Genomic DNA, 72,089 nt, shown 5'->3' with positions numbered 1-72,089 from the left:
TTCAGTCACATAAGAGTTTATTTCACCAATGTAACTCCATTCATGTATTCATGTTTAATTTGTAAATGTTTGCATCTGTCGACCTGTTTGGGGTAAGAAATAGCTTCATATTTCTGAACAGATATGGTTGTTCTCTCAGAGACACTGAGCAAATACATGGGTCTGAGATAAAGTTTGAGGAAACTGAAATCCAGCTACTTTGGCCACATATGTAATTGTGAATTTATATTCCTTAAATTAACAATGTGTAGAAATTGGAATTCTGTCCTATTTGGTGCCCCCACAGGTTCTGAGTGTGGACAGCACTGTTAAATACATATCCCAAGTCTGTAACAATTTGTCCGGGGGGTCTGACTACAAACTCATTAGGTCACAACAACATTATGTGTTGCGGCAATTTCACGGTGAAAAGGTTACATAATGATCTAGTTCATAACGTGTAACCCAACAGGTGATGTGAATGAATCAGTCCATGTGATTTGATCTTTAGTTCACAGTTATGTGTGACGCATCGTGCAGTCATTCATGCATTGAATTATCATTAGACATGCATTAGTTAATCATTAATGATTCGTATCCCTTTTATAAAGTGTTACATTAATGTTTATTTTTCTTTTCAGCAACAGGTCTGAAAAATGATTTGACATTACAATAAGGATGCATTACAAAAATATAGTTTCTCATATGCCTGCAGATAAGATGATGGCGAAATACTTGTCTCAGTAGAGAACATGCAACACTGAGAACAAGCTCTTTTCCAGTGTGGCCTGGCTTGCAACAGTACATTTTTCTAACAAATCAAATGCTACTCAGCAACAGTGGATTGGGAAATGCCAAGCCTATACCTTATTTTACAGTTATAACAACAATGCCCACAAAAACGGCCTGAGAACACAGAAGTACATGACTGATCTTAAAAGTTTTATGGTAGTAAAAACTCGAGTACGAACAAATAAGAATATGAATAGTAAAACTGTTTTCATTGTGATGGCTTTTACAATGCATCAGTTATGCTTCACTGACAAATCAATATGAGGTTTACAGCATCAAAACAAAGCTGTAACTGAAGCATATGATCTCCTCTGAGGTTTAGTGGTGTAATTCATTTCCTTCAGCACAATCAATTCCAGATCCAGTTGCTAGTCTTAATGTTGCTGTAAATACAGTTTGGACAGCAGCCACAAGAGTCCCAAAGTGTGTGAGAGATGAAGCAATGGCAAAGTCCTGTGCTTTGTGCTGATTCCAGCCCAGCAGGTGTGCCTTTAAACCTCAGACACCCAGCACTGATTTCCAACTCACCTGGACAGGTGTTCAGCATAACAGCAGTACTTGTACAGGCTGAAACCCAGAGCAGCTCTACACAGGCTGTGTGTAATAATGTAGGACAATAAACAGAAGGGTTAATTACAGGTGAGTGCGTCTGAACAGAGCTTAGCACGGCGGGACACACAGAGGGTACCACTAGGATAATAATGTGGTATAATCATGTGAGGCTGTAAGTAGAGGGGGAGACAGACTGGCCTGTCTCAACTGGCTCAGATGGGATGTAGAGAGGTAAGTAGTGAATAAAGGGCTTTCATGTGACATAATTTAGCGTCTGGTGGCCATATTGAAGGTCCTCATCTCTGGGAACAGCATTCTGTGATTGTGTCTATCTCAACAGAGATAACCGGACATGCTTCTGTGTGTTTTGAAATGGGAACTAATCACTTCACTGCTAATCATCAGGGTTTTGTTGTTAAAGCAGTAGTTCAAGTTGTTTTAAATTTGCTTATTCACTATCTTGCCAAACGTTTGGTCAGAAGGTTGATTCCACTCTGATGTCTGCCCGATCACTTTAGCTTGAGGCAGCAACAGTTTTCTTAGCTTAGGACAAAGACTGAAAACAGGGGAAAACGACTAGCCCATTCAGTGGATGGTCTGAACACATTTCTGCTCTTTAACCCGTATGTGTGATTTTGAAAGATTTTTTTTAATATTAGAATGTGAAATTTCATTAAAGTAAGACTTTAAATTACAAGCCATGGCCACTTTAAATGATCATAACCATATTAAAGGAATTAAGTGTGGTATGATCATACACACTGAATTTCGTACGAATCCATGGTGACAATTATTTATAGAAAAACCTTTTGCATTGACGGTGCCCCCTAGCCGCTGTTTAGTGCCCATGTTTTATAACACTTCACAGCAATTTATGCATTATAAAAAATTTTCGCACTAATTTTTAGTCATGAGTGTCCCTAGATTCTACGTGCAAAGTTTCATACAGATTCAACTCAGAACCTAGAATGTGCTCTTAAAAGGTTTCTCACTAATTGCAATTTTATGAAAATATTTTCTTGTCAGAAATGGGTGTGGCTTATATCACCTCATTAAGTCACATTCATGGAACACCTACAGGTAAAGCTTCTGAGGCATTGCGATTGGGAGTTAGTGGACAAAACATTCTTAACTTGATTATAGCGCCACCTGCTGTCAGACGTGTCATTTTTAGTAAGTGCACCGTTCTATACCAGTCCTGAAAGTTTCAGTCACACAACTTTTATGGTTTAGGCTGCAATATGAGTTTTATATACAAAAGATTTTTTTTTTTTTTTTTTAAACAAATCCTCAGGAAAACTATAGGGTCACTACACCACTGGTGTTCAGGCTTCGGCCACTGAAAACAAAATGACTCCATACAGCTCAAGTCTCTGGAAGTTTGAGATCACAAATAGATTAGATAAAATTTACACAATGAAGTCAAATGTATTGCAATGCAGTGGTGGATGATATCATCAGAGGAAGCACAGCCTCTGGATGCAAATCATGGCATCATGGTGCTGCCAGTGGATGGTAACCGGTCATGCTAACACCTATAACTGTTTTCAACACGGAGAATGGATAAATTATAACAGAAGACATTCACTGTGGGATTAATCATGGATTTACTTTAAAAAAGTCTCAAAAAGACACTGCAGTTCAAGGCTGGGTTATAAAACTGCTCAAAGGGCTATGATCGCACATCACCCCTCATTAGCATGATGGTATGGGCTTGAATGTGTTCAGCTTTCCAGAGATAATTGGCACATCATATTTCAAATATTCTATGTCTGATATCAATGAGGACAAGGTCTGACTTGGGACTTCCTTGAGACTTGACCTGAATGCCTTGAATCAAATGTGCAAATGAATGCACTTAATATGCTTGAAAGTTTAATCTGTACAAAAAACAAACTGTTAATAAAAGGCAACCATAAAGATTCCAGGATGTGGTTGGTCCCAGTGTTTATGCTAAGCCAAACTAACTCAAGCAAGAAAGTGAAGAAGACTTAAAAAGGTATTTCTGTTTTTTTTTTGGTTTTTTTTGTTTTTTTATTCAAAGCTTCAATACATGAAATTAAATGTTAAATGCAACACATATTCCTCTAAAACTGACAGAGGACAGCCCAAGTTCTCTGTCAACATTCAATTTAAGTTAACAGGCTGGTGGGCTACGAACAGTCAGCCAGTTAACATTTCACCATGTGTATGTTCAGGGGTCAGTCTGCTGTTTAATGATGCATAAATTAGCTGAGTAAATCATTTTCCTTTTCAGTTTAACGAGCCTGTTAGATGTGAAACCCAACCAGCTTTAAAGAGTTCCAGAAGGGGATCTCTGAGAAGACTTGCAGGTTACTGATCCACATCGGTCACAAGGAATTTCGTTGACCACCAAATATTGGTAGCTGTTGGATGGTTCCAAATTTGATTCCCTCGACAGCCATTATTCAGTCCTGTAGCAACATAACATACATGTAAGTCCAGTCTGCTGCACCGACAGGACTTACATAAAGTATTCAATCTACCTTGATCAGATAAAGAATTGCACATAATCCGAGGGCTCTAATTCTCATTGGCAAGTTTTGCCTCATTTTGTCATTTGACCCTTTTGACAACACAGCTTTTTGATGGTTCAGTGTTGATGACCCCCAGGTGTGCTCCAGAGGGCGATGAGAAACTGACTGCGCTAAAATTCACTGCGGCAGGAATATTCTGTTTCTGTTGGCATCGGAGAGCAAATGTGAGCAAAGGCTTTTCCAGTCGCTGTTTATTGTCTGTAGCTCTGGATAGCCATTGTCAACCATGTCCTTTAACACTAACTCAGCTGCAGCTCGGCAGCTCTCTGCTGGATTTCCACAGCTGTTTACTCTGACTCGAATAAATATCCTGCCTGAGTATCAGTCAGCCAAAACCTTGTTAAACGTCTCCCCCTCCATAAGCTCCTCTGCCCTCACGTTAAAATGATGCTTTCTTCATTGAACACATGGCTAACTTGCATACGGTCATAGCTCAGGGGGTAGTGTGGGTCAAGCGACCTTCCGATCACTAAACCGTTTAGTGATCAGAAGGTCGCAAGTTTGAATCCTGGCTCCCCCGGGCTGAGCTGAGCTGCATGTCGAAGTGTCCTTAAGCAAGATACTGAACCCCAAATTGCTCCTGATGTGCAGTTGAATAGGTGAATGTGGAAAGTACTGTAAAGTGCATTGAGTGGTCATTACACTGGAAAAGTGATATAGTCCATTTACCATACAAGTGATAAATGATATACTTTGGTAAAGTGACCCCCCCCCCCCCCCCCCCCTCAGTGCAGTGATGTCACTAGTCACAACGCAGAAACCAATTCAGGGTTTAGAGAGGTTTGCCAGCTTATATTTAGCATGCTTTATGGAGCAACTGATGAGTGCTCAACATGAATTACACCCCTGATCTAACAGTTTAATTGTCGCCGGCAGGAAAGACAGGAAATGTGTGGTGTAGAGAGAGAGACAGAGAGACAGAGAGAGAGAGAGAGAGAGAGAGAGAGAGAGAGAGACCACAACACAGAGCCACTGACCACATCTACACCCTCCACATCCTCATCCAGAAACACCTCCACCAGAACAAAAACACAATCTTCTCTTGTTTTGTAGATTTCAAGAAAGCATTCGACATTTAGCATTTGGCATCATGGTCTGTTTCTGAAATTACTAGAAAAAAGTATTGGAGGAAAAATGTACGATATTATTAAGACAATGTACATAAATAATAAATGCTCTGTAAAATTGGAACCATGGAAACAGAATTCTTCACTCAAAGTAGAGGGGTGAAGCAGGGCTGCAGTCTGAGCCCCACCCTCTTTAATATTTACACTGATGAATTGCCCAAATCCCCAGAAGATTAAAGGAGTCATCACCTGGTTTTTCACATATCCAGTCCCTCTTGGATCGCTTTGGATCAATTCTTAAAACTTATTAGGAAAAAAAAAATCAAACATAGAGCTTGTTCTGACCCTTTTTCATACCGCGACTTTCTCACGCGAGATTATGCGCGAGGTTTTGACCGGTCCAGATGTGCATTGTATTAATATGTAATGAGGCGCGCGTTGATTGGCCGCAGGAAGGACAGAGCCGGAATGGGGGGCTAGCCTGCATGCACACACAGACTCCAAAACATAAACAGCCCCCTGTCATGGCGCACACACTAAATGACGAACCTTACGGAATTCAGGCATTTATGTACGAGCCAGAGTCGGAAACCGAACGGGAGAGTGAAGAGGCAGAGACAGTGGAAGAAACACGTTTACAGCAGGATGTCTCTGAATGGTAAATTCTTTTTTTTTCCTTCTTACTTTTCACACTCGTGTTTTACATGTAAGACCTGAGTTTTAATGCTGGCGGTCACGATGTATGGCGTGAAAATGACAGAGAAATAAGCAGATTCTGCGTGCTCACTCAGAAAGTCTGGCTGAGGACGACTGTGAGCCGATGCTTAATATGCAAGTAGCCTCCTGTGGTAACGTCACCACAGGAGCAGAGTCAAAATCTCGTGCTTTAGGAATGCGCACTATTGTGCGCTATTCCTGTTCGGAAAAAGAGCCAAAGCGAAAAAAATGAGCCACTTTCAAACTCCAGCTTTTCAGGCAAGTTTCAACAGAGGTCCAACACCAATATGCAGGATTTAACAAGAGAAATTGCGATTTCCGGGTGATGACTCCTTTAAGATATCCCTGGTCTCACCCTCTCTGACATAGAAGTCAAATGCTTACTATTTGCAGATGACCTAATATTGCTCACTCCACCAAAGGAGGCTATACAAAAACAACTAGATCACCTGCAAAAGTTCTGTCAGAAAAATCCCCACAGGTTCCACCTGGATATAGAACATACACACGGCTACACATGTTTAGGACTAAATATCACATCTACAGGAAATTTCAATCTGGCCATTAAAGATCTCCAAGACAAGGGCAGAAGAGCTTTCAGAACTATAAAAAAATCCTCAAAAATAGACAAACCTGTTAAAATCTGGATCAAAATATTTCAATCAATAATTGAACCAATTTTATTGTATGTTGTGAAGTGTCGGGCACTCTCATAAATCAAGTCTTTGAAAAATGGGACAAACACCCAATAGAAATCCTGCACACAGAGAACTGCAAAAGCATCCTCAAATAACCCCCATCAAATAACACCCCCAATAATGGATGCAGAGCTGAACTAGGCCAACTTCCCCTGTTAATTTGGATCCAAAAAAGAGCTATAAAATTCTACCAACACCTCAAAGCCAGTGAGCCCAGCTCCTACCACTACAAAGCCCTACAATGCCAAGGGGAGAGCGAAGAAAGGAGTCCCTCAGCCAGCTGGTCCACAGGCTCAGCTCCAACAGCATCCGGCACCAAGACCGCCCTCACACAATCCGGCCCCACCAAATTATAGCAAAAGGAAAAGACAATTACATCAACTATTGGACATCTACAGCAATCTCCAATGCGAGCTGGCCCTAAACAGACAAAACTTCATAGCAGATTGTCTGAGCTCTGTAACTGACCCGAGACTGAGGAAAACATTGACTATGTACAGACTCAGCAACCACAGCCTGGCCTTAGAGAGCGGCCGACACAGACAGACGTGGCTGCCCAGAGAGGAGAGGCTGTGTCGGCTCTGTCCATACATGCATGAGCCCAAACTTTGACAAACACTCAAACCAAGGAAAACTACACCATTTACTGGGAGAAAAAAGTGCCACTGCTGTGGATGCAGCAAAATATGTGAGTGCTGCCACAGGAGAAGAGAAAAGCTGCACAACAACACCTGACATGATCTCCTCCACATGAGCCAGCTGCTTATGACTGAGTGCTTAACCTGCACATTTATATCTTGTTAATTATCTGTCTATTGTTCTGTAAATATTACCTTTATGTGATACACGCACTCAAACACACACACACACACACACACGGATAGAGATAAATGTTTTGTTTTTGAGCCTCTCACAGCCTGATAGTTGGACACAAATATATAAAACAGAAAAGTCAGGGAAGTTCCAGAAGAATTAAGAACACTATCTGTTAGATGTTGGAGAGTTTTATCCAAACTGCCACTTTACAATAAAGCATACACTTTGTGGGAGTTTCTGAAGCCTTCCATCCTCTCCTCCTGCATTTCCTCACTAACCATGCTCTTCTACCAAGGGGAAACTCTAGTATTATGTGAAGGTCATTTGGGACAGATTCATTGTGGAAAAGTGGATACAGTTGACGAGGTGTAAAAAAATATGCATTCATTGCTCCATTTCTATACCCACAGTACATTTAACCTTAAAAAGTTCATTACTTCCTGGTCTACAATCAGTCATATGTAAATACTCAATTTTTCCATTCAGCCCTGACCATGCATTTCAATGCCACAAAAATATACATTTGTTGTTCCATTTATACCCATACATTCAGTCATGTGGATACATTACTTCCTATATTCAATCATGATCACCGTTTTTCATTGATGAGCTTGATTGAGAGGGGGATGAATGAATGTTTATACCTGTTGTGTTTGCACAGAGAAACCCTGTACCTCCTGCCTGAATTCAACAATATATATTCAGGATTACCCACAGTAATTGCCAATCTGAACTGTCAGTATCAGCAGAGACCCTGCAGCCCTCTGCCTGGATTACTCTTATTTTCTTAGTTTGTTGCTGCTCAGGACGCTTTACCAACCCAAAATGTGACTATTTCATGTGCTGGGAATGATGTCTGATTGCCTAAAGTACTTCACTCGACATCACTTGACATGGTCTAAAAAAGGGTAACTTTATTCCTTTATCTCCTGTGTTGAGGGGATGGTTCCTCTTTGTTTTAAACATGGCAGAGGTAGAGGGGGCAGAGCATATAGGCCGACATGCCAGTTTGTTTTGGTCTGACATGCTGGTGCTGAACTGCAACCAGTAGTGGTGCTCAATTTGGCATTTGAGACCTTTAAGTCTAATTAATATATTAATATGACATTATGTTAATATGAGGTTCAGTTAGCTGCCGATTGAAAGGTCCTTCAGAGAGATATTTCCTACTTTTATACAAGTACATTTCAGAGCCTGCACTTTACTACTTTTACTTGAGAAAAGAAGTTGAATTGAAGTCTTTTTTACACAAGCGTGTACTATTGCCACCTCTCAGCCATCAATCATGACTGTCAAGTCTCTGTCACTAGTGCTTATGAATTTATAGCGCTGTAGTTTGCATATGACAGGCAGGCTGAGACATAGTTCCTATCAAGTAGGGATGTGTACCAAAAGCCATTACTAAATGAGACACGTTTAAAACATTTTTCTCATCACTGTACAAATCTGAATGTAAAGTAATACAGCAAGAGCTAGATCTTTACTTTGCAAATCTACCCTTGCCAAAATTAGATGAACAGCAAAAACAATCACTCGATGCCCCAATTTCAGCGGCTGAAATTTTGAGTAATATTAAATGTTTGTCAAATGGAAAGGCACCTGGAGGAGATGGTTACACCACTGAATTTTTTGAATGTTTTTCAAAAGAGATCACACCATTGTTAGTGATTTTATATAATGACATTATACAGAAGCAATTTATGCCACAATCGATGCGGACAGCTATAATATCACTCTTGCCAAAACCTGGGAAAGACCACCTAGATGTAAACAACTACAGACCTTTAAGCCTACTAAACAATGACTGTAAATTGTTTGCAAAGATATTAGCAAAAAGATTAGAAAAAACGTTGTCCACTTTAATCCACCTGGATCAGGTCAGCTTTATCCCAGGGCGATTATTATCCAACAATATGAGGAGACTCATGCAAATCATGCAGGTTGCCAGCTCTCTCCCACATCCAGTGATAGCAGTATCACTGGATGCGGAGAAAGCATTTGACCGCATTGAATGGCAGTACTTGTTTTACACTCTGTCCAGATATGGTTTTGGTCCAAGATGCTTACAGTGGATCAGAGCTCTGTATCATGAACCCGTGTCAGCAGTTAAGAGCAATAATATAATTTCAGCACCATTTCAACTTTATCACTCTACAAGACAAGGCTGCCCTCTATCTCCACTATTATTTATCTTGGCATTAGAGCCTCTTGCTTGTATAATAAGGATGGAAAGAAATATTACTGGTGTTTCAATCGGGGGTTATGATTTCAAACTTAATATGTATGCAGATGACATTTTGTTGACCTTGTCAAAGCCATCGTGCTCAATCCCAAGAGTATTGGAAATTATAAAAACATTTGGCAGTCTGTCAGGCTATAAAATAAATTGGAGCAAAAGTGAAACCATACCCTTAAATCATTGTACATACATTACAGATCTGGGACCCGCTCCGTTTATATGGAAAAGAGAGGGGATGAAATATTTGGGCATTGAGATTAGTACACCTATCAGTAAAATGTTTGAATTAAATGCTCAACCTTTGGTAAATTCCATAAAGGAAGATCTTAAAAGGTGGTCTAACCTGCCTTTGTCCTTATGGGGCAGAGCCGAGGTGCTCAAGATGAACATTCTACCAAGATTAATCTTTTTGATTTCTTCCATTCCTCTACATATATCTAAACCTTGGTTTGATAATATAAATAAACTGTTCTCCAATTTCTTGTGGAAAGGAAAGAAGCCCAGAATGAATAGCACCAAATTATCATTGCCAAGAGATAAGGGGGGCTTGGGAATCCCAGATGTGTATATGTATTATTTAGCATTTAATGTGAGATTCCCTTTGATGTGGGGATATCAACATAATAGAATCCAAGGTAGTTGGGAGTGGTTGGAAGAAGGCATTGTAAGGGACAAGAACAAATTAATTTCATTGTCATCACTGTGGTACCATCCTGCTTTAGCAAAAATAGACAATTGTATTATCAGCCTGTCATGTGATATTATTAAAAAGGTTCATAAAAAATTGGGAATAACAAAGATTGCCATAGCATCATGTCCACTATGGCACAATGCAGCATTTAAAGCAGCAGGGAATCCATTGTCAGACCCTGTATGGCAGCATCACAACATTAATGTAATCTCACAAATTGTAGAAAATGGGTTGATTTTGACTTTTGAGGAGCTCAGAAAGAGGTATAGTTTAAATGCCAATGCTTTCTTAAAATATGCACAATTAGCATCAATACTGTCAAAATTCCCAAGAGAATATTTGGAGTACAATGTTGAAATAGATAGTAAATTGAGAGGTTTAGCATCACACAGAGGCACAGTCTCGGGTCTATATAAATTGTTAATATGCTCCTCCTCAAATCCTAATGCCCACACTCAGTTAAAGTGGGAACAGGATTTAGGGGTCTCATTAAATTCAACAGAGTGGGAAAGAATATGGAGGGACCCTGCAGCAATGTCCAAATCGGTCAGATTTAGAGTCATACAAATGAAAATCCATCATAGAGCATATATCACACCAGCAAGAATGAAAAAAATAGACCCCAGCTCCTCTGACCTCTGTTGGCATGGGTGTGGTCAAGTAGGAACTCTGATCCACATGCTGTGGCACTGTCCTGCAGTTAAATCCTTCTGGGAGAATGTGGTCCACTCAGTGTCACTTATGCTGAAGATAGAACTTTCTCCTTGTCCTCTCATTTGTTTGTTGGGATATAGGGCTGCACAACTCAGGTCAAAAAGAGATAGGAAAATAGCAGGCCTAGGCTTTTTGGTTGCTAAAAGAGTGATTTTGATGAATTGGAAGACACGTAAGACAAATTGTTTTTCAAAAGAAACATGGTTACTTGAATTTTTTGATCTTCTTGGAATGGAGCGAATGGCCGATTTGATGAACGATTCCGCGTATAATTTTGGAATAAATTGGGACCAAGTTCTGGGAATTATTCAAGTTCCAAATCTGAGATGATGGAGGACTCTTGCTGTGCAGCCCTGTAAGTCACATTGTTACCCTGTTTCCATGTAAATTAACTTGAAAATGATTAAGAAATGAACATGATTATGAAATGAACAATCGAATTGCAATGGTACAGTACTGCCCCCCCCATCTGTATTTTTAATTTGACTTTGTGTATATGTATGTGCTTGTATATGTAGCATGTCTTTGTCATATCTTTTTGTTTGATTTATTTTATTGTGGTTGTATTGTTTATTTTGTGTTGTATAATATAATAAAAAAAATAAATAAATAAATAAATGAGCCCTGGGGTAAAATGATTAAATATCGTAGTATTGATAAGCTCCAGTGTTAACTATTCTTTTATTAGTAGCTACTCTATCAGCTTTGTGGTGAAATTTGTTCTCAATTTTTCCTCTGCTAAGCTCCTCCACCTACTGTACACACACACACAGAGTGGAGACCTTTGTGTAGAAAGTGGGCTGTGCTACATCCTTTAGAGTCTGTACCTATTTAGAAAAGGCTATTTATGAATAAATCCAAATAATGCACTGGTCTTATTGAAAAATTCTGCAGGATTTTCTAAATGACCCTAAAGTCACATTTCTTTTTCACATTTGTGATGAAGCACCAGCTCTCTCCCTAGTTGCTAAACCATTTTTTGTTCAGAAAGGTGTAAAGACAATCACATACAGTTCTTTTCTTTTTTTCTTTTTTTTTTTAAATCATGTTGCCACTAACATTTGTTAAATACAAAGAATTGTACTGTAAGTTGATTACTCAAAATGTATATAAAAGACTTGTGGTAATCAAAGTAATAACCTGTCAGAGTTAGAGTCCTTTTAGATTGTGGACCCAGAAGCAGACTCGGGAGCAGAATAATAGTTAGGATATTTATTAACAGTTAAAAAAACACAGGCAGTACAGGCCAGGCACAGGCCGCAGGGAAAAAAATCAAATAAGTCAAAAAATCCTGGCAAAAGTACAGGTAGGGCTCAGGCGAAAATCCGGGGTCAGACAAGCAAAAGTGGTCAATAAACAGGCAGGCAGTGTTAGGCACAGCAGAGGTACAGTCAGGGTTGAGGCAAAATCCAGGAGTCAAAAACAGGCAGAGGTCGGTAGACAGGCAGGGAGGGTGAACACAGTCAGCAGTACAAAGGGCTTTGCAAGAAGTCTTAGTCAAAAAGCGGGCTTAGGTCAGAAAGTTGAAAAAATCCACAAAATAGCAACACTTGTGCAGGAAACTCCTGGAAACAGACACGATAATCTGATGAAGACTGTCAGTCCTGGTGTGTCTTTAAAGCCAAGGCTGAAGAGGAGAGTAGGATTAGGTGTGGAGCAGCAGGCAGCTCAGAATTGGATGTCTCACTTGTCATTCAACCAGGGGGCAGGGCAGAGGGGAAAACACGGCGTGGATCACACAGGTCAGCCAGGTCACTGACTAAGGAGGGCGGGTCCTAGGCCGGAGCGAGACAGTGATAGCCATCTTGTGCTGGTGTGGAAAGAAGAAGCACACCTCAGCAGTAGCCTTTTTATGTGGAGTATGAGAAGGTGTGTTCTCAGTTTCAATTGGATAATGGAGATGTGATGTCATGACGGATAAATACTGAATAAAGTACAAATTATTTGTTCGTTGTGGAACTGAACTGGAGAGACGGATTCTCCCACTATATATGTGAGTTGAATGGGAGAGGGTGAGGATTTCGAGTTTTTTCTTGGGAAGAGAGTGACCAGAGTGGTCTGAAGCTGAGTAAGAAATGTTTGTTTCTTTGTTTGATTTTGAGACTACTAGTGCATTGCCCGTAGGAAGCATGTATTCCTATAGAAAAGTGGGATGTTAAGTAGCTTTTTCATGGATGGCCAAATGAGGCTATGTTTGAAGGTGGGACATCAGGGATATAATTGGCTGTTTTTGACTACTTTTGATTATACCATTATATTTCACCTTAAAAACTATTTACCTTGCCTTACTTGGTGTAATTATTTTTAGCACAACCCCACATGTGTGACTGTACAGTTATTTTTTTCATTTTAAGGTACTATATTAACACTATGGACCTAAAATCACAAAATAACATAAAATCAGAGTAGAAAAAGTTAGTTTTTTTACTGTGAAAACCACAAATATGTTTAATGAACCAATTGCATTAGTTATGATGCAAATATAAATTGTTGTTTACTAAATTGGTGCATAAGGTTTTGAAATTTACAAAGTTATGTGTAACTATTTACATTTAAATGCAGGCAATGCCTCAGGCTCCTCAGCTCATTCCTGCCTGTTCCACATTCAGCCGTCTCCTCCTTGGTTTGCCTCACAACACGACTCCACTACTCACTAAACACACCACACCAAATACTACATAACACACTAACTATACACTCCAAACACGCTATATGTCACAGATCTCTCAACTCTCAAAACTCGCTATCTCTGTCGCCGTCTCCAACACATCACTGCTGCTGTCAATCATCCGCCGATGTCCCTCCCACATCTTCCTGTTCCTCAACAACCAAACTTGCTGCTTGGACACTTTCGTGACAAAAGCACATTTTTACTGTTTCTTCCTGCACCAGACATAAAGCAAACGTAACGGCAATGTTCGCGAAAAAGCGTGTTGGACATTATTTACCCTAAATCCGGTTTTGGACGTGCCAGTGCGTCCGCTCCGTCGACTCGGGTGGTGGGCCGTGTAGCTAGAGGCTAGCGCTAGCTACACACGAACATCCACAGATTCCGATCCCACTTTGTTGTCCGCACGTCTCCGGATCTCCTCAGACCCGAACAGACTTGGACTTGTTTAATCTCATTAATCCACAACAGTCAGTTTAGATGCACAGAACAGAACCGAACCGCCAGCAAAATCCCGGTCCAGCTTGCGCCGCTGCAGGTATAAATCTGCTTGTTTTTTAAGGTATGTCGTGGGCTTGAGCTCTGCAGTGATTGGCTCTGGTGCGCACATGGCCACGGTGTGCAGTGGTTGCCTCTGGTGCGCACGTGACTGTGGTGGCTCCGTTGGACAATGCTTGCAGAATTTGTAAAGCATTTATAAAATAATTTTTTCACGCTATCATTGCAGTCCAAGCAAATGCTTATTGCACACCACTGAACCACGCAGCAGCCATGTTGAAAGTCTCAGGTCAGTGTGATCCTGATCCGCAGAGATATTTGAGAAACACACACACACACACACACACAGACAGACAGAGATTTCTTGCTTTTATAGAGAGATGAATAAAAGTCTTCTTTTTCCCCTGCACAACCCTTGCCAGTGTGATTTTTTATCTTCCACCTTGCTTTGCTGCACCTCACCTTATGACATAATTCATTCATGTAAATAGAACACACAAATATTTAACTGCTACTACTACTACTACTAATAATAATAATAATTATAATAAATTATGGTTTTATATTAAATGTTGTTTGTTGTAGATCTACATTGTGTACCTTTGTAGTGTGCATACCCCCACAATTTGAACACTGCTTTTTACATAACGAAAGGAGAGATGTTCATAGGCCAGCCTCCTCTGCCCGATGATAGGAGATATCCGAGAGGGGGCGTTCATCCCTGAGGAGAAGTTTGGTGTGTCCAGCGGTAAGATAGCATGGTTTCGCAATGTCGTCACTCAGAGCTAGACACGCAAATTGCTCTGTTGTTGGTTGTGAAAATCAACATCAGTGCCTATATTCTGCCCCAGCTACAGAACAACAGAAGAGACAGTGGTTGCATTTCATTTTTAACGACAACGTGCCAGCTACGGTTCATGTAAGTTGTGTGTTAGCCACTTCACATCGGACTGCTTCAGTAACAAGGGTCAGTACAAAACTAGCTTTGCCTCGACACTGACCCTCGTAAAAGGATCAGTCCCAACCATACCGGACCCAGCAACTGCACCCGAGTCACAGGTAAGTGTCCCCACATTTTGATAGTGATTACAGTTGCCTATGAGTATGGTGAAATAAGATGGAAATTGGCTAACTAGTTAGCTCCACTTCGGTATGGTATGCAATGGTGTTTGAAGCAAGTTTAACGTTAATAATATTATGATGGAGTTTGGTTGTCACAGTAAAATTTCGGCAAACATGTGCAGACCGGAGACAGAGACGATGCAAACAGTGTCCAAGAGTTTGGAGACTGTGTTGGAGACAAACACAGCTTTCGCTAGCTGTTAGCCATTAGCTACATGGTATAACTGTAACAACACATACGAACAAACTAAGTGACATATTCAGACACACTAAACATTCTGAAACATCCTGCTGCAGCCGCAGAGTCTGTATTTCTTCAGGAGCCTCTGCCAAAGGGGCCCCGGGCCCTTGTAGGCCATTTGGGCCAGCCAGCCAATCAAGATGATTAATGCAGTTATGCGGCTCCAAGATCACTCCTTTCAGCCCCCTTTCAAGTGTCAATAATGTTCTTACATTAAGTGACGGCCAAATTTCTCAAACTCCTTTGCACTTAACAGTGTGATAATCTGATCAGAATTTATATACCTCATACAAGTCTCTCTATCACAGTCATGGTTACCCTCTACAGTCTACTACAGTCACAACCTTTTATATCTGTCTGCATTGTTTTGTGGAGAAATGTCTTATTCAGATGTTCTAAAACATGTATGGTTTGAAATGAAAAAAATCAACCTGCATTTTTTTAAATTTGATTATTTGTTTGCAAAAGTTAAAAGGAAGCAATGCCTACTGGGAATTTCAAGCCTGAATCGAATTGGGGATCGGAAGTTGAGTGAGATTAAGCTAGCAAAAAAAATGAATCGAGGCATCAAGCAACACAAGGGGGGAGCGGAAAAGAGAGAAATCTAAGAGAGGACTGTTGGTTGACAGTGTTAAAATGCTGCAACTGACTGGTTTGTTTTTAACATGAAGACATACATACATGAAGACATACATACATGCATACATACATGCATACGCAAAAAAAAGTATTTAGTCAGCCACCAATTGTGCAAGTTCTCCCAATTAAAAAGATGAGTGAGGCCTGTAATTTTCATCATAGGTATACCTCAACTATGAGAGACAAAATGAGAAAAAGAAATTCCAGAAAATCACATTGTCTGATTTTTAAAGAATGTATTTGCAAATTATGGTAGAAAAAATAAGTATTTGGTCAATAACAAAAGTTCATCTCAATACTTTGAGATACCCTTTGTTGGCAATGACAGAGGTCAAACGTTTTCTGTAAGTCTTCACAAGGTTTTCACACACTGTTGCTGGTATTTTGACCCATTCCTCCATGCAGATCTCCTCTAGAGCAGTGATGTTTTGGGGCTGTCGCTGGGCAACACGGACTTTCAACTCCCTCCAAAGATTTTCTATGGGGTTGAGATCTGGAGACTGGCTAGGCCACTCCAGGACCTTGAAATGCTTCTTACGAAGCCACTCCTTCGTTGTCCGGGCGGTGTGTTTGGGATCATTGTAATGCTGAAAGACCCAGCCACGTTTCATCTTCAATGCCCTTGCTGATGGAAGGAGGTTTTCACTCAAAATCTCACGATACATGGCCCCATTCATTCTTACCTTTACACGGATCAGTCGTCCTGGTCCCTTTGCAGAAAAACAGCCCCAAAGCATGATGTTTCCACCCCCATGCTTCACAGTAGGTATGGTGTTCTTTGGATGCAACTCAGCATTCTTTCTCCTCCAAACACGACAAGTTGAGTTTTTACCAAAAAGTTCTATTTTGGTTTCATCTGACCATATGACATTCTCCCAATCCTCTTCTGGATCATCCGAATGCTCTCTAGCAAACTTCAGACGGGCCTGGACATGTACTGGCTTAAGCAGGGGGACACGTCTGGCACTGCTGGATTTGAGTCCCTGGCAGCGTAGTGTGTTACTGATGGTAGCCTTTGTTACTTTGGTCCCAGCTCTCTGCAGGTCATTCACTAGGTCCCCCCGTGTGGTTCTGGGATTTTTGCTCACCGTTCTTGTGATCATTTTGACCCAATGGGGTGAGATCTTGTGTGGAGCCCCAGATCGAGGGAGATTATCAGTGGTCTTGAATGTCTTCCATTTTCTAATAATTGCTCCCACAGTTGATTTCTTCACACCAAGCTGCTTACCTATTGCAGATTCAGTCTTCTTAGCCTGGTGCAGGTCTACAATTTTGTTTCTGGTGTCCTTTGACAGCTCTTTGGTCTTGGCCATAGAGGAGTTTGGAGTGTGACTGTTTGAGGTTGTGGACAGGTGTCTTTTATACCGATAACGAGTTCAAACAGGTGCCATTAATACAGGTAAGGAGTGGAGGACAGAGGAGCCTCTTAAAGAAGTTACAGGTCTGTGAGAGCCAGAAATCTTGCTTGTTTGTAGGTGACCAAATACTTATTTTACCGAGGAATTTACCAATTCATTCATTAAGAATCCTACAATGTGATTTCCTGGATTCTTTACCCCCATTCTTTCTACCTACCTATGATGAAAATTACAGGCCTCTCTCATCTTTTTAAGTGGGAGAACTTGCACAATTGGTGGCTGACTAAATACTTTTTTGCCCCACTGTGTATGTATATATATATATATATATATATATATATATATATATATATATATATATATATATATATATATATATATATTATATATATATATATAGATATATATATATATATATATATATATATATATATATATATATATATATATATATATATATATATTGTTTTTATGCATTGGGGTTGTGCATTGATATGTCCATGTTCTGGTGCACTGGTGCAGTTGTTTATATGGGAGTTTATGTTCACCATCAATGAGCCACGCGCGCTGGTGGGTGGAAATGTTTTGTTCCAAGTCCATCACTGGTTTGGGGCAAAACATTTTGAATACAGTGTTGTTGCACCTCTGACACCTGTGTGAAATTTATAAAATAAAAAACAGTATAATATGGGACCTTTGATTTGTGTTCTGTGAATTGTCTTTCTTTTTTTTTTCGTTCTTTCCCTTAAAAAAAAAAAAAAAAAAAAAAAAAAACTTTGCTGTTTGATTGGGATAGTTCACATTGTTGATACTTTAACTGTGAATTACTGAATTTAATTTTGATATGTTATATCTAAAGAACCACCATGGAACACACACAAATAACATATACTTACTGAAAGGAATCATTTTGACATCTTTCTGAGTTGACTGATTAGCTTACAGTATCTGAAATTGTGGTTAGTTGACATGAATTTAAAATGTTGTGAAAATGACCCACCAAAATATTTTGGTCTGCCCAGAATAGGGCGGTGGTGGTGATTCACCCACCTCCACTGCCCTCTTTGGTGCCAGGAAAAACCCTGTATACACCCCAATATACACTCACCATGCTGAAGCTGTCCTCAGATGGGCAGATGGACAGATGGAACATCTGTCTCTCTTTAGTCGTGGCACTGTGAGGGATGTGTCTATTTGAACCAATGAGGAGAGCCACAGCCAAGCAAGCCCCCTCCCTCCCTTGGCAGCAAACCTGTCCTCTCACAGACATCCCTCACACTCTGGGGGTTTCTGACTGTACATATCTGTACTGCCACCTGTTGTTTACTGGGCTACACTGCACCCAGTCAACACACAACACGTCCGAGCTGCTGCAGGACGTACAGATGATGGTCTGAAACATCCAGGGTGGTGAACACTGGGTGAGGCAAAAAGTGTGACTTTTAATCCAAACTACAGTTATATATAGTGTATGTGTGAGGATGTCTGTGAGCTTTGCAACCTTTGCAGTTGGTCACAAACATTTCTTAGTATGACACAAAATTGCAAATAAAGTCAGTGTGGACTAAACAGTGGGTCACTTGAGGCTGCAATGTCTCTACATAATAAATCCCTGGCTCCACCAAGATCATTTGTTTCCTAAAGGATGCTGGATTTGCAAAAGACTGCCAAGGATGGATCAGGCAAAACTTCAGGCATAAAATAATGAATGCAATTTCCTCAATAATAATACAAACAGCACTGACTAAACCTGAGAGTCTTACTTAACGGAGTATAAGTGTTATATTATATATTCATAACATTTTATTTACTGACTACACCATGTTACAGAATGAAGTTATTTAAGTTTTTAAATGATTTTTATTGCATCAGTATCCTTTGGGTATGTCGTGGGCTTGAGCTCTGCAGTGATTGGCTCTGGAGCGCACGTGGCCACGGTGTGCAGTGATTGGCTCTGGTGCGCACGTGACTCTGGTTGCTCTGGTGGACTATGCTCGGTGGAATTTGTAAAGCATTTATGAAATAATTTATTCACGGTATCATTGCAGTCCAAACAAATGCTTAGATGCACACCACTGAACCACGCAGCAGCCATGTTGAAAGTCTCGGGTCAGTGTGATCCTTATCCGCAGAGATATTTGACCAACAGACACATACACACACACACACACAGACAAACAGAGATTCCTTGTATTTATAGATAGATATTCAGTATAACAGAAAACAGATATTTAAACGTTTCAGAGAGTGCTTCGTAAGCATTCATTGGAGCATCCCTAACATCTCGCTCCACCTGTAAACAGCCTTTCAAATACCATTCCTATATGTGTTATCTTAACTTTTACAGTGACTTGATAGTTTTCTGTCATTTATATGTGGTCGTTGTTGCATTTCAAATAAAGTGGATAGGTAATGGTCATGTGCCCTGGCCTTCGCCCACAGTCACTGGATTTGGCCCCAGTAACCTCCCCTGAAAAAGGGGGGATAAAACATCTCCGCGACCCTCATGGAAAAAGCGGAAAAGAAGACGGAACGGAACGGAACGGAAGGTAATGGTCATTTTCTCAAAAATAATACAAATACTAATCTTTTTTTTTTCTGAATACACTATGTTACAATGTTACAACACAAGAATTAGGATAAGGATTTTCTGTATTGACCACAAGGTTTGTGTGTTTTTATTAAGATGTTAAATGGGGCGGCTGTAGCTCAGTGGGTAGAGCTGGTGGACTAGTGATCGAAAAGTCGCTAGTTCGAATCCCTGGGGTGGGACTGAGCTACATGTAGAAGTATCCTTGAGCAAGATACTGAACCCCAAAATTGCCCCTGATGTGCAGTTGACACTTTGTGTGGCAGCCTCTGCCATCAGCAAGGGTCCTGCGATGAGCTGGCGACTCAGGGTGTACCCTGGCCTTCACCCATAGCTAACTGGAATTGGCCCCAGTAACAGAAAAAGGGGTATAAAACGACCCTCACGAAAAAAGCGGAAGAAAACGGAATTTTAAACATTAGATTTATTAAAATTACATGTAAGATTTAAACATATCAACTATACAGCAATCAACAAAACTGTTAAAATTCAGGTAAGAATAAGAATAAACTATAGAACAGCGAGGAACAGAAACAGAATGTTTGAATGATGGTGGACTTGTTATAGTGTTGCACTTTATACACAAGGAGGAAGACATATAAAGATATCAATTTAGGAGGTTAGTTTGGCCCATTACACACTGGAACTAAAATATAGAAACTGAAGTAATACTCAATAAGTTATATATATATGAAGTTATATTCAATAAACCAATCCATTATACACAAAATGAACAAATCTTTCAAATCACAAAAAACTTTCCTCTAGTGGCACCCCGCCAAGTAGATACTGAGATTCTATCTATTCTATCTTAGAAATAATAACAAATAACTTTCAACTTTCCTCCTGTTGTTTATTCATCCTAACATCATCATTAAGCAGTGGACGCTTCCTTGGTGCAGCTTTATTACTTAAAATAAACAAGCTGTATGTATTGGTAGCATGTGTGTGTACACGGGTCCTTCTTGTGGCTTCGTGGCCACAAGCCACCGTTTCCCCTGTAAAAATTCTGTTCCCGGCTTCATTTGACCTTGATTGCCACAGAAATTAGCACAACAACACTACTACATTTCTGTTCATTTAAAACCAAGCTGTGGGTTGTAGTGCAAGTAGGTTCATTCTTCAGTAGGAGGTTATCAGTGAGGTCCACTGTGGAGCTGTGGAGCTGATCTATTATTGTTTTTTATTTAAAAGATTTACAAAAAGATGTCCTGTTACAATATCTAAGATGATCAGCTCATATTTATATAAAACAGAGATAACCAACGATAGATATATACTTTATTTATCCCGAGGGAAATTCAAGGTAATTCAAAGGTACTTTCTTGATATGATGAGGGTCATTTCAGTCAAATAAATCTAGGAGCATCCGGAGCAACAGGGCCACTGTTTATGGAATGAATCTTCATCTCAGAGAGAGGTTTAGGAAAACATTGTGAATGAAAGTCCTGCGCTTATTTAACCCGACCAGCCGTAGCCTCCTCCCTATATGGACATTTCACTCTTCATAATGACTTCCCCCTTTGTTGCCTTAATAATTACTACAGCCACTGGATGTCACTTAACAAGATACACCAATGTGGGTTGTCAGCTGTTTTAATAATTGTCCTATATGGTCGTTTTTTAGCCTAGAAATAGACATTTTAACCTACAGAAACACATAGGTGCAACATAAAGACATGTAAAGTTTCAACAAAGCCAGGGTTTTTCAGAAGTGCACATTGCCAACATTTATTCTGGCGATTGGGTACATACATGCTTTTTGAGACTAGGGTCTTACTTCAGTCTCAGACTACAATCAAACTAATGTCTGCGCCCACCCTCTGCCCCCTCCCCTCACTGCAGCTTCCTCATAAACTGGGCCGGAGAGAACTCAATACCAAACCAAGCGGCCTATATCATTCACGTGGCCCTTATTGGAACTGTCTGTGTGTGCGTGTGAGTGTATGTTTGTGTGTGTGTGTGTGTGTGTTCTGCTCTTTCTTCGCTGTGGTAGGGTAGTAAAAGTAGGTGTGCACCACACAAAGCAGTAAAGAGATTGCTTGTAAAGCTCCCTCACAACCACACACACACATACAGAGACAGTGTAATAGGCACCACATGAGTACACATATTCATGTATACACATAGACGCAGGCATACAGGCTGTGGAAGTGGAAGTGCTGCATTGATACACAAGCACGTGAAGCGACATGTATGTGTGTGTTCAATTCAGGACACTGTAGCATTTTGTCAGGAGTCACAGATACCAGGAATAATCAGAGCACAGTCTGCAGATGAAGGAGGAAGGAACAAAGGCCATTTTTATGACTGACATTCTGACTTGTCATTGCTACAGCTGGGCAGCTAAGAACGGACTCAACTCTTTTTTTTTTAGCGTAGAGGCCAACTAATACCAGTTATACCACTAATACCAATACCAGTATAACATTTATTTAAAAAGTATTTGGGCTCCAATAAGTACAATCAACTGATCATCTTCAAGGATGTGCCAAACAAATTTCACTCGTATGAATGCTGAAAACAGGTTTTACATGTTGTAGTCATTGCACCTGTTTATACCGACTGTTCAAAAAACCCTTCTTGATGTAAGGTGCTTCCAGTGTAAGTAATGGGTGACAGAATCCACAGTCCTAATGTTTTGATAATCAAATCCTAATATTGACAGATCAGAAATATTGGTTTGGAATCACTGAGTGACAAAGTAAGGAAATTATACAAAATGCATTGCCCATGATAACAGAAGTACCACAATACAGCAATTCTGCAATAATCGATACATTTGCAAGACAATCACTTAATGATGCATCAGGATGTGTCTAACTGAAGAATATAAAGAACCCCTTAAAAGTCAAAGAAGCACCAATTATTTATTTATTCACTGCATTGTGGTGTCTTTTTCCCAGAATCAGATACTGAGATGAATCAGTGTATTTAAAAGTGTCTTAACTTAGTGCCTCTGTATCACACACACTGACTTCATCTAGCCAGTGTGTGTGTCATCACTCCAGTGTAAAACAGCCTTTTTACTGGCAGAAGGCCAAACCTCCAGGAAGCAGAACTGTTCTGGAGTCAAAATGGCTCGCTAAATCCCTTTTCACACTGTTTAAATTAAGTTTACAGAAGTGGGGGCTCTGGTGAGTCAGATAGTTGGAGGAACCTGGTAAGAGCACCTGCATGTTTTAAAAAAGTATGAATATTTGGAGGCAGGATATCGATAATCTTAATGCCATGTTCAGACCAAGCATGAGGAAATCATCGTGTTCGTTACTCCTGTAAGTTTGATCGCGGGTTTCTAAATCTTAAATCGTGTCTACTTGTGTGACTAACATGAATAATAACAACCGCAAACCACATCAGTATGAACCCAGAACCAAAAGATTTCTATGTGACCTGACTGCAACAAATGGATCAGAGGGATGCCGAAAGTGACAACATCAAAATGCTATCTGGTAAAAAGCCTGAATTCATGCTTCCTCAGGTCTGTCGGTGAGACAACAAGCAAACAATTTTTGCACTGTTGCGAAATATTTCCAAAACGTACAAAGTAGCCTGACATTCTCACCTACTTCCCTCCATGGAAGCTTCTTCTTTGTCCTGTCTCAGTACAAGTAGACGAGTTATCCTACTGCTGTGGATGTCCACAAACAGCCGCAATTAGTGAATATCTTCTCGTCAATCGTTGTTCAGGAACGTGATTTTTTTACATAATCTCTTCAAACATGACCTTCAAAATCTGTACAATATACTCTATAAGGAAGCGGATGGAAAATGTGATACTTTGTTAGAAGTAGAAGTTAGAGTTGCCCCATATATATATATATATATATATATATAGTTGCCCCTACTGTACTGTACTGTGCAGTACTTGAGTAAATGTACCCAGTCACACCAGGTACACTCATGGCAACAGCACTCTTTGATGGCAGTGTGTCACAGTTGGATTGCTGGATTGAATCTTACACAGTCACAAATATATGTCTATATGTATATGTGACTCAAACTAGTATCTCTACTCCACAGCATTATTCAGTGAGGCTCACTCTGAATGTGACAATGTTCAGGTTATGGAAAGGTGAAAATTGTATTCACATAGAAATTTTGTCATTCACAGTTTTTCCAATTAATTGATCAGTGGAATCATTCAGATTCAGAGTTTTTGATTTGGGCATGTCTTATTAGCACAGTTTATTAGGCAGTGATATTCTGTGTCTTAGCCTCTGGCGACAGAGTCAAGTTTAATTTGAATAGACAGGTCAATGTGGGGAAAAAATACAAATTCCGGTGCAATTTAATACAATGCAATCAGCATTACAATAGTCATATTATGGTTTCTGTTCAGTTTGTGTTGATTCTACTGGCTCTGTTTGATGCTACTAGTCCACTACTTACCAGATGATAGAAGTTTTCACTCTTAAGTTAAGGAATATAAAACTTACCAACTGAAACAGAATCAGGAAATTTAAAGTAATAGCTTTGGGTGTAAAGTGCAAAAACAGACTGTTGAGTTGTCGCGAGGAGTATGGAACTCCAGGAATATGTCCAGCAAAGCAATAGTTCGACAAGCAGCCTCCCATCTGCAGTTTAAGGACATGGCATATGTTTCCTGTGGTAAGGCCTAATTTAGCCAGATAAGTGTTCCAGATACAAACCAGATTCCTCCTCAGCCATCCACTAACTTCGAGTTGCTGCAGTTTAATTTCAAACTAGTTTCTGCCCAGCCTCTGCAGGTCGGTAAACGGAGGACATTATTTAACCATTTACACTTTCTTTTCTATCACTTCAGCAGTTCAGTTCAGCTATGAAACATTTTTCCAAACTGAGTCTTTTTTTTTCAGTTAGCCACCATGAATTGCTTATTACCGACTAGTTTCATAATCAAGAATTCATTGACTAATTTCCCATTGTAAAGTTTAATTTCTAAATTGCCTATTGATGCCTATTAATGATGTCTTCACTCCAAATATCTTTTTATATTTTGAGAAAACAATACGCTAACAAATAAAGAATGAAAAAATGATATTGAAAATATCTGCGTAATTCCTGGGTGTGTAAGAGAGTGTGACAGAAAACGACAGAGAGAGAGAGAGCCTCATTGCTGATTGGTGAATTGGTATAAATGTAATACTTCAATTTACTGACCTGCACAAAATGGATAGAAACGAGTTGGAAATTCAGCTGAAACAACTCACTTTAGTTTAGTGAGAAACTAGTTGCAAATTAAAATGACATGATCAGCAGAAGTTAAGCAGAAACCAGTGTCCTGGAAATGTACAAAATAAATTAGCAGCTATTTATTAACGCTTGTTGGAAAATATGCTATGAAATAATATATATTATCTAATAAATATTTTTAGGCTATATCAGCATGCACAAATATCTCAATATTTTGATATCTCCTTAAAAGTACTTCCTAAATGCTGGGCGACAGAATAAAAATATTTTTGACCAAATACCTTGTTAACAATTTTTTTGTTAGGATAACTATTAGTACTTTGTCAGAAAATATTAACAAGATGAGATTTTTACTTAATATTTACAAGGAATGTGTATATAATGACTAAGTGGTTAAAGACAAATATTAGAATGAGTAGGACAGTCTGGTAATTTCAGAAAATGAAATCACTCTAATGTTACAGCCTTTAAAGCCACGAAAATACACTACATTGATGTAAATATGATATGGCAATATCCAAAATCTGAAAAACACTGAAAAAACACTGAAAAAAATGGTGGCTCAGTGTGAGCTGGAAAATTGATGTAAGGACCTATCAGTGAGTCAAAAGTTGTCAGTGTGTGAAGCACCAGGGGGTGAAGCAGAAAAACAGTCTAACACATGTTCAACTCAGCTGCTTACAGCAACTAATGGAAAAGACAGACATGGATGGGGCTCTGAGCCTTCCACCCTGTGGTGGCTCAGGAAGGAAGTACACAGGGGGGTCATTTTCACAGCTGGTTACAGGTTGAAAAAGATTCCCATCGAAGCTATAGTGTGGATTTAATTTCCCTTAACCAAAATTACAAATTAGTAAAACTTATATATTAGGTCACAGGGTTGGTGAAGACAGAAAAAGTCAGATTCTAACTGTGGCAAATGGCTTAGTGGGTGGACAATAACAACAGGCGTCATAGATAGTCATGTTGTCTGCTGTAAAGGGTCTGCAATCTGTGCTGGAGCGACACTGCTGAACACTTTCCTGCTGACTGAGGAAAGAAAGAGTAAGACTGGCATGTTATCCATGGTTTTTGTTGTTCATTCTGAAGACATGCAGGTTCTGTGAACTGTAACCTCTTAAGTGTTTGCATTAGAATGAAGAACTGTCAAAATGACAGCCTACCTTTTTACCCACTGCATGCTGGGATAGGCTCTGAGAGCCTGTCATCATAAACACGACAGCTTAGAAAATGGATGGATGGATCAGAGAGAGGGAGGGAAGACTATCCAGCCATGTCTCCATCATACTATAGGTCTCTCTCAAACACACACACACACACATCCACACACACACACACACACACACAGCTATCAGTCTTGTAAAAACATTATTAATTGCAGTGTGAATGCAGCTATCCATCTTCCAGAGCTAAGACCAGACCAGCATAGTTAAGATGTAAAATGATGTGTGCGTGTGTGTTTACCAGGCTCATCTGTCTCCAGTCTATTGATCCCACTGAGGTTGGTCATTATTTCTAGGCTACTGTAGAGTGGAATGCTGAGGAATTGTGTGTGTGTGTGTGTGTGTGTGTGTGTGTGTGTGTGTGTAGCTCTGTGTATACATGTCTGCTTCCCTTCTGCCTGCCAATAAATCCAGAGGCCACATTGGCACTCAGCACTAATGAAGATGGCAGTCTCTCTCAGTGTGTGCATGTGTGTATGGGTGTATGTGTGTCTGTGTGTTGCCTGGATATGTCGGGAGAATTCAATCTGTCTGCCTCAGTAAAAAAAAAAAAAGGGGGGGGGGGAACTGAGCAGAATTTTCTTGCTTGCTTACAAACATCCAGGCTATTTTCCTTGCAGTGACTTAGACCGTCCTACAGTAGTGGGTCATCAATTTTTTGAACGGACTGGTGGTGACAGCACTGTTATATTTTATCCATGTAATATCTGTGTGGACGGGCACTAAAAACAACTAATATCTTGATTCCAATAGCCAAATGGGTAGTTAACCAGCCAGTAGTCTAACAGCCTTGATGTAGACTGTTGACAGGACTATAAAGCTTCATCCCATGGCTTGTTTTTGTGACGTAATGTTGTGAACTATAACCTTCCGGATCGGTGATAACACAATCAGCAATCAGCTTGCCACAATGAAACACTGCTAGGTTGCTATGCATCCCACTCTACCTCTGAGCTGTGTCTTAGCATGCCAGCCCTATAGTGATTGTCTGCATTGACAGATTTAAAAAAAACACTACAAAAAAAACACGTTAACTTAACCAGAATGTGACGCCTATATTAACAGTCTGTTTAGAACTGGTGCACAATGCCAAATTGAGCAACTACACATGGAACATAACGTTACACACCGTTGCATTTTTGTTCATTCATGCTGTTAGCATTGTTAGCTGTGCTGGTTGTTTTCCAGTCTTACTGCAACATTACATTGGGTTGCATTCCTCCAAACAAATGCATGACTGGACAGGTGGTTTCGCACTGATTTGGTCTGAATGAGACTTAGGACTTACACTGGCCAACTCTTTCAGTCTGAATTCCTCTAAATCCCCTTTGCTACAACAACTTTTGAGCTAGCATCCTCCATGCTAAAAATGACAACTTACTATTACACCAATCTGGTCACTAATGGTACAAATGTAAACAAGCTAGCAGCTCTTACTTTATCTTCTGCGGGGAAACAGCCATTTTAATGTCAGGACACACCTCCCTGCTTGTTAAACAAGTTCATCTCAACACTATTAAACACCATACCAGTCTTTACCTGGGAGACTAACCTGCCAACCTGTATGCAGGTACGCAATTTTACATCAAAGTTGGCTGGTACATTTTGTCACTGTAAAGTATGCAAAAAGCTGGAGAAACCTTTTGAATTTTAAAAATTGTACTGCAGTACAGATAGAGAAACATGTGTGTGTAAAGATGTGTAAACTGTCATCTTTATTGATGACTGTCACTTGAATGCGACAATCGACATCGACACTCTTGACCATAATTTTATCCATCTGGTTCTCCCTTTTCACTTCAGCTGGCTGTTTCCTCAGGTGAAGACTGTTCTTTGAGCTCATTGCAAAGGTAAATGGATTGGGGTGAATTTCAGTCAAGTCATCAAAGGGATGCATACTGAAACACAGAGTAAAACAGGCCCTGGGTTTTAGATAAGAGCTAAATCATTAAAGACTGTAATGTCAGTGTTAGCGGCTCCTTTATCAATATGTTTTGTGGTCTGTCGTCCTTGATGCGGGCTCCTGTGTACCGAGGAGAGCAAATGAGCCCCTCCTACAAAGACCTGATACTGTGAGTGCAATAAAACCTTTGCAATTAAAAAGCCAGAGCTTTATCAACACACCTGCTGAGCAAGCATGAACATGTAAACATGTGGAGAAGCAATATTTCAATCAGCTCTGTCTACACCGCACTCCAGCTCAGCATATTGTCACAAACAGGGGTTGTCACAGGCTGTCTGAAGCCAACCTAACAGAAGTCTGTGTTGAGAGGGCAGGGAGGGAAACACTAATGTGAATGTGCAGTGGGCCACACAACATGGAGGCAAAACAGACTGCAAAATAAGCCAGTCTAGGTTATGCTTTGGGCAAACAAGTCTCATGCAAATAAATGGCCGCCATCTTGTTAATTCGTAGAAACTATGGAGTAGTGTTAGCTGTTAATTTGCAGCATCTGTAGTTGTAGTTGTAGTTGTTGTGAGTTTTAACAGTCCATTCATTTGCCATCACTACACCCTGCTGGTGACCAGTCACCAGCAAGACCAGCATATGTTGTGTTTTGGTGCTGGTCTAGGCTGGTTTTTCCAGCAGGGCATCTGGATCCATGAGAGGCAGACACCTAACACTAGCTACCACCCTTCCAATAATGTGGACAGACACAGCGCTGACTGTAGAGCTGCCAAAGACTCACGAGGTGTTGAAATCACTTAAACAAATGGAAGATACTCAGCCTAGCTCAATAAAGCACAGTTGGTCCTTCCGAAATGTTATATGTTGTAAAGGGACGTGTCAAACCGCTGACATGTGACAATGTCTGAAAATAAGGACGCATCAGCCGTAAATGGCCAATCACACTGGGACATGTAACTAGAAACATGTCACCAGAAAAACTTTCATGGTTCAGCCCGCCTGGTATGACAAAAGATCACAACAGTGAACATTACACTACAGAGCAGCGTCTTTCCTCAGGCAGGCACACTTCCCAGTTCATCATCAGCGCTACACCATGTACATTAGTTTTCATTTTTAGGACTTATCCTACCTAGATAAGTCAGAATCTGACCTGGTGACAGGCACTGAGAATAACTATAATAACTATACAGAAAAAGGCACTCTTCTCACTGATGGTGCCGTTTACTTATGTAGGTCATAGAGAGGCATCAGTAATATACTGAGACTGTTTCACAACCAGTTTCAAAGTTCAATGTGTTTAACACTAGTAAGTATGTATTTGAAAGCGGCTGTGACAAAATGGCACATAACTAATACTATTCAAACAGTAAAACATGCATTGTTTCAACATTTGTAGTTTAAACAGTTTGATGTGCACACATCTGTAATTTATTTTGAATAAGTATGCACACTAACTTCAGTATCATTTACTCTTCCTATAAATGATTTTTCTGTACTATAAATCAGTATACTTCAGTATACACATACCTCAGGATCTCCATGTGATTAAAACTAAACCTTACACCTTTTTTTCCACTGGTCAAAAATCCCAATGGGAATGTGTAAACTGGGTATTTACACCTGGGTTAATTGACTCTGTAGTACACAAAAGTTTTTATCACCTCGGCTAGGCTTCGATCTAAACATAAGACCTGAGTGAACACGCTAGTGAGGTGATGACCCGTTATCATCATCCGATGTGGCGCGTAAATAAGGAGGGAATTTGGGATGCGGCCTGTTCAAGGTGTTTTATTACTGGACACCGTACTGGAGGTGGTGCTCCGTTCATTCCTGTGAAAGCTGCTCAGTGGTGTTCTAAAGCCAAAAAAGCTTGACTTCCCAGCTATCATAATAGCTGCCTAAACTTCTGGTTTTGCACCCGGCTAATTTAAAGGTTGAATCGATAATTTAATTGTGCTGCTCTTCTAGACTTTCCAAATGTTACTGGACTAAATGGCTCAAATTATGATATTCACTATCATAATTTGAGCCAGTAATGACACAGGGGTTGTGACGTTCAAAAGAATGTATCCACTGTTTTACAGACACTTCTCTCACGATGTGTTTACTATAATTTTCTCTTCTGTTACAAGTGTTTCTGGTGCATTTGTGACATACAACGTAACGCTTCAGATCAAAATCGCAGACAGGCTGCCTTGGCTGCTGGAAGTGGGAATGGGGTGAATCGGCATTAGCCTGAGTACCTGTGTTTTTAAAAAACCTCATGGAGACCCACTAATTTGGGTCGAAAAGCACCATTCCACAATCTTTTGTAACACTGGGAAGATCATTCCTATTTCTATATATCATTACATCAAAAGCTACACTGGTCTTATAGAACACTCATTTCCTTAAAGGTCTGTCTGTCCGTTTCTACATAAAATACTATATCTCCCTGTTGGATTTTGCAGCGAACATGAGGGTAATCAAGAAGAAAATAATCTTTATTTATTTATCACATACAATTATACAATGCTAAATCTAGTGAAACTTGTTCTCGGAAATTAAACCATCCCCAGGAAATGTGTTTTTTGAGTTGAATTTAAATACTGCCAAAATTACTCATACACACACTAAAAGAAAAATAAAGACGAGTGATTTCACTAAACTGAGGTAACATTTTGATGCAAGTTTCCATGAAAAATCTATGCATCTTCCATTTATTGCATTGTACTGTATGTATGGATTTTATAGCCCTTGCCATTACTTCTATTAGTAATTATAACATTGTATTTTCCAGTGTAATTGTTAACCACGGCAACCTCACGAAACATAGATCAGACAGGCTGTAAACAAGCCAACATCTGGGAGTTCTAAGTGAAATGTAGCTTATTATCCCTCATTGTTCAGGCTTACTCCAAGTTCACGCAACTGTGGTAAGTAGAATGGGTCAATGTTGAACCAGGACGTACATCTGCAAACTGAGATGGACGTTTCCATGTTTTCTCTTCCAGTTAAGTTTTTAAACCAGGCTGCTCTTGTGACTGCTTGTTTGTTGACCACATGATGTCATCATTATTTTCTTGTCTTTATTGATAGATATTTGACTATAGCTCTTGTATACTTTGCAGAGGTATTATGATCGGTGATACATTGATATGAATAGAACTGATTCAATAAAATGGCCAGTAGTGCATAAAACCAGGTGTACCAGGTCATATAACAAGTATAAATTAAGAAAAGAAAAGAACACAGCATGTGCATATATATATATATATACTTTACTAAACTTTTCCCCTGGCTATTCATGTATATGTCTGATAATAATGGTTGTGAACATATCCAGCATTAGGTTGGGCCCATTCCTTCTCATGAAAATAGAATGTCCTCCTCCATCAAACAATTGTACAAAGCAAATTAAATATCTGTCCATCTGTTGCATTCAAAAGAGAACATCTTCATAATGGTGCTCGATTATTCCCACAGTCCATCCAGATTACAATGAAATATGATGAAATAGTCCTGAGCTCAGCTATGTGGGTCTAATAACTGTGACATGAATCAGATCCAGCTCAATGTTTAGGAGGACATCTGGTGGACAGCTGGAGAGCTTGAGGGCAACAGCAGAAGGTCCATCATGGACAAACCTTTCTTTTTATTTTACTATGGTAGAGTATGAGGATGAGTTCAGGAGTCTCATAGCCTGAAGCTGCTCTGTAGTCTGGTGGTACAGCAGTGGATGCTTCCTGACGGCAGCAGGGTGAACAGACTTTCTGAAAAAAAATCAAAAACATAAATGTCCTTTTTCGCTTTAGGTTCATCTTGTGCCATTTGGTTTGTGGTTATTAAAGAACTTGCAAATGTTCTTCAGAATTCCCTTTTACATCATAATATCAACTGAAATGCCAAGAGCATTCTGATGCATGTTAGCCCTAATTAGATAGTGACAGCGTGAGACAGGAAAGTCTGGGACAAAGAGTTAGATATGACCAATAAGGCCCAAGCAAGAAGCAAATTGGGAATGTTAAAGTTATGTGGCATTCATCTCAATTAGCTCCACACCACTTTTCCAGCGTAATCCAAGTTTCCAAAGTACAGAGATCCCAAATACATTTGAAAAGATTTTTTTTACACCCTCAACACAGCCAAGCTCGTGCACCCACTCGAGACAGAGACAGCGTTCATGCTAATGCTTTCGGCTCCGCAGCTACAAGGAAGGTTTTGGCTGAAAAAAGGTCTAAATCAATTTGGGAACTCCGGGCTTTCAAGACTTTGGATTGTGCTGGAAGAGTTATGTGGAGCCATTTTATGGCTAGTTTTCTTATTTGGTTATTTACAATTTAAAACAAGTGCCCGTCTACCTCAATTATTTCAGAGAATGTTTTTACTCTGTTTTGCTGTGAAATTGTGTGGACTACAAAACTTTCCAGAGTAAACGAAAATTGGAAAAGAGATCTCAGTAGTGTCTCATTCATTTCTCCTAGACAACTATGAGATCTATGTGGGACCAAAGTGAGGCTGTGGCTGATTTCTCCTGTTTCTCAATTGTTTCTCCTGAGAAACAGGTGCAGAAAATCTCAACTTGGGCTCCCTGTAAGTTTCAAAGGAGATCTCATCAAGCTCTCAATGAAGTTTCGGAATGTCTCCCCAGTGCTGGAAAGGAGCAAGGTTTAAGCGGTAAAGTCTCAAGTCTCACCTATTGCTCCTAAGGAATTTTAGGAGAAACAAATGAGACATTTTTGAGACCAAAAAAGACTACAACGAGACTGAAATGAGAACTCTCATTGAGCTCCTTTACGGCTCCATAGCCATAAAGGAGCAAGCTTTGAGCAATAAAATTTTCCTCTGGGTTACCATGACATTTCATCAGCATGGAGGTGACGATAACAACTGAAATTTAATTTTTGAGCGAAATGATCATGAGACAATCAGGAGATAATGCACATTCTTCAATAAAACTTTTTGTCATTCAAATGATTGAAAATAACAGCCATACAGCAAGCCTGGAGAAGGTCGTATTGTTTTTTTACTGGGCAATTGCAGTTGTCCGATTGAGTAGCATAGTTGAACTATGGCTGTAATCTGACTAAGCTGTGCATGTAAACGTACTGACTTTTCCTCCTGTACATAGGTGCCATTTACACTGGGGACTCTGTGGACGTGTGGTGATGATTTTCTCAGTAGCCAGTGGAATGCTGATAGTCACTGAGAGGAAGGATCTCCTATGATGATCAGGGCTGTATCAGTCCGTTAGTTTTTCCCATATAGGAGGTCAGAGGTGTTGCCTTGGTGCCCTTTTGTATCTCAAGATGTGCCCTCTTCTCAGCCACCTCTACGAGAGAATCAAATTCCACCCCAAGCATGGAGCCATCCTCCTTCTTAGTGACACAACAGCACTGAACAGGACACTGGACACGATCAGTACAATAAGTCAGAGTCAAAGAGAATACCATGAGCACACTTTGTGCTGTAGCTAACACTCACTTTACTGTTTGTTTTCAGTTTCGATTGTCAGGTCTGTCACACATTCAGTAATCATGCTCTGTTGATTTGCTCCTGTAGGTTAAAATTAATACAGAAAAAATAGGAGTATGCAGATGAAAGAGAATAAAGTATACCTAAAAGTAAATCAAAACCCAAATCAGATTCAAATTAAATCAAATTCTGAACGCATATAAACATTCAGTCTTGCATAGATTTAACAGAGGAAACGTTGTTACATCTTGTCGTCTGGCGCCCTCTGCTGCCATGGAGTGTAAACTAATGAGCTCCCCATCTCACTCTCTATGCCTCTCTCTCAGTGTCCATAGAGGAATCTATAATTCTTTTTACAAGATATAATGAATATTTATGAGCAGGGCCTTCATCTGATATCAGCAAATCAGCTGCCAGCATGGTAAGCATAAATCAGCTGACAGCTTGCCTCCCCTGTTCGGCGGTTGCAGTAAATGGCACTAAATTATTTACATTTACATTTTCAACATTTAGCTGACGTTTTCATCTGGAGAAAGTTAAAGGGATCGGAGTAAGCTGCACTAGCTAGCTGGCAAACAATGCCAGGATAACAGTGCCTGGCGGTGTATGAAGGGTTGATGGAAGAGCTAAAGAATGTGGAAATCTAGAGCTGCCAACAATGAAATAAAGTCATTTAAGGATTCAGTTTTATTGATCAAAAATTACATAATATGTACTGTTTAATACACTGGGCATGCTAAAAAACGTAAAAAAAAAAAAAAAAAAAATCATGTTCGTCACAAGTCAAGTGCAGGGTGGTGAAAACGATTTGCAGAAGACATTCTAGTCAAGATTTCTGTGTGTGTGCTTATAACCTGACAAAATTAAATATTTTTAATTGTATTTTCAGGTCTGTTTACTGATAAAAAACATTTTGTTGCCCAATAGAAAATCTCAGGAATGTGTTAGCAATTATCTATTGTTATATTTCCTTGCAGTTTAAGACAATTTAGATGACTCTTTTAGCATTCTAGCTTATCTAAGAGAAAGAGCATCACAATGCATGCATCTCAACAGGTAACCTGGAATTATGATGACATTTGGAGTTGTGATAACCCAGAAATTTAGATTTCATGGTGGAGAATAAAAAATACATTTAGACTCAGATACATTCATTTGATTATTTACCTATCACTGCCTCCTAAACAAACATTAGCCACTGCAGCTACAAGGCTAGTGTGAACATAAACAAGCTGTCTGCCAGGACACTCCTCTTGAGCAGGGGCACTGCATAGCCTTAATTATAATTTCATGTCAAAACCTGGTGTTATTCTCTGCCATGAAGTCTAGATTTCTGGATAATCAGTGACCTTAAATGTCATCATAGTTCTGGATTTCCTGTTGTAGTAGGGGGGAATTTGATTATTGACACAAAAAATACGCATGAACGACATCACTTAAAATTTAGACAGGTGAGATGTGTTGTGATGTCCTCTTTCCCTCGGTTTAGCTAACACGTTAAAAATGGCACTGCTATATGAATCATGTGATCACCCAATTCTTCGGCTGCCCCTGTTGCATGTCGCATCCTTGAGTAAAAATACTGAATCTCAGAATGCTCCCTTATAGGCAGGTTTGACATTGTTTGTCCTATGTGCAGCTGTGAAGAGAAATGCAGTCACAATGTGCACTCACAGAGATCCAGAACATCCTGCTAATGTTCTGCATTTGAAGTTGGTGGTTCTGTTTGGGTTCATCGAGAGGACAATGCAGGCATCAATCCAAACTGAATCTTCACAGAGGTTTTGTTTATACTGTCCTCCTCAATGTCACATCTGAAAGGTCTGATGAAAAAAAAAATATGTTAGATTTATTATGTAAGACACAAACCTCACACACACATAGTCCGGGCACTTACAATATAGATTCAATAAGAAAAATAACTAGACAATTCCCCGCGGGGAAATCGCGAGAGTGGGCTGTGTGCTTTGCCCCATGACAAAAAACCAATGAAAGCTAAAGCAAAAGTTGAATCCCACGTTGAGAATTTGGACTTGTATCTACATTTTAAAGTTTGAATGGTGTGTCTCAGTCAGTGTATGCCAGAGATGTCGACCTTTGAAATCTTTTTTTCGATCGATTCACCTGGTCTCATTCATGTCTATGAAGAAGAGTAGAAGCACATCATACGTGTGACTGAGACACACGTTTTAATGTATAATTTGTCTGGATGCGCTCAAAGGTGAGGTAGAAAAGTGCCAAAAGTTGTATTATGGAAAAATAGAAAGAGGCTACACAGACAGACAGAGAGAGAGAGAGATAGAGAGACAGAGAGAGAGAGGGAGAGAGAGCTTAAACTTGTGTTGGAAAGTGCTTGAGTCACAGACAGAGACAGTGAGACAGAGAGAGCTTAAATTTGTGTAGAAAAGTGCTTTTAAACACACATTTTGTGTGTCTGTCTGTCTGTGGTTGTGTGTTTGTGTGTGTCTGTGTGTTTGTGTTCCTAGTGTCTGTGGTTGTGTGTGCGTCTGTGTGTGTGTGTGTGTGAGTGTCTGTCTGTGTGTCTGTGTGTGTGTGTGTGTGTGTGTGTGTGTGTGTGTCTGTGGGTGTGTGTCATTGGTTGTGTGTCTGTGGTTGTGTGTGTCTGTGTGTCTTTCGAAAATCCTCTTCAGTCTGTCTTTTGACCCAGCTGATCTTGGTTGCTAGGTGACAGTTGGCAAGGGCCCGTAGCAACGGTGCCTGCGACAGCTGATTTGAGAGCAATTTCTCCCTCACATCTAGGACGTCAAACTAGTGCTATTTGGTCAAAATCATACATGATATCGACAAAACAAATTCATGGTCAAGCCAGAAAGGCCTTAAAGAACACACTCATTAAGTTTTGTGGTCCTAACTTCAGAAATGTGCTCCCGATTTACATTGGAGTGAGTGGGTGAGTTGAGAGCTACTCTTGTCAGTTAGAGGCAGATAAATCCAAAACCGTAAATCCTACCGAGAAAGTAGACACATTGGGAGAAAGAAGACAAGTGTGGCTACAACCCTGGAAATCACTGTTTTTGAGCCTAATTTGTGGCCAGGATCGTCACGGAAAGAGAACATTTCTGAGCGATTTGTTGAGTCTCTCTCACTCTGTCAGTTGGCCCTCTCCACTCTGCTGCACGAACATTCTGCCATACACAGTCACTGAAAAACCTGAATTTTCCCAAAATCACTCACCGTCATTCAAGGGTCACAGTTCAAAAACTACACATCATGAGAAAAAAGTTCAAATACAACAAAAATACTCAGGACTTGTGCCTACATTTTAAAGCTGGAATGGTGTTTCTCTGTGAATGTATGCCAGAGCAGGAGATGTTTGAAAAACGTCGCAGATTTTCGACTTTTTTGACCTCGTCCCATTCATTCCTTATGGGAAATTAATAGCTCTGCTATAGAGGTGTCCATAGTGGGTTGGCGAGCACAGCCCACTAATAAACCTTTTGGTTTTTCTTGGCCATTGACATTTTGCAGACCTGAGAAACATTTTCTGTTATCTCTGGGATTTACAGTAGATGTTAACACATGTCTGTATTGACGTCCAACCCCCAAAACTCAAATTATGCAATTGATAGTTTTAATTGATTATCCATAGCTGTGGTCCCGACCTCCACCCATCTCCTCATCTCCATTGTTGTCTTCATTCTCACCACTCTCACATTGAGGCTCAGAAAAGATGTAATCTTATGATACCAGTCCAATCACCTCACGAACCCTCAATCTTTTCCAGCTATTAACCATTTCTCAATAGCACCTCTTCCACTGTGCCTATCATCAAGACTGGCAGTGGCCAGCTGCAACACAGCTGATATTTGAATAAACTATTCACTCATTTATTGACATCATTGTAGACCAACCATTTGAATCAGTTTGATTGATTTCATTTTCATGGAGTTTGACAAAACTCAGTAGAAGCAGGACGATGGTCTTGATCAATCTTTGTGTAACCTGCCTGTGACGAAGAGCACATCGTCACCTGGCTTTGCACACATGGTATCATCGGACTGTGGACTAAGTGTGACTACATACGCACTTTAAGAGGAGCAACCAAACTTTATTGGAGGTTTGCGCAATACATTTTAACACTGTTTTTGGCACATTTGTATGGATAAATAGATACGTGTTTATTGAGTATTTGTCGCCATATCGATTGATGTTTGGCGGGTCTTGATCTGGCTGATGGGTACTGTGTAGGCCATGCAGTTTTACCTAGAGCAGAGGGACATAGGGTTAAATGTGCTTATTAAGTTTGTTAATTGATCAAACAAGGAGCTAAGTTAAAAATGTGTATTGTGTTGCTCAATAAGTGTGTGCATTGAGGGAAGTAACAACAATGTGTTGTGTACTCACCAGTCTCTGTCTTCAGTGTGTGCAGGCAAAAGGCTTCCTCGGGAAACCACTGTTTTATAGTTCTGGGGGCAACCAAGTGTAAATTGGTGTGGGGGTGGTAGAGATGTGCGTCTTGTATTTTAGCAAATGTAAATTAAGTGGATATGTGTATTTTCTTTGGTGGTGGATGTAAATGGGGGGTGTGTATAGAAGTGAACAATTATGTTGTGTAAATATAGGAATAAAAATGGAGGGTTAAACATGTGGTAGGCAGTGGATCCCGGCGAAGGGAATCTTCCAGGGTCATTAGCTGTGACACCCTATAAATGGGCGCCATTTAACAACCATGTTGTCATTGTGCTGATGTCTCAAAGCTGTCATTGTGCTGATGGCTCCATTCTGTTTGCTGAGATGGATAGATGAATAAAGAACCACCTCTGTGACCCACCTCAAACCTGCCTGTGGATCATTCTTCTTTGCTGTACCATCCAGCTGTAATTGTGGTCATTCTCACACTGCCATGGCCAATCCAAGAGCAAAGTCATGGTTGAATGGAGCCTGAACCCTGGTGGTTTTGTTTTTGATTTGAACTGCATATCATTAATTAAGATCTAAGAATAAAAATTTCAGATCTTAATTAATGATATGCAGTTCAAATCAAAAACAAAACCACCAGGGTTCAGGCTCCATTCAACCATGACTCTTTATTTTATAAAGAGTAGAACACTGTCAGCTGAGGTGTAAGCTGACAGTGTTCTACTCTCAACATCTGAACTCCTACCTAAGAGGTTATCTTGGTTCATATCTGTGTTTCATTTCTATGTCTTGTTTCTAGATAAGTCAGTCCATTCTCATTCCCAACATGTTAAATACAGCAGCCTGGTCAGTGGGCCAACGCCTCTTAGTCTGACGCTGTAGGTCTCCCTTTAGCATCAATTCTCACAGCGGCCCTCTGATGCAGTTGTATTAAAAACCAAGAAAAATCCAAGTTTGGAGGTGGGTTGGTTGGGTCACACACATGACTTTCCCCCCTGACACTGAAGCCTCGCTCCCAGTGTGTAACCAAGAGTCAACCAACCAAACAACGACCATTTCAGAATGTAAATTATAGTCAAAAAGTTATAATATATATATATTTCAGCAAGCTTTATTTTCACAGGTTAACAGGATGTTGAGTTTGTGCAATGGCTAACTTGACCATGCCCTTCATGTGCTAAATGATCCCAGAGGGGTATGTAGAGTCAAAGTTTGAAGCTTCATGCCACTGACCAAGCTGCTGTATTTTATGGACTTGCACACGCAAGTTAGTGGGAAAAGTTAAAGTTAAAGAAAATGTCACCTCCAGGACTACATAAAATACAGCAGCTTGGTTAATTGGGTCGAATTATTGAATGAAGTGAATGTTGCAGTGTTAATTCAACATTGGGAAGCTGGAATCATGAACAAGTGCCGTTTATTTCAGCAACTTATAGTGTAACATAGTTTAGTATCACTGTGAAAGCTGAGAGAATGTGGTCTGTGTGAGAATGTCGTGGGAAACTGAAGGTATTTTAGTAAATTTGGGTTTTCTGTCACAACTTTCACATGAATATGATATTATATGCACCTGCATTCATTGTCAATTGTTCATCCTGACTGCCATTAGACACTGCTGCAACCTTATTTTATAAATTAATTATAACCAAACTACTATTACTTTGACAACTCCTCCATCATCATGGCTAGCATAATAGCTAAAAAAAACCTACACCTGGACACTCATTGTGGATAATCAAAATACCTGTTACATGTACCTCATACCGTTACACAATAATAATAATAATAATAATGATAAGACACTTTATTAACTTTAATCAATTAATCAAAATTATGAGATGGTCTCGATCCATGATAATAGGTCTGCATTTAACTGACTAGAACTGTTTAATTACGTCAACAGGCGCATGATCTCTATCTTGTGTGAGCAAGATTAAAGTAAAACCCCATCCATGTCACCTCCAGGGCTCCGTAGTATTTGATGAGTTGGGAGGGAGAAAATGTTACAAAAATTATTGGATGCAGCTCTATGGAATAAGATATGTGCCATTAAAAGTAAAATAACAGTTATTCAATGTCAAATAAAAAAAAGAATTTGAGAGAAAAGATATCTCACAAAGCAAAAAAAAAAAAAAATCATCTCTAAAGAAAAAACATAGAATTTGGAAATAAATGATTTGCATAATCATAAAGCTATTGCTCTTTCACTTTTTGGATAGCATGTCCTTTTCTTTATAGTTGACTTTGCATCTTTCTCCATGATCAGACTTATGCTCTCATTTGCAGTGTTGTGGTTATGCTGCCAGCTTTCTACTATGCACTCCCTGACTTTTCACAGTCAACACACTTTGTTCACAGTTCTGGCACAAACCTCTTATGTGAGGGTTTTTTTTCAGATGTGTGTCCATTGAATAATGGTTGTTTGAGTGTCCCGGACCATGCCATGGGTGGTGTTGATGACAGTGCATAACAAAAGCTTGTATCTGATGTTTGCTAGCTACTTAGCGTGAGACTCACATGCTGACTGTTAATCCCTCTTAACTCATGCTCTACACAAAGTAAAAAAAACAAAAAACAAAAACAAAACTTTGGAAACATTTGTGATAGAGACAACTGAATTATGGCGAAACTGGGAGATTTTCAGCATTCTGGAAAAATATAAATGTACACATGCCAAAGGTCCTCACTAGTACCAGTGTCTGGCCAGTTTTGTCCCTTCAGAGCTCTTGTAGAAAGATGGTGGTGCAACAATGCAACCTGCAGTGATTATAGACTAATTTAAACATACTCATTATAATAAATAAACATAATAGAATATTATGCTCCATTTCTGCCAAGTCTGTTCTGCTAGATGCCACTACATTCTTCACACTTGGACCTTTAAGTCCACTGTTAAAGACAGGTTAGTGAGTGGAAGAGGCTTTATGTCTATGAGAACATCTGTAGTCTAATTTAGCCACTTGTCAGAAACCACTGTTTTAAAGACATATAAATGCTTTATAATTCAATTGTGGGACATGTAATGTCTGTTCTGGCACCTCAGTGGTGGAACGAACTCCCAACCAATGTCAGGACAGCAGAATCATTTGCCATCTTTCGCAGAAGACTCAAGACTCATTTGTTCAGACTTCACCTCGACCCCACATAGCGTGACTCCTGAATACATCTTCATGCACGGTTGTGCTAAGAAGCTAACAGGAACTACTCTCCACAGCAATTAGCTAATTAACTTACCAGAGCAGCAAATAATATCTGGACATCAGGAAACTCTGAAAACCATTGAGAATTCACACGGTTTCATCAAAACCAGTGAAAAAGATAATAGAGTCTAGATGCAGTGATGGCATACATTTCACACTGCAGGAGAACAACTTTCACACTTTATTCTTTATCAGGGCCAGTCCACAGAGGCCTATCATCATTCTTAGCCGTTTTACCTTGTGCTATTCCTTCGTTGGCTGAATAGCAAAGTAAGACTGCCTTTATTTCCTTCGCCCATAACTTTTACCATATTTCTAAGACTCCTGTCCTTGTTGCAGATCCAATGTAAATTAAGCCATATAATTATGAAGGCAGGTGCCCCACATTTCTTTCAGTTGCTCTGTTACTGCTTCCAAGGGATCTCCTACAATCTTCTGTCTGACGAAACTCAGAACATAAAAATCTATACCAGGCGATTGAAAGAGCCACAGAGGGCTAGGAGGCCACTGGATTACAGGCCTTACATAGGGTTCCATCATACTTACATGTACCATTATGTGAGATGAAAAGGGAAGAATAGAACAAATAGGATAAAACATAACTACAAATGTAAAATGTGCAGAAGACTTGTTAGCGTCTCTTCTGTGTTTCTTTAATCACCCTGCGTGCTTTGTCTATTAATTTTTTTAACTCACTGGCATACTGCTCTGTCTGCGGCTGCCTCGTCATCCTGCATGCTTTGAACAGCTTCGACCACTGAGTTACAGGCTGCATTCTATGGAGGACTAAACCTGACATAAGTATAAATAAATAAATAAATAAATGCATAGGATCTGTTTTCCACTTGGTACTTGATTGGAAGTGACTCAGATGCCACTGAATTTATCACTTCACACACTCAGTCATACTATTTATCTACTCCTTCCTCATTATCAATGTGCTTCTCACCTCAATCTGTTATTTGTCCTCAGCCCTGTTGGTCTCCCATCATTCATTACTGTTAAGTTTGAGTTAATTGCCTTGGCTGTAGCTGAATACTCAGAATGACACAAGAAGATCAACTTCTGCTGCTGAGATCTCTCCGCTGAGGTCCAGGTGTCTGCATCCAGGTCCCTCTCACTTACCGGCAGCATTAGGGTGAGTAGAATATGACTGAATTTTCATTTTTGGGGGACCTTGTCCTTTAATCAGGGGGCGTAGATTGTCATTATTTTGTGTACTTTTCCAAGGCATGTTCTCATAAAATTCTTATTACATTTTATGAAGTGAAACTTATTGTTGATGAATGTGTTAGTAATTCCTTGAAGTCTTAATTAGAAATAAATAAAATGTTTATTAATGCATGACATAGGCGGGACTTTGCACAGAATAACCAATAGGTACATAGGACACTGGATGTGCTTTGAAAGGTCGTTCCTCGTAAAGTCGTCATTCCCGGCAACACTGTCCAATTAAATTAATGAACGTTGCTTTGGTCCCGCCTACACAAACCTCGAGGCCAGTAAAACATATTGTAGTTCAAAGAAGCTATATCCGATAGGCTAGAATGGCGGATGTAACATGGCAATAAGCGAAGGAGGGTTCGTTCTGACCAATGAGCGTTTAGGACGTAGACGCTGAGCTTATAAATGACAAGGTGACAAGCAGCACATCCTACATTCATTGACTGCCGCTGTGTGCGAGTCCAGCTAATCCCGGACCCTCCGAGAGCCGTAACAAACCGGTAATGACCGCATTTCATATCTACCGCACATCTGTCCTCACGTTGGTCTGTGTATTAAACGCGTTTACGTCTGATATTTGAACTTGACGTGGAGAATCAATCACAAGCAAGTACGCTTGTTAAGCTAGCTGTTATTGCTAATATTCGGTAGCTAGCAGGCTAGGTCGGCCATTCAATGACTTGGTTCCCGGGACTGACTTTTGTACCGACTGCAAGTTATGCTCTTGGTCCACCTTTATGACAGGTAATGGGTCAGTTCTACCTTGATGAGTGCGTTTCGGTTAGCCGCTGTGGTTGTCATACCGCCGGTGCTAGCATGGGTAACACACCGGCCAAAGCACGGCTAAGCTGCGTTGACAGACACTTGTTTGTAAAATGTCTGACAATCTGGGGCCTGTCGTGCCCTGAAGCAGTCCGTCGCTGCAAGGACATCCCTGTCGGAGACCGGTCGTGTCATGCCAGCCCTTGTCATTGCACTACAGCTGGTGTATCGTACCACGGAGTGCACTGTGGCTTCTTTACAGGCCCAATGTGACCGTCTGTAGCTCATTTTTGACCTTCAACTCTGCAGGCTGATTAGCTTAGCAATTTAGCCTAGCTCCGTCGCTTCCCCTCCTCTACGAGGACAGCCAACCAACCTAGACATTAATAGGTGAAGTTAACATGCAATTTAACCTTCCCTCGGGCCTTGCGAGGATACAAATCATATTCGAGTCTGCATAAAATATTGACACTTGGTGAACCCCCACTGTGGACTGGGTGAATCTTCTAAGCAGAAATGTCCTCGAGGTTTCAGCTAATGGCGTCTGAAAGTGGGAGTGTGGCCATTCATTCTGCAGCATGCGTGGATAATTAACTCTTCATCTCGAGTTCATCCTTGGAGTAGTCGATGCAATTGGGTTAGCCTCTTGGCTGAACTGGCCAGAAGCGACAGGCCAGTATTACTCTTCTCAATTAACTTGTTGCTAGGCTTTATACTCCAGATTTACCCACTTCACTGAAACTGGTTATCTCACATGGAATACTTGATGCACTTGGAAGTTACCTACAGGAGTACTCTGACCCTGGGCTGTAAGATTAAGGTTGTGCCTGTCTACAGTAAAGCTGTCAAAGCTGCAGGTCAGTAAAGACCATCTGTGGTACAGAGCTGCAGCCTCTAAAATTCTGAATATCGGGTTGTTCAGACTAAGCCCGACTCTCTGAAACTCACCTGATACTAAAAGGATTTCTGGCTTTGTTGGATTAAAAGATGTTATGCTCATGCCCTAACTACAGTGAAGCTCTCCAAGATTACTCTTATTCATTTCAACAGTCCAGAGATTTGTATAGTTGAACTAGCTTGCTCTTTATTAAAGTGACTGACTATATACGATTACTCTGTCACTACTCTATCACAGCCTCTAGATGTCTACCTTTCATTTGTGTTCATAATTAATCTAGTTGCACTGTCTACAACTGAAGTTCCAGGGTTGATCCCTGCAACAGCTTTAACCAGATCACTGAATTTCCTGCTTAATCAACCAGAAGTGACTGTGAATGAGAATACTACAGATTGACATTACCCCTCTCTCTCTCCAGCTTCCAGCCATGTATGCCTGCGCCAAGTTTGTCACTTCTCCTGCCGTGGTACGTCAGATGAAATACCTTTTTTTCTTTTTATTCTAGACATGGTCTGGTGTAATTGTTGTGTTTTTGAACCTTTTTTTGGTAGATGGTTAACTTACTGACATCAACAGATGATTGAGACTTTTAACTGTAATGCATACATCTTGTGAATATACTTTAAAGCAGAAAAGTATTAACCAACCTATAGAAACACAACCTACATTTAGAGGTTAATGGCTGTATGAGCTTTTTGTGTCTTTGTCTTCAAGGGCACAGTAGTTGTGACAGCCATATTTGCTCCATGCTCTTTATGACAGTTGCACAGATAGTGGCATTTGCCTGGCAGCTGACCCTGCAGCATTTAGGCATGTCAGTCATGGAGGTGTTGTAGAGGACTAAGTTCCATATTTACATCTGACACTTATGATGATCTGCCTGTCCTGCAGAACAGTGTGTAATGTTCATGCGTAATAGAGTTCAAGGGATAGGCTGAATGTACACTGATGCAAAAATTGCCAAATACCAGTCTTGATTATTGATTTGCAAACATTCTAATTTATAATTGGTGATGAAATGTGATGGATGAATGGATAATTCAAAATTTGAAGTGGGTTTATCATGGTTATGATTAGGGGTCATGTTATTGGTGGTGATGGTGGTGGTGGTAGTAGTTATTGTAGTAATAATAATTATAATAATAGTTATTGTAGTAGTAATAATGATAATAATCATGTTAGTTATTGTGGTGATGATGATGATGATGATGATAATAATAGTAATAATAATAGTAATAATAATAGTTATTGTTATTAAATAAAGTCTGCATTATTTTCACAGAATCCATTATCTTAAGTCTTCAGTTATGGACTTACCAAAGGCTTCAGTTTCATGTTGAAGGAGGCCAGATTTTAAGCCCATTATATAATGTACATTGCAGCTGGTCAATTTCTAAGAACTATACATCATTGTGCTAAAAGCAAAACTTTTTAGATGGGTTTACGCAACAGGAAATTATTAGAAATATGACCCATTGTGTGATAATGCAGTATGTTTCTTTTTGTTTTTTGTGTGTACGTACGTAGCTGCGTGGGGGGTCCAGAGTCCTCGCCCGGCCAGTCTCAGTCTCCCTCTTTAACAGACCTGAAGCCACAGTGGAGCAGCAGGTAAGTCCTTCTTACCTTCAACAATCCCTAACCCACTTAAAATAAATTCTGATGTGCCCAGGGTGCAATTGACCAAATCTCTAACAGTATTATCACATAATAGTGCTGTGATAGTCGCAAGTTGCATATATAGAAAAATCTGACTGTAGAATTCAGTTGCATCTTACTGAGCATGAGATGTAACCTTGCACAGACTTTTGCTAAATATCTGTATGTAAAATGATTATGCTGTATTGGTAAAACAGATCTATGTACAAAGAGACATGGTGCAATGCTTTCCACATTACACTTTTTCTGCCATTGTGTGTAAGTATTTCTAGATTCATGATCATATTTCAGCTCTGGTGTGTACCAGTACCCCTCACATCCTTTGGTTGTTTAACAATTAAGTGGGTCACCAAATTGGTTGTAAATGTGTCTTTGGTACAGACTTGCAGTGTATACACTTTGAATAAAATAATATATAGATGGCCTTCAAGTAGATTCTTGGCTTGTACTGTAGTTGTTTCTACTCTCCCTCCTCTCCCAGGCCCTGTTGCCATTCAGCCAGTCTGCAGTCCTGACCCGCTCCTTCCAGACCAGCGCTGTCTCCCGGGACATCGACACTGCCGCCAAGTTCATTGGTGCTGGTGCTGCCACAGTGGGTGTGGCTGGCTCAGGAGCTGGAATTGGAACAGTGTTCGGCAGCCTCATCATTGGCTATGCCAGGTAGAGTTCTTCATATGATACTCATCATTCATTTGGATTATCTACAGCACCCTAAAGTGTTTATAGTAACGGTTACAGTTTTCAATCCCTGATGGTACTATAATCTTTTTAGAACGGTCTTCATCAATCTGAGGGTTTCAAAAACAGACCACCTCCCTGAAACGGGCTAGGATGCATAATTTCCAAACCTCATTTGGTGTCTTTTCCATGAGCCATTCCACTGCCCATCGCACTTCTATAATTGAAGTCAAGTTCCACTTCCACAGTCTAGGAGATGGAGTTTGCTTACTGTTCTCAATGGGGCAAGATTTGTCTCTGTAAAGTTGCATCTTTTATTGCCTGAACTAGGGCTGGGCGATATGGCCTTTTACTAATATCCCGATATTTTTAGGCCATGTGACGATACACGATATATATCTCGATATTTTCCCTTGGCCTTGAATTAACACTTTCATGCATACAATCATGCCAGTATGATGATTCTACGTGTTTACATAAAAACATTGTTCATACTGCATTAATGTATGCTGATTTCATGGATTAAAGCAAAAAAAAATCTCAATTTATAATTTGTGAAACAAGTTACAGGGCACGTTTCTTGACATGTGCTAAAAAAACAAGATAAGAGTTACAGCCTCACCACACACCATGTTCTCTAATGCAGACATCACGTTTGACATATTTGACCAACACTGTCTTATTAGTACACTATTTTTCTACTTCTTCTTCTCATCATCATTATCATTAATTATTATTATTATTATTAATATTAATAATAATGCTTAAAGTTAACCTCTTATTGTTTAACATAAAAAAACATCATACAAACAGTAACTTTTGCAGCCTTGTCAGTCTGATGGCGAGTTATCACCTTTCTGTCATCACTAACATACTGTTAATAATCAAAGAAGCTCTGAGGCTTTAAATTTGTTCTATATGTTATAATACAAGATTTCAGCATTGAGCTACAAACATGCTATATTCATTATTATGTACAGTCAAACTAACCAAAAACTTCTTATTGATTATTATAAAGTTTCAGGGCGTTCCTGTAACCATGGTAACTCACGGTGCCAGAGGGGAGGGAGAGACGCTGAAGCCGTTTACACAGATGCACTGCAGACAAAGTTCAGACTATAGTTGTTATTTCACACATGTAGCACACAACAGGAGACTCTCCGTGTCAGACGAGTTCTCGCGTGTTGACTAAACTCAAAAACAAATTTATAATGTAGCAGCGTGACGAGTCCTTGCTAGCTAAGCAGCTAAACGTTAGCACCGCTCCGTGTTTAGATCCCGCCCTGTGTGGGTCACTACACTGTCATTGGTCAGGCGCACACACGCTGTTAACGATACCATTGGCTGTAGAGTGTGACAATCTGTCAATAATATCAGCCAACACTTGTTCTCCGATCTACATCAATCTCATAAGTCGCCTCTGTGAAGTTTGAATGATGGAAATCCGTCGTAGCGACGGAGAACTTCCATGCATACTTTACGTCCTCCCTCTTGTACCCAAACCACCGCCAGACGATGGCTCCTGCCATCGTCTGGCGGTGACTAAAAGCAACTGCGTGACAATTGAATGTATACTCGAATATTCACGATATAGTCATTTTCTACATCCCACAGAGAACAAGCCGCGATACATCGAGTATATCCAATATATCGCCCAGCCCTAGCCTGAACTACATTTTCTGCGTCGGCTTTTTAAAATTAATTTTATTTAACATAGTTTGGCACCTTGATGCAGAGTTGCAGCTAACCCTTTTACTCTGACATATAATGTTTGGTTCAGAAAGCTGTCACCGTTGCCTCAATTTATGGAAGTCCCATGGGCTATGGCTTGGTAGTTTAATGTGGGGTAACTGGGGAGACTGGGTGTGCTTGTTATCCTGACAAAATGGGTCATAAGATTTTGATATCATAACTTTGGTGTGTAACCAATCAGATGTGCTATCAGTAGCTCCATCCACACTGGCTTTTGAGTGCGGCTTTAGTACGCCAATTCCCTGCCGCCGTCCTGATATGCCTCTAGAGGTATTATCAGGGCTGTATTATTGGAGAACCGAACCAGTGTGAACAGATAAGCTTGCTTTGCGTATCAGGGGTGTGTCAATCGGACCGTTAACTACACAGGTCCATAATACAGAGAAATGTCCCACAAAGCAACGTTACATGACCAAACAAAAGTAACGTAGTAACTGTAACTGTCTTTGGCAACTTATGAGGAAAAAAATACTGCAGATATACGTGGAGAAGCGCCCGGCCTACCGACTCTTCGTCATATTTCTGCCCGAAAAACGGCGTCGTCACCGGCAAAAAACCTTATCTCACCGAGTGTTTGTGATGAAAATAAATCACCGCGACGGTCAGCCCTCCGGGCCGAGACTTCAGTGAACTTTCCCCGAAAAAACAGCCTCCGTCCCCTCGAGTGAGGGAGTCAGATTGACAGGGGGACACGGGGAAACACCTTGAACGTCATCACCATGACGTGTAACGTCACGCCTCTTTAGGAGCCGCAGCGCCAGCTTTCTGTGTGAATTCACGGCGGTTCGTCTATAAGGCGGAGCTGCTTCGCTCTGTGTGAATCACCATCGGCGGAGAATTGGCGAGCTGCGGCTTTTATGCGTCTTCTCCTGTGTGAATGGGGCTATTGGCGGGAAATTGAGTGAGATTACAAACGATGCATACAGGTAACTGCTAGAGCTGCAATTGATTGCAAACTATTTTGACAATGGATTCATCACGGAGTCAAATTCTGATGGCAGCTTCTGTTAAATGTGAATATTTGTTTGGTTTCTTTACTCTAACATTAAAATAAATATCCTGTTGTGGAAAGAACAAGACATTTGAAGATTTCCTCTGGGGAGATCTCAGTCAGACGGAAGCATGTTGTTAAGTGAGCGGCATCTTTTCCCAACACTCTTATGATTGCTATGAATGCAGATCCATTTGTGCTGAAGTATGTCTGTCTGGACTTTTAGGGCACACTCGTACTAGGCAATCCATACCAAGCCCAAGCACGTTTGACCCTCAAAGTCCAGTTTGTTTGACTAGTGCGAGTGCTCCATGCTCATGCATAGTAAATTACCTTGGAAGGTGTGCTTTGGAACAGTTGTTCATGCAGAAGCATGGGTGTGAAATGTGGACTGCAGTATAATGTGTACAGCACTGCCTTGCATAATCAAGAAATGCAGAAAATACCAAAATAAGCTACAAAAAATAATTTTCTAGGTGTCCTCCATTGTGCTGCGACCGTGCCACGACATGAAGCATGTACAAGAAGTAACCGCACTCATGCCTGGTAGTAGCCAGAATAATGTGAGTGCAGGCCAACATGGGACTAGGGAGGAGGGACAATCGTGCTTCGGAACGGCACTGGGCCAATTTCGAGTGCACCCGTTACTAGAGCTGGTTGGTTTTACATGGAAAAATTCACTTAGCTAAGTTACAGATATGATGATTAATATTCAACAAGAATGCAAATGTGTACTTATCCCAGTCTCTTCAGATTTAAGGGTTTTTAAGATGGGTTTTCAGGGAGTTATTCCATTTAGTTTTGTCTTTTTGAACCTGAACAAAATTGCCGATGTCAAGTTGACCCACTAGACTGATCCCACCTAGATGCACTGCAGGAACTCATTCCTGCCTGTGGCCATCAAACTGTTCAACTCCTCGTTCAGAGTGTCAGACACTGACCAGCGACTCCGGATGCTTTGTTTCTCTGTATTTTGTGTTTAGTTGACAAACCAAATGATGTGCAATAATTATGACAAAAAATGTGTAATAAACCATATTTCAACTGTAGCAGTATTTATTACACTGTGTGTGTGTATATATAGATATGTCTAATGTACATTTATATTTGTTTTTTCTTGCTTGTGTATATAGTTTTTATTTTTCTGCATATTTTCTAAACTTTTGAATGGGGGCAGCTGCAATGCAATAAGTTTCCCCTCGGATCAATCAAGTATTTCTGATTCTGACAGATTGAACATGTCGTGACGCACAAGGGTACTTGCAATCCACAATGAGTGGAATTGAGGGGACCATATGGAGAAAATAAACACTTGACACACATCCAGTTGAAAAGGGCAGCAATAAAAGCAATTTATGTTGCAGGTCACGTTCAAGCTTGCCCCAAAACATTTTACATGACTGGCTTTGTATCAATCACATAAAACCCATACCGAAGGCATCCAAAACATCCTGATTGTTGCTTCGTGTTGAGCTCATTTGTTCTTGAAAAGCGGGGTGATTTCACTTAATTTTTTTCAGTGATTGAATACTGACTGCACTGCATTATAAACACATTTCTGAACATGCACTATGTCAAATCACTGTTCAGTTAGCTGTATATCTGACTTGGTACTCCTATGTCCTCTTTCACAGGAACCCCTCCCTTAAGCAGCAGCTCTTCTCCTACGCCATCCTGGGTTTTGCTCTGTCTGAGGCTATGGGTCTCTTCTGTCTTATGGTGGCGTTCCTCATCCTGTTCGCCATGTAAACCTGGAAACTCACCTACAGCCACCTTCACTTACCTTTCTTCCCTGTCTCTTTTCCTTCCTTGCTCCCTTATCTCTCCATTCTTCCACCCGGAGGGGGGTTTCCTGAATGGGAACTCTGAATGAGCTGCTAGGCCATTCCAATCAAGGAGGAAAGTTTTTAAAGGAAAAATATTCACATCTGAGGGTAACAAACCTCCAATCCTACATTTTTGTTCCTACTCTTATTTTTGTTTTTCAGAAGTTTTATGTAAGACCTCACTTCGGTTGAAATAATCTGTCCAAAATAAATGGTTGGGATAACTAAGAACAGTCTGCAGTGTTCATCTTTTTCTTTTTGTTGCCAAGAAAACTGAATTAACTGAAAATGCAAGGGGTTGTAAGTTTCCCTCAGGTGTTTTGCTCTTCTAAATGACACCAACAGCAAAACGTATTTGCCTCCTGGCTGAACAAAGATTGTCCACCATTATGTGTTAAAAAAATAAGGGTAAATCTTTAATGTAGATGTATGTTGATCAACGGTGATAATCATGGCAGCTTACAAAATAAGTTAGCGGTGGGAAGAGTACCAAAATGTCATGTCTAATTGGATGTATTGCTAATCTCAGCTGTATAAGACTGGCTGTTTTTCATATGAGCACTTGAAGTTATAGATAAGTTATCAAATTTTGAGGGTAACCTACTTGTCAGAGTAAAGTTAGAAAAGTTTCACCCAATTGTCATTCTTGGTAATTTTCTAATCATGGGGTGTTCCTGGGAGTCCTGTAAAACATGTTAAAATTAACACAGGTTAGATGTACTTTCAATCTTTCCATAGTAGTTTTTGGTTTCCATTCCTTCAATAAACTATGAAAAGCCATTTGTACAGTCATGAAACTTGGCTTGAAACTACTTTTGTACCATTTACAGCCAAAATTACATTCTCTTTAGTTTCATCCAGTTTGAATTTAAGGTGTCTTCAAAAAATGTAATTCTAAAACCTGAAAACCTTTTTTTCAGTGGTAGAAAGCAAATTCCTCACATTAGCGTTTCAATAAAAACACCTTGCTTGTAAATGGGTTTTTTTTTTTCCTTTTTTTAAAATTATTATTCTGTAGTGGAATTAATGAAAATAAACGGCTACTTGGGAGTTACTACTCACTTTTCATTAAACACGTAATTAAACCGTACCATTTCTCAGTTTTACATATCGCAACCATGTACCTAGAGTTTTACTTTGAAAGTGCCCACCGGATGCCCCGTGTTGCTTGACTGGAGAGAAAACAGAGGCTGAAGTTGCGCTTGTGTGATGGACTGGTGGGGATGTGGTCGGTCGGTTGAAAACCACGTATTCTGACAACATGTTCATTTAGACCGATAACAACCGGGCGGTGACCTACTTCATAAGTCATAGCAAGGCGGACGCGGTAATTTGCCAACGACTTCATACTTTTTGGAGGCCTGTGGAAAAAAACAGAAGCTAACGAGAAGTAGCCACCATGTCGTGGGAAGAAATACCTTGTTTTCTGGCCTCGTCTCTGTGCTCGGCTCGGCTCCATTTTCCAGCTCTCTGATTCCAGTGGACAAACGAACAGTGGTAACTTTCGCACACAGCTGTCAATGCAGCTAATAGTAAGCTAGCCCTGTAAGTTGATCAACGATAACGGTTACTCAAGCTTAACGTTACTAGCCCGCGAGCCATGGCGGACAGCTTTGGAGAGCAGTCCAGCGGAGGTGCCCTTGGCTTAGGCGTTACCGGACAAAGCAGCGGAGCCTCGCTGTTGCCGACTTTGACCAACTCTCTGCCGGTAGGACACTCGGCAGCCAGCGGCGCTCACTCCAGCGCCAACTCGGCCTCCCCTTCACCCGCGCAGAGTGGCCTAGCCGCTGTGGTGGCACCTATGTCCGCTGTCACAGCTACCCCAGCCGGTTTTGGCAACACAATCACCCCCGGCTCCTCGCCTCCCGTCGTGGCCGTGTCACCGACCCTACACGCGTCCTCACCTCTCCCCGGTGTAGGGTTGGGGGTGGCCGGGGTGGCAGGAGCGGGCCTCCTGTCTCAAATCCACGCTACTTCGTGGGACCCGACCCTCAGTACGGACTGGGACAACGAGAAGGCTTCGCAGCAGTGCATCTTGAGGATAAAGAGGTACTAAACAACAGTACACCAGTTTTGAACAATGTTCTATGTCGTTACAGTTGTATGTTAGGCGTTTAGGCCCTGAAATGTCAATAAGTGAATACAAATCGAAAGTGAAAGCTTCCTACAAAGTTTCTGCCATCAATGGAAACCTTTAGGGACTTTCCGAATGACGGAGAAGTAACTTCAGCATGTAATTTAGCCAATACACCGAGCACATGTGTAACTCAGGGTATGTGTCACCTCTGCTGTTTGTTTAAACATGCACTTAAATGTAAGACCCAGTATAATTATAGTATATTACGGTCGCCATGTTGCTACCTAATTAAACGAGAGTGAGGAGTTTTTAAAGGGTCAGTTCAACCAAAAGACATATTTCTCTTTTCCTCCTCGTCGTATCACCAAGTAGGGAGTTTTGGATTTACCTGGTGCTGTGGTTTTGAGAAGACTATCCGTGAGCTCTCTGCTGCTAAGTCTCACAATGGACATAAGTGGAATTTCCTCTGTGGTTCAAAGCAAGGTTGTGCTCAGGCCGCGGACAGATGATCTCCATGTGAGATTCTTTCGAGCTCTACCATGACTTTACAATTTCAAGAACTTCATCTCCATCCCCCTCTCTTGTCTTGGCAGGGATATCATGTCCATCTACAAGGAACCTCCACCAGGGATGTTTGTTGTCCCCGATCCTCAGGACATGACCAAGGTATGGTAATATAGGGAGTTTGAGTTTTGATTTTATCCATAGTAAGGGAATGAAAGTATACAATTTATTTATTTCTATAGGTAACTTTTTACAAGCAAAACATAATTTATTTGAATACAAAAAGTGCAAAAAAAGTTATTATTTTGGCCACAGTGTTCAAACTGTATTCTGTAATTATTTATACCTTAAATTTGCTGTTCCTACACATTTTCATTATAACATTCAAGCACTCCAAAAAGTGCATTTGCTTTTCCAGCACCTTACACCTGTGGCAAAAAGTGTATTATGTTTACACAAAAATATTAATTTGACTTCCATCACATTCAGCCTAAATTATGTTTTGTGATAGAACTGCTGCAGAAGGGTGAAAAACAAAGGGAACACTAAAAACCTTTATGTCTCTAAATGTGTCACCTGTCTATAAGTAGACTTGGCATCCGTAATAACCCGACCTAACCGATGAAAGAATAACTCATATAAGTGATTTCTTAGAAAAAAACAAAGTTGCTAATTGAAGTAGTTTAAACTTCATCTTTAACCAAAATGTGTTCTGGCTCTGCCCTGAGGAGCCTCTACTCCTCCTGCTCACTGCTTTTATCTGGTTACTTTCATCTCTGACACTAGTTCAGTAACATAATGTAAAGTGTCTGTCATTTCAAACTCAAAGTACTTTTAACTTCAAACTGTACTCAGCTGAAGTACTTAAGTACATTTACGTAGTGAATACTTGTGTTGTCACATTAACTACAGTTCACTGTCAAACAATTCACGTTTGTCTGAACAGAAACTCTGTACTGTAGTGCCCGCCTTGTTCGATCAGTGCAACATATCCATGTGCACTGGTCACAGTAACGGCATGAGATGAAGCACTGTGTTGAAGTCAACATAGACAGTTCCGTTTTTCATTTTATGCCTAGCTGCCAGACTCTGGCTCAGAGCTCAAAGTGTTTTCGGTCCATTCTCCCTTAACTTATTTGTAGCACCTTGAGATCCCTTCATGCTGAAGAGTGGATACTGGGACTTAATCAACTGCCTTCATTGGCTCCTCTTTTTGTTTTGTCACAGATCAGGCATAGACACTATTTTCATCATTGTTCTGTGAATTAGTAGTGGCTGGCTGGGCTTAACTTTGTATTAGCACACTTAATCCTAATTATAATTTGCTGTTTGCACACATATATTTTTTGTTGCCATCATTTTGAACTCTTAGTCAGAAGGAGGTGATAAGGCACCTCAAGCTGAAGCTAGAAGCTAAAAAAAAAAAACACAGATCAGCATTTCCCCCAGTATTTTCTGAGACTGTGGCGCGTGCGGGGGGGGGGGTTCAGTTTGGGTCATCATACTGTAATATTTATACTTATGTCATAGGCTACTTAGGGAATTTCTTTTTTTTTTCTCTGGTTATAATGCTCTCACACAACCATCATGAACTCTAATCTTGTAAAGAAATGCTTTTTTTATTATTTGTTTCAAGAGAGGAGTTATCTAAGTCAGAGTCCTGCACGGGTGTAAAATAATGTACTGCGTCGGACACAGATGCAGGACATGCGGACGCCTGGAGAGGTGGGTCGGGTTTTACGAATGCCATTCTCAAGGCGTCACTTATCATCAGTCATGATTAGCGACACAAATGATAAGCATTTATATTTCATATGAGCTCATTCATGCGTGCTTGCGCCCTCCCAGAAATCATTCCCTCTACGCTGTCTTACTTTCACTTTTAAAAATTGCGTCTGTCCAATTTTCCTTCAGGCGTCGGTATCAATTTATACCGGGTCGGCTCGGGTACGGAATGTAAGTTGTGTCGGAAAACTGGTCGGATGCGGTGACCCGTGCAGGACTCCGCTCTAAGTGACCATTTTAATCCTCTAACTAATTATCAAGCTAAATATCCAACATGCTAGTTAACGTCAAAGACTGCGGTGGAAGACGACGGTAAAATATTTCCTTTCTCTAACACGGGATTTATTTATGCCTGATTTTTGAAGGTGTGGCGGCTTTTATTTTGCCGTGGTGGTGCGCCACAGTCAATTACATGTAGGGGAAACCCTGCAGAAGGAAAAACTTGTGCACAGCAAAAGTAAGCAGGAACTAAGGCTGCGTCCACTTAGTGTTGGAGGTAGGAATTTTCCTAGTTGAAATCTCAATTTGCATATATAAAGAAATGGAGAGACATGACACAAGTTAACAGACTCCATCAGTAATTTTATTTCACACCTCTTTTATACCTGGACACTAATCTAAATATTCCGTTCATGAGCCCAATACAAATACTGTCGTCTACAAATCAATTCTATTATCTCCCCACGGGTGCTGCCATTGTTGTGTGACATCAGACAACTGCTCCCAAATGAAGTTGGGGTAAATGGATTCGTCCCATTTTTACAAGTTGGAATTCTTTAAGCGGTGTTCTTTTCTACTTTTTTGAGTAGAAGGTCTAAGATTTTAGACTTGAGAGCTGTCGGGAACACATCATAACTCAACACATGGTTTAATTGTATTTCTGGATTACAAGTGAGACCAAAAATGTTTCTCATAATGCTTCTGCATTCACACGGATCATTCAGTGATTGAACTGATCAAGTGTCAGATGGGCCCTATGCATCAGACTTTAATTTCGCAGTGGCTGTCTAGGTGGGGTGCCATGCACGCTCAAGACTTCCACCGACCAAGTCAGCTTACTTCTGGTTTAGTATTGAGCTAACTTGGATCGGGATAAAATGTAATCGGACGGCTCTATTAGACTCTCTAAATTCCCAAGTTCTGACAGCAAAATGAGTCATTTCGTGGAGGTTGTGAGGGTTTTACAGATGTGTCTTTCACAATGTTGGCTGTCGGGAAAAAGTCCATCAGATGATGAGGATATAATTACACAGCTTGGCCTCGACAAAAACTGTCTTCAAGGCCTGCAGTGTTTGTGGGGTCTTGGGGGGACTCGACGATGAGGCCAGCCGTCTTTTGCAGAGGAGGTTACGGTCAAGCTTACTATGTTAAATGGTCCTCCTCCTCTTTTTTTCTATTCACTGTATCGGAGTATATAACAGGTGCCCATATATATAACAGAAGAAGCTGCCACCACTTTTCTGCTTTTGATCTTTAGAGAAAAACCACACATGAATATTTGCACATAATTGTTATTGTATTCAGTAGCATGCAGTGTGGTTTACTGTGACGCCTTTATCAAGGTGCCCCTCTATTCTGATTGTGTGTAGTCAGGGCCACAGTCTCCAGACTACATCTGCAAAGTCACAAGTCGTATTTAACATGATGCTGCGTTTCCTAATGTTACACTTAAAGTGTCATAGGGATTGCTGTATACAATCATTAACATAATTAAAAGATAATTTTAGTTAATTGGGTTCAGGCTAGGCAGCATGAGCATAAACAAATTTATTTTCAAATGTGGAAGTGATGATGATTTTCATCACATTTATTTTTCACGTATAATCTAGGAATACTAAAACATTATTGGCGCCACTCATTTTTATGACTCTGACAAATACATCATTTGCAGCACCTGCAAGACTGTCATCATCACATCTATTCAAGTATACCTGTCAGTGCTGGATGTGCTCCAGGCATGTGATTTTTCCGGAAATCCGGATTTTTCAACGTGAAAATGCGACCCCCGTGAATCATGCAAATCCGCTTTTTTTTGGGCGGGGGGGTAGGACCGGCGGACACTCTCTCGTGGCGTGCCCGTTTGCTCCTCGCTAGCCTTCTTCCTCCCTCCAGCAGGCAGCCTGGCCCTGTTGCTGTCCTCCTTGGACAGACGCTGAAGCTCTGTTTTATTTTTTCGCCAATCTCTCCCTCTCTTGGGGTCGACAGAGAAACATCTAGCGGCTGCTTTTCCCGAGTTTTCCTCTGCATATTTTAAGACAGAAAGTTTGCTGCACCGGAGCCATGGCGATCATCAGTGTGATGACTGACAGAAAGCAAACACGATACGTGAAAAAGGCGAAGAAAAAAGTCATGCAGTGTCAGTGGTCGCGTCTTCTTCCTTGATGTTTTTTTTATAAAAGATAAATTAGACTCGGCATTGATTTGGAACCTGCGGTTATTTACCAAAATATAAATCTTCACCCGGCGTTTAAAGGGGACCACATGATGTGTTTTATAATGTGTTTATGTGTTTACAGCTGCTAATGTATGTAACGCTGTTACTGTGATGACACATGACAGTTAAATATTGAATTTGTCTATAATAACCACATCCTGACATGTAACTGTGATTTTTGATGGGTACTTATAATAACAATCATGACAAAAAATGAACAAAGACTGCAGATCAAGATAAGAAGCTGCAACTGGCAGTGAGCTGCTTTCTTTTCTGTTAGCAGTGAAGTGATGTACTCCATGACAGAACATTATAAAATATGATAATGTATAAAATAACATTTAATAGTAAAAAAAAGGTACAGTTGCAGTAGACTTCTATTATAAATATGCAGCATATAGTTTATTGTTATTATTATTATTATTATTGTCATTTTTATTACGACTACTATTTTTCTGCATATTCTTGCCTTTTATATGGGAGCTGTACATACCAGCTAGCCCCCCCCCCGCTACGGGTCTGTATGATTTCCAGCTTTTTTATCTTTGTCCAATCACATCCCTGGTGCTCCTGCTGTTTGTGTTTTGACAAGACCCCAGTCTCATATCTGTGGCTTGGCTGCATGTTAGGCACAGATATCCGTGTGCAGAGTCTACTCTTTTCATACAGTGGAATCCTCACTCTTTGGTGTTGACTTTGGCTTCATCTTTCATAACCAGAGATAATGCCTTGTCAACAATAGGGCTCGCAACTACCGGTTATTTTAATTTTGATTATTTTCTCAATTCATGGATTACTTGTTTGTAATTGGTGAAAAAAAAGTTTGATCACTGTTTCCCAAAGCCCAAGATTAAATCCTCAAATCTAGTGTTCTGTCCACAACCCAAAGATATTCAGTTTAAGGTTATATAGGAGGAGAGAAACCCAATAAGAAATTACTCAAACTGTTTGACAGTTTAACTGCTTGTGTTTTGTTGTCCAGTCTGAGTTGTTGTAGTTTGAAATGTTATTGTCTGTCGTTCAGTTAAGTATGAATTAACAAAAAGACGGTGGGGGGCGGTGGGCAAGTGTACACTGCAGCAAGCCTAGCTAAAAGTTGACATTCTTCCTCACAGCGGGGTCTGATGTGGATGTTGTCAGTTCTATTCTAGGTCAGATTTTCTGCTTCAGGGACTTCCTTCCTCTTATCCATCAGTCCTTCTTTGCCTCGTAACACATATTTTTTTCTTTCCTTTACAGATCCATGCCCTGATCACAGGCCCATTTGACACACCATATGAGGGTGGCTTTTTCCTCTTCCTGTTCCGCTGCCCCCCCGACTACCCCATCCACCCACCACGGGTCAAGCTAATCACCACCGGACACAACACTGTCCGCTTCAACCCCAACTTTTACCGCAACGGCAAGGTCTGCCTCAGCATCCTGGGGTGAGTCAGGGTTCATTTCTGTCACAGGACTCCATTAAGCATTGTTGGTCATTGTGGGAAACAGTTTGTGTGTTTCTAACTACTGACTACTTTATGGTGGTATATCCTGTGCATTTTATTTTGTGTGTGTAGGACATGGACAGGCCCAGCATGGAGTCCAGCTCAGAGTATTTCATCTGTCCTCATCTCCATCCAGTCTCTGATGACAGAGAACCCCTATCACAACGAGCCCGGCTTTGAGCAGGTACAGGTGTGGTTGCGTCATGGGGGAACAGATCATCAAATCAAATCAACCTTTATTTATATGGCGCTTTTCATACAAAAAAGTATCTCAAAGTGCCTTACAGAAATGTACAAACAACAGCAGAAAAAGAGAAACGGCAAATAAAATCAAGAGAAGACAATTAAAAGAACCCACCCCCACATTCATGCACAGAAACATACACAAATACATACACACTCATACACACACTCACACATACGCACACAGACACACACACATACACTAGCTGTCACCAAAGAGACATGGCCGGGCAGCGAGACCTGAGGCGTGGAGGAAGCTACCTTTGGGGGGCCAACCACACTGGGAGAGATCCCAGTCCAAGGCCGCAGGGAGCGCCGCCACAGAGACCACCCCAACCCGGGCAGACAGGAGGCCCCACACCAAGGTGCAGAGCCCTCTAGTCACCCGGGCCGAAACTGTCCACGGGACAGCACCCCCTGCGGCCAGACCAGGGACAACTCCCAGTCTGGCAGGCCCCCATGAGGGAACACTGGAGATAAAAAATAAATAAATAAAAAAAAAACTGATAAACTAAAACAGTAAAATAAGGCAAAAAAGCATAGAAGCTAAAAACATGAGGGACTAAAACATAAAAGCATAAAGGCTAAAGACACGAGAGACGCACCGTCTGTCCCGGGGCGGGGGGGGGGGGGGGACGGACAGACGGTCATCAACTCCGTCAGCCGGGGGACGAACGGACACTCATCGCCGCCAGCCGGGAGCTCCTAGCCGTCAACCAGGGGACGGACGGACGGACGCTCATCACCGTCACGCGCAGATTATATCGGTGCTGACCTAGCGGTATAGCGGCGTAGCGCCGCTGTTCCACCGTCTGGGGAGAACCCTGCTTAGGCGGGAGGCAAAAATGCTTGGGCGCCGCGCCTAAGCCGTATAATGGCAGGGAAAACCCTGAAAAGCATAAAGGCTAAAAGACGAGAGAGATTAAAAAGTAAAAAAGGATAAAAAATACAAGTGCTCTGATTAGCACAGCCTAAAAGCAATTAAAAAGAATTAAAATTTAAATTAAAAGCCTGGTTAAAAAGGTGGGTCTTAAGCCTCTTTTTAAAAACCTCAGCAGTCTCCGCGACCCTGAGGTTCACCGGCAGGCTGTTCCACAGTCGGGGCCCATAACAACTGAAAGCCGCCTCCCCGTGCTTCTTTGAACTAACCTATGGTATGGTTAAAAGTCCGGTGCCGGAGGACCTCAGGGTCCGCTGTGGCTGATAAGGTAAAAGCAAGTCAGATAAGTAATAAGGCCCAAGACCGTTAAGACACTTAAAAACTAGTAAAAGAACCTTAAAATCAACCCTGAAACGCACAGGGAGCCAATGCAGCGACTTTAAAACCAGTGTAATGTGCTCCCGCCCTCTGGTCCTTGTCAGCACTCGTGCAGCTGAGTTTTGTAATAATTGTAGATTCGAAATGCTTTTTTTGGGGAGGCCAGAGAGCAGGGCATTACAATAGTCTAAACGACAAGAGATAAAAGCATGCATCAGCACCTCCGTGCTGGCCTGAGAGAGAAACGGGCGGACTCTGGCTATATTCTTAAGATGGTAAAAACCTATCTTTGTTATAATTTCGATGTGAGGAATAAAACTGAGCTCAGAGTAAAAAATCACACCCAGATTTTTTACAGATTGTGATGGTTTAAAATCCTTGTCAGTTTATCAACACACCATATTATCTGTTAAAAATTGAAACTAGACTGAAACACAAATGTAAGCACAAAACATTGTGTTCCACTTTGTCCATTGTCCTGGTAAAATATTATTTCACATGTTTTCAGAATTTCTTTTAAGCTTTCTGATGTTGAAAACTGAATAATGGCCTTATACCTTAACATTAGTGGAGGTAGCTCATCCCTCTTCCATTTCAGAAACTTTACAACCAATAACTTGAAGACAGTGTAAGAATAAGGGAAACATATTGATGTGATGCTTGGTTACACTACCCCAGTGGTTCTCAATTATTTTTTGTCATGCCCCGTCTAGAGGACAGACATTTTTTTTGAATAAAGATAAAGCTGTCCTCCGAAGAGGGGTGGTGGTGGTGGGCCAAAAAATAAATAAATAAATACATTTTTTAAATTTATTTTTTTTTAACATTTTTTAATATCGATATTTGGCACCAGTGTATCGATAACGTACCTCAAGACGAAATATCGCGATATATCGTAGTAACGATATTTTGGCACACCCCTAGTATAAACCACTGTATGAGTTGCAGCATTCTGCATACAATCACCTGATTATCAAAATGGTTTCATGCTGTCCGCTGCCAGAGTTTTTAGGCATAAAACACAAACAGGTCTTTCCTCATTTCCGACCGTGTTCAAGGTAAACCCAAGGTCTATGTAGGCATCGTCATATTTCTTGCTGCATAGTTCCCGACTGAGGGATTAGCAGAAGAGCTTGTGTTTGTCTCTTTTTAGAGGTGTCAACACGGAGTGTTTTATTTTGAAAAGTAACCGGATTGTTATTTTGACACTTGACTTCCTGTCTGCTCGGTGCAGAATTCAGCTGAATTGCTGCGTCGTGCTCCGGCATCCGCCAGATGTATCTAAAAGTCCTGCGTAGCTGTTCTGGAGGGCGCCGGACTGCCGGAGCTGGACGGAGCAGACACGCAGCGCAGCGGACCTGGTGGAAGTTAACACATAGACTAATGTGAAAGTGAAACCCATCAGCTCCGCTGGCATGACGTTGACTTAATGCAGCATACAAGTATCCAGTAGAAATAGACCTTCACGTCCTACCCTGCCTCTCACGCCCCCCCGACACCTCGGGGTGCGCCCCACCATTTGAGAACCACTGCACTACCCCATTGCTTAGTGAAGAAACTATCCCCCTATCAGAAATGTTATAAACACAATTATGTACATGAAAGTTACAGGGAAATGTAATGAAATCAAATTAGTGATGTACTCACGATTTTACACTGACAAATGCAGAGTTAGGCACCTAAAGTTGTGTTGGATAATCTGAATCTGATTATTGTATTTATAGTGGGGGTGTCATAGCTCTTCAAATTCATGATTCAGTGTAATTTAAATCATTATTTCAGCACTGACAGCTAGGGCTGCACGATATTGGAAAAAACTTACATTGCGATTTTTTTTTTTAACCCTGCAATATATATTGCGATGTGAAAAAATACAGGAATTTTCATCAGATGACCTGAATAGCACTTTGTTATGCTGCATTTCAAAATGATAAGCATTTATATTTAATATGAGCTCATTCATGTGTGATGGCGCCCTCCCAGAACTTCAATTCCCCATGCTGGCTTACTTTCATTTATAAAAATTACATCCATCCAATTTTCCTTCGGGTGTGGGTCGGGTGTCAGTAACAATTTATAGCGGGTCGGCTCGGGTGCGAAATTTAATTTGTGCCACTGTAGGAAAACGGGTCGGATGCAGTTTTAAGTATGGCGTGTAAGGGCGGGTTTTCAAAATAAGACCTTTGCAGGACTCTGCTGTGTGGTACCGACGTAAATGGTCAAACAAATTAGTTGTGTTACCTCTTGTTGTGGCAACAGATGCAAGGCACTGTCGACACAGAACATGTGTTTGGTCAATTTCGTCTTTCTTGTAGCCGAAATAACTCCAGATAACTGACGTTGCTTTTCTTTTTGGCACCAAGTCTTTGTTTTCGCGATTTTCTCTCGTTCGTTGCTCATTTTTCAATGTTGTTACCAGCGAATCACTCCATGTGCAGGGGCTGGTCTGCTTCGGCACACTGATTAAGAACTAATGTGATTGGTGGATCGCTGTGCAAGCAGAGTCTGCGTGCAGAGTGTGCGTCAGGTACCCTTGAAATTAGATGAGTTCATTTGCGTCCTACATCGCAGGCTCTGCGATGTGACTATTGCACACACGTACATCGTGATGTCAATGCTCAAATGATATATCGTGCAGCCCTACTGACAGCTATGCTGTTGTTACACCACCTCAGTTTAGGGTTATGTAATATTCACCAAAAATAAAGATGCCAGAGTTGAACAGTAAAAAAGTCCTGTCCTTGTGGAATCAATAACAACAAAAGATAAAAGAGTTTGGTTCATCAAATATTTCCTGAGTTAACTATCTTCCCAACATATCAAAAAAAGAACTCTGAAAAATCATGAACCCCAATGAACAACCTTAATGCTGTGTTTATTTCAGCATCTCCTGGGCCATTCAGAAGTTTCAGTCAGGAGCTCAGCCCCAAAGTTGTTGTTAGGTAGTGGAAACAAAAGCAGAACCTTTGACAATGGATACCAGCTTTGTTTGGGGTTGTTAAGATCCTATAGGGAAAAAATGTATACTCTGTTGTTTTTACATCAGTAATTTTATAGGAAGACATCTTTACAAAAATAACATAAACCACACTGCATTTCTGTACATTTCTGTGCATGTCGTTGGTGATTCTCACATGATACGTTTACACAAATAAATGGGATGTTTAATTTAGCTGAGAGATTACTCTAGTTAAATGTTTTGGAACATTGTAACAACTGTATGAAATAATACCAGTAACGTGCTTGTCTCTCAGGAGCGACACCCAGGGGACAGCAAGAACTACAATGAGTGTATCCGTCATGAAACCATGAGAGTGGCTGTATGTGACATGCTGGAGGGTAAAGTCCCTTGTCCCGAGGCACTGTGGTGAGATAAACATCACTGTCTTTCTTGTTCTTTTCTATTTGTCTTTAGCATCTTTTCCTCTCTCTGATACATCGCTGTACTTCTCACACTCTCATCTCTTCTTTCTGCATATCAGACAGTTAAGAGTGTGTGTGTGTGTGTGTGTGTGTGTGTGTTTTCTTTTTTGTTGTTTTTATAGGAGTGTGATGGAAAAGTCCTTCCTTGAATACTATGATTTCTACGAGGGAGTGTGCAAAGAGAGACTGCATCTACAGGGACAGAACATGCAGGTGACTATATTAATATTATTCATTCTCTGATCAAGTTTTTCACATCTTTTTTTAATTTGTAGATGTCAGTAATTTTTTGTTTTGTTATTCTCATACTGTATGTGTCAATGATGGGTAGTTATGCCAGTTTTAATTGTTAAATGCATTTTCCGCCAGTGTCTTATTTGAAACTGACAGTTTGTAACAGTCACCACCAACAAATACAAAGGTTAAGAGACAGGTTTTTATTGAAATTATTTTTTTATTTGTCTCTGCCTCCTACATGCATGTATGTACAGACTGGATATGGCGGTGCTGCTCAGACATGTTCTAATTTTGCCTAGTGGCCCCCTGCAGTAAAAACCTTTTCTCAAGCCGAGAAAAGGTTTTTAAAAATATGTGACAACTCAATTTAAAACTACAGGCAGAACTGGAATTGGCAGGAAGAGCCAGCCGGTGAAAAATTGGCACCAGGTGAATAGGTCCCATAGAATAGGCAGCATTTGTCAGTTCAGTATCAAGTTCTGTATTACATTTATGGTATCCTCCCATTATGAGCACTGCCTCCTGTGTTTAAAATTACTGGTATGGCCCAATGCATTTGTGACTTGTGTTTTCTGACTATTTCAGTCAGAAGTTATGCAGCTTTCACCTTTTTCTTAATTTTTTGGAGGTGGGGTTCACATATTATCATTTGACTATTTGATTAATTTAGGAACATGGTTGGATTCCCCCTAACTAAAGGATTAAAGTACATGTCACGTACCCGCACTATCACTGGTTCAGTTCCATCTGGGGCCTTTGTTGCATGTCACACTCGCGTCTTTTCTGGTCTATTTGGTCAAATTAGCAATAAATGCAAATATGTCAAAGAAAAATCCATCAAAAAATGCCTTCCAAAGTGACAAATAATACAAAAAAAGAGAAAAATCAATGGGTATTTTTTATTTTTTTATACAAATAGAAAGAGATGGTAACCCTGTGTTACACCCCAGGACTAAATGCACATACCATAAGACAAGCTCTATTTCTGAGTGTTCGTTTCCAAAGGTACCCCACTTCTCTGATAATAATCTTGTTGCTCTCTTTCTGAACCAGGACCCATTTGGCGAGAAGCGTGGTCGTTTCGACTACCAGGGTCTGCTGGCTCGCCTCAGCGCCACCCACAGACGAATACGGGAGAAAAGCCTTGCGGAGGACAACCACAATGACGACGATTCAGACTCAGACACCAGCTCTTCTGGGACGGACCCTGACAGTCAGGGCAGCTCCCAGCCATGACTCCCTGGATGGTGCTGGACACAAAGCCAGGCCAAGAACTGAAGACAAAGGGACCTTTTTTGTTATGTTTGCAGTGGAGGAACAAAATCACAGAAGAGAATGCAACACCTACATTTAAGGCTTTAGTGTGTCCAGGGTTCACGATTGGAATCAAGCTTCTGTTGACTGGTGATGCAGAGAGAGAAGAAATGATCTCACAACTATGAAAAACAAACACCATCCAATAGTCAAATGCTGGAAAATTTGGCCTGTAGTGGTGTATTTGTGCTACTTTTGTAGCCCACCAGCTGTCATTTTGATGCGGGTAGTTTGATTCTAAAACTCGAGTTGGCTGCCCAGATGCCTGATAGATTTTGAGATAAACCAGCCATTGTTGCTTGTGGAAATAAAAGGTTAGTGTCATGGCTCAAACCTTTAAATGTGCTGAAAGAATGCGCAAAAAGCCCACTAGCCCAAACAGAAATCTAGTCAGGCTTTGAAGATGAATGAGGTTTGGGCCAAGGGAAGGAGGGTAATTAGCCACAGTAAGTTGGCTGGAGCAGTGGAAGGTGATGGTGTTTTCATCTAAGCTGGTCTGCCCTTCAGTTTGGACCTTTGTATTAAAGAGGGGAGGAAAGAAAGATGAATTTTTAACAATGTAAGGAAGTTTGAAAAAAATGACTTTGTGGAGGCTTAGTGAGTCACGTGCCTTGTCTCTGGGCAGGGTGAAGTCACACACGCAAAAAGTGCAGTTCTTTCAGGCTGGACATCAAACATCAGCTGGTGATTCTGAATACAATGATTCCTATGTATTATACAAGAAGTTCTGCTTAGCTTTCAGTTCTAATAGTGCTGTTGAAATCTGTTTACCAGATGAGAAGCCGTTAGAGAAATGTCAGTTTCATTGACATCCACCTTTTTACCCTTTTGTTATGCTGCTTACTCATTGTTGTGCTGAAACTAATGCTAATTTGCAGTGTGTGTAGAGTGAACTGTTTATTTGGAAACCCTGCTGCTCTTTGGGTTGCTGGCTTTTTGTGATTAACCCATCAAAATACAAACCAAACTACCCTATGGTTGAGCTAGATCCACTTGGATGAACAAATGGAGGCAAACAAACACACCTTTGCATTCGTTCTTACTGCAAGTAACTCAGTCCGTTCTACCTATGATGGCCCAATCAAATGCTTCGGTTTCATACAGATTTTTACGCAAAGGGCAAATCATGCCGTTTTACTTCTTTGGCATTGGTAGCTACATAATTGGATTGTAATATTTAAATATGGCATTACCGGACTAAGAAGCTCTTTTGTTTTTGGTGTAAACAAACTGATAAACGACTAATATAATTTTTTCTGAATCTTAAATCTGATTTAGCGAGCATTGTTTAGCGTCAGCCTAAGTTTTACTCGTCAGTGTCGCAGGAAATTAATAGACTTGGTGACAGTATTGCTTGCAGTTTGAACGTAGTGAGGGGTGTACTCAAGGCAAGGACAAGAATGCTGCAGAACTTCTATGGTTTCATAAACACAAGAAAGTCTCCAGTGGAATGGGTTTCGGACTCTGAAGTCCATCTTAATACAGTTTTCTCATGTCTTATGTACATTGAGAGTGTTATTGACTGTTATATTCATTTCACCTGTTCCACTTTAAATCCCGTTCTAGCTTAACTTAACTGTAAGAAATGAGCCTCAATCAACAGTCCTTGTTCCAGTTGTGGAAGTGGACGCTGATGAGGCAACAGTTAAACAGTTCAGCAGTTAAAGTTAACACAAATCCAGTGGGTACATTGGTCCCATAGACTGTATATAAAGTAGTGGATATTGCCAATTTGACATTACCCATTGGTTTGTTGACTTCTGGCTGGGGTTGGGGTCACCATGGTGTGACTATAATTGGACAAGAGGATGGAGCTGGGAAGGATACACATTGCAATTACCTGACTGACAGTTGTTGTGGTAGCCTCGCTTGAAAGCATATCCTGCTTTATCATCAGACCATAGTTTACAAAATGGACATCCCGCTGTATTAAAAAGACTTGGAATTAGCAATTGACATAAACTCCTCAGAAAACTCTTTTAACTACAGAAATAAATCAAATGAGAAGTAGAGTCATTTTCTCATAAGCAAACATACAATCAGAACCTTTTCTTGCATCCAGTGCTGAGCATTACAAAGAGTGCTGGTTAAGGCATCTGAAATATTGAATTCACTTTTCATACCCAAAAGCTTCATCCCCCATTTTATACTGTCTACGGTTTGTGGTGGAGGTATATTGATATTTTTGAAAGATACCCACTTGATTTGACTACCTGAGACTACTGGAGCCTCACACAAGCTTCAGGTTAACTTTGCATTTTTTCAGTAAATGTTAGGACAGGATCTCTTCACAGCTAGTATGAAGAGGAGAAATGATTATACTGAGTAACCAGCACCAGTAACTCCTTCAGTGTACATACAGGGTATGGGTATTTTGTTGAGGTCTTCACTAAAGGATTTTTTTTTATTTTTGAGGTTGATATTTTCCATAATGCACTTATTTGTGCTCTTGCCTAGCCTTGAATAAGATGATTGTTACCACTCTTATGTCTGTAAAGTTGATGTAAAGCTACAGCGAGCAGCTGGTTAACTTGGCTTAGCATTGTGCAAAGACTTGAAACAGGGTAAACTATTTTGGCTCTGTCCAAAGGTGTCAAAACATACTTACCACCACCTCTAATGCTCACTGATTCGCATGATGTATATTGTCTCGTCTGAACAAAGTCAAAGGGTAAACATGACATTAGCCATTTTACAGTGTGATTATGTGCCAAGAAATAGTCCATTATAAAAAAACATTAAGTGACATCTTACACATCAATTTTTTTACACATCATACCTCCAAGAGTAGTAGCTTGTTAGTTCAAATTCGAGTAGTTGGTTAGTTGATTTTGTTACCCTTGGACAGAGCAAGGCTAGCTGCTCCCCTTCTTTTCCAAACATGTGCCAAGCTAAGCTAACAAGCTGATGCCTGTAGCTTCATATTTAACAGACATGACTGCGGGATCAATATTCACACGTTTTCTATTACTAAATACTTTTTTTCTCAAATGTTGAACTGCTCCTTAATTCCAAATATGGACTGTTTAACTTTAGTATACTGATCTTTTTATATAGTTATCAAGAGGCTTTCCAACATGTTGAGACAAGGTGTCAGACAAATAAATGAGTGCTGCGCTTGTTGCATTTCCTTCCTGCCTACCATTGTCCTCCAGTCTGCCTTTAGCTCTGCAGCCATGTTTAATGGGGAGAGGAGCAGTTTGCCTCTGCTGTCGGTGTTATGTTAAGCCCTGTTCCATTGGCAGGGGTAGCAAATGATTCGAATGGGATCACTAATATAGGGCATTCCTTTTTATTTGTTTTATTACGTTATAGAATGGTTATATGAGAAGCAGATCCTAGCAAAATATATGTGATTGCCAAAATGTGATTGATTGCAACACACTTCCTCAAGTGGAAGTGAAGAAATCATATCCCTGTTTGGTTGTGTTGTGTTGTGCTTAAATCAGGGTTCTTCTACGTCTCTATAAAACCTGGATTACTGATGGAAGTGATTATTTCCAGGTCTTGAAAACGTTGGTATTGTACAGAAGTTCTGGAAAAGTATAGAATAAAATGTTGTTCAGTCCTGATTCATCTCATAGTGTTTTATTCTTGTACAGGTACATCCACCACTGATGCATCTAGGGAAATCCAGACAGAATGTGCAACTTTGTTTGACACTGGTTTTTATTCCATTATCACGTTTGAAGGTTTGGATAGAAAAACATTGGTCCTGGTTCATTACATAAAACATATGTAAAAACATTAGGTATAAAAGCTTTCCAGCTTCAAAGTATTGTTGTAGTGTCAAACAGTGACAACCAATATAGACCCATAAGAGTGTTACAGCAGTGTGGATGTGACCAAGCGTGACAGAGAAAATAAAGTTGTTGAGTTTGCCATAAGGATTCCTCACAACAAAGTCTTTTTACATTCATTTCATTAAGGTCTGGCAAATATTTTTTTAGAAACCAGCTGACATGGAGCTAAGAGCCACAGACAGAAGAAAATCACAAAGCTAGAGACCTGCCTATATGCAGTGAAGAAGTTGATGTCAGAAAACTTCCTGCTCCTAAATTCGGAAAAAACTGACATGCTGGTCATCGCCCCCGCCAGACAGAGACACCATGTTGACCAGGTGACTGTAACTCTCGACAACTGTGTTATTTCTCAAAGCTCAACCGTCAAGAATCTAGGTGTTACTTTTGATTCTACACTCTCCTTTGATCAGCACATCAAAGAAATTACCAAGATCGCCTTCTACCACCTGCGCAATATAGCTAAAATTAGGTCCTTCCTGTCCACCGCGGATGCAGAGATCCTGATTCATGCCTTTGTTTCGTCTAGGCTTGATTACTGCAATGCCTTATTTTTTAGGTCTTCCACGCGAGAGCACCAAAAGTCTTCAAATGGTTCAGAATGCTGCAGCCAGAGTCTAAACACGTACAAGAAAATTTGATCATATTACACCAATCTTAGCATCTCTGCACTGGCTCCCAGTGCATCTAAGATCAGACTTTAAGGTGCTGCTGATGACATACAAAACTGTACACGGCCTTGCCCCGTTGTACATGTCAGATGTAATTAAACCATATATTCCAACTCGGGCATTACGCTCTCAAAATTCAGGGCTCCTGATGGTTCCCAGGATCAAAAAAGTCAGCTGGCTGAAGGGCTTTTTCCTATCGGGCTCCTTTCCTCTGGAATAACCTCCCAGCTGACATCAGACAATCTGGCTCTGTTGACGCCTTTAAATCTAAACTCAAAACTCACTTCTTCGATTTAGCCTTTAATTAGCCCTGATATCAACTGTAAGCTTCTACAGTGGGTCGGTGTCAGTCTCAATGAGTTCCTATACTACTAGAGTTACACTGTGCTGCCGACGAGAAACAATCTGTTTATTCTGATAAATACTGCATTTCTCTAACCTTTGTTTTTGTTTTCTGTTCCCACAAGCTGCAAGCTGTGTCACTCTCTATAGCTTTCTCCTCCTCTCCTCTTCTCTCTCCTCCTTCTCTTTCTCCTCCTCCCCTCTTTCTTTCAGGCTCCCTTCTGATGGACCACGGCCCCCTGGGACCATCTACCATTTCCAGGCTCCTGCTGCCTTGAAATACTGACTGATCTGGATCGTCACACCCCGGGCTCTGCTGGATCATTGCTCTCCTCTGCTTCACTATCTCCTCATATCTTTATTTCTGTAAATCTTGATGCCTCTCTCTGTCTATTACTAATTATCTTGTGTGGCCTGTCCTCTTCCAGGTCAACATGGTGGACAGGAGGTCCTCTGGCATGGGCTCCACTTGGTGATGTCTCATCCTGCTCGGTCGTCTCCTGGTTCCACTAACGTTGCATAACTTGTATCGGATCTTCTGTTGATGTACCTTGTAAACTGTGAATTGTTGCTCTTTTCTGTACACACAACATCTATTGCATGTCTGTCCGTCCTGGAAGAGGGATCCCTCCTCTGTGGCTCTTCCTGAGGTTTCTTCCATTGTTTTTTTTTTACCCTGTTAAAAGGTTTTTTTTCCATCAACATGTGAAGTTTTTCCTCACTCAAATCGAGGGTCTAAGGACAGAGGATGTTGTTCACTGTACAGATTGTAAAGCCCACTGAGGCAATGTGATTGTGATTTTGGGCTATATAAATAAAATTGATTTGATTTGATTTGAAGGAAAGTCAGAAATTAAGACACAGGCTTCTGGTCTTTTCTTGGACTTTGTGACATTTAAGTATCCTTAAACCTGTAACCCATAATTCAGCATAAAACTGAAATTGCTTATGTTGAGAGTGGGATTAAAAAAGAACAAATAATATGGTTCCCAAGAAATATACTTTAAAGTCTGTGTAAACCAAAATCAGCCATTTTCTTCTAAACACATCAAACAGGTCATAAATGTGTTTACTTAAAACATGTAAAAGCCATTCGGCCATGGAGAATTTAATTTTGGAGCTAGGCTCACAAACAGTTTTTCAACATTTCTGTGTTCAGGATTTAATGGGCGGGTCAGAAATCATGCAAATCATGGCCACGTTACGTAACGCGGCCATATGATTTGCATAAACCCCGCCCTGCTGCGGAAGTGGTATAAATATGTTCAGCGCATCAGCTTCAGCGGTTCTCCCACTCGCTCTCCAGTCTTGGATAGCATTGCTTACAATAGTTTGCAGCTAGCTAACCAGTCAACCAGTCAGCTAACCAGCCATGTCTCCTCCACATCGCTCTGCATCTTTCCTGGATGCCACAGTGTGCAGGGTGACGGCGCTGTTAGCTTAT

At 40.6% G+C, this 72,089-nt stretch overlaps 2 protein-coding genes across 2 annotated transcripts; both read left to right on the top strand.

Moving 5' to 3' along the window:
* Nucleotides 1-42,857: 42,857 nt before the first annotated feature.
* atp5mc1 (ATP synthase membrane subunit c locus 1) lies at nucleotides 42,858-51,303 on the top strand. Its single transcript, XM_030406769.1, has 5 exons — nucleotides 42,858-43,007; nucleotides 44,586-44,633; nucleotides 45,695-45,775; nucleotides 46,305-46,483; nucleotides 50,879-51,303. Exons 2-5 carry the CDS (start codon nucleotides 44,595-44,597, stop codon nucleotides 50,991-50,993), a joined length of 414 nt encoding a protein of 137 aa, XP_030262629.1. The 5' UTR covers nucleotides 42,858-43,007; nucleotides 44,586-44,594; the 3' UTR covers nucleotides 50,994-51,303.
* A 909-nt stretch (nucleotides 51,304-52,212) lies between these two features.
* On the top strand, nucleotides 52,213-69,404 carry ube2z (ubiquitin-conjugating enzyme E2Z). Its single transcript, XM_030406768.1, has 7 exons — nucleotides 52,213-53,119; nucleotides 53,741-53,813; nucleotides 59,110-59,297; nucleotides 59,430-59,541; nucleotides 64,113-64,225; nucleotides 64,404-64,494; nucleotides 65,572-69,404. Exons 1-7 carry the CDS (start codon nucleotides 52,671-52,673, stop codon nucleotides 65,752-65,754), a joined length of 1,209 nt encoding a protein of 402 aa, XP_030262628.1. The 5' UTR covers nucleotides 52,213-52,670; the 3' UTR covers nucleotides 65,755-69,404.
* Nucleotides 69,405-72,089: the final 2,685 nt, after the last annotated feature.

The sequence above is a fragment of the Sparus aurata genome, chromosome 23, assembly GCF_900880675.1.
Source record: "Sparus aurata chromosome 23, fSpaAur1.1, whole genome shotgun sequence".
NCBI lineage: Eukaryota > Metazoa > Chordata > Actinopteri > Spariformes > Sparidae > Sparus > Sparus aurata.
This window is presented reverse-complemented; position numbering and strand designations above follow the sequence as displayed.

Coding starts and splice junctions, on each gene's coding strand:
- atp5mc1 (XM_030406769.1), top strand. CDS start 44,595: ATGTATGCCTGCGCCAAGTTTGTCACTTCTCCTGCCGTG. Junction 45,776..46,304: donor AAGCCACAGTGGAGCAGCAG/GTAAGTCCTTCT, acceptor CTCCTCTCCCAG/GCCCTGTTGCCATTCAGCCA. Junction 46,484..50,878: donor CTCATCATTGGCTATGCCAG/GTAGAGTTCTTC, acceptor CCTCTTTCACAG/GAACCCCTCCCTTAAGCAGC.
- ube2z (XM_030406768.1), top strand. CDS start 52,671: ATGGCGGACAGCTTTGGAGAGCAGTCCAGCGGAGGTGCCCTTGGCTTA. Junction 53,814..59,109: donor ATCCTCAGGACATGACCAAG/GTATGGTAATAT, acceptor TTTCCTTTACAG/ATCCATGCCCTGATCACAGG. Junction 59,542..64,112: donor ACGAGCCCGGCTTTGAGCAG/GTACAGGTGTGG, acceptor CTTGTCTCTCAG/GAGCGACACCCAGGGGACAG.